Raw genomic sequence first — 51,366 nt, 5'->3', positions numbered from 1 at the left:
AGTAGCTTGAGTGGCTCTACAAACACCAGAGAAGATAAATTGTACGCAAAAAGCATTACCAGAAAAATTAATCTCAATGATTTTTCAAAAAGTTCAGTTCACAAATACATTTAAAAATTCCCAAACTGTGTATGTCTAATAAAACGGCTTCAATATAAAAAGCCAAAGTGACACAAGCACAAGGAGAAATAGAAAAATCTACATAACGAGAGGTCTTAACCGAAGTCTCAGTTGTTAATGGACTAAGCGGCCAAAGCAGAACTCAAGTGAGTGGAAATATCCACATATGCAAGAACCTGTAGTTTAGCATCCCTAAACACCTTCTGAAATATAGGAGATATTCTCTTGCTAAAGAAAAAAATATATCCAAAAGGGAGACCTTGAATATAGAAAGCAAGGGCAATCGAGAAATCAATTAAAAAACAAAAACAAAACAAAAACTCTAAAAATTCATTACAGAAAAAATGATCCTAGAACTAGTGTCTATATATATAATTTGAGAGAGAGCGTGCACACAAGCAGGGAAAGGGCGGAGAGAGAGAGGGAGACAGAATCTGAAGCAGGCTCCAGGCTCTGAGTCAGCACAGAGCCTAAAGCAGGGCTGGAGCTTAAGAGTGGTGAGATCATGACCCAAGCTGAAGTCAGACGCTTAACCAACTGAGCCACCCAGGTGCCCCTGAGATTATCTTAATATGAGAGGTGGATGGAATCGAGAAGGAACTAAAAAGCATGCACACATGGTTATTTTGTACAAAAGGAAACTATAATTCTGATTACGTCTAGAGGATAGAAAAATATTTAAATACACATCAAAAATGTAAGATTAACTACTAGAAAAATATATTGTTTCTAAACGACTTGAATAAAAAACAAGAACAGGAACAAAAGCAAAGTAAGAAGTTGACCAAAGACAGGAAAAGTAACCAAACAGTAAGAAGCATGGTGAAATACATCTTGTCAATCCAAACACACCTGTGACTCTAACAGCTGGCTTGTAGGAGGTGAAACAAAGCTTAGGAGCTATTTACAAGAGATACCCCTAAAATGAAATGGCACCACAAAGTTGAAAATAAGGAGATGAAAAAAAAAAGAATACCGAAAAATACTAAAAGGAGCACAATAATCATCTCAGACAATACAGAGTTTGAGGCAATCATCGCTAACAAAAGACAAAGAGGTGTATTTTTTTATTTTTAAAAAATTATAACCCACAAAGATCCTAACAGTCACACACAGTTGTGCACTGTCCCCAGAATTTCAAAGTACAAAAAGCAAAAACGCCTCATAAAAATGTAAGGACAACGTAGAACCACAGTAGCTTTAACACCCTTAGAATCCACTCCTATGCATCTTCTCCAAGTTTCTCCTGATCAGCAAAATCTTACAGTTTGTTTAGTGTGGAAGTTACTTTTTCTCAGGTCTCAATAGATCTCTGTCCCTAAAGCATGCTAAGAATGGACCCTCGTGATAGACCAAATGGTGACAAGGATGGCTGTGGTGGGTCTTGAGGAGAATGACATCCCTATCAAGGCATCTGCCCTGGTTGAGGTGATCGCCTAGGTTTCACGCAAAGGAAAGCACCTCTCTTCAGACTTTGGTATACAAGATACTTCTACTGGCAAGGGAAGCTTGGGGCCACTTGGAGGTTCAAGATTGTTAGTTTTATTGGAGTCTAACCAGACATTTCCATTCCAAGTTTTGGGATCCCATTCTTGCCAAGTCAATGCCCTAAACTTTAATATAAGAAACTTGCCACACTATGAATTTAGCACTCATAACTCTACAATCCATGTAATTAAATTTTGTACCTGACTTTTAGCAATATCAGCCCCATGACTGCAAGAAATAATAATTCTTGCAGGGCTATCATAGAAGCTCCCTGACTTCCTATAGTCAGATCATGATTTGAGCTGAGAGCTAATGAGCCTGAGCTTGTCCTTTCTCTCTAAATATTCCAGTGTACTCAGGGCAATCCGCCTCCACAGTTCTGTTCTTTAGTCCTCATTCCTACTCAAACAGTCAAGTCCAGCACTTGCTTGAGATCTCAAGGCATTTGCGTCCATTGACATTGCATCACAATTAGCCACAAGTGATAGCTTGATTAATTGGGATTCCATGGCATGCCAGATATTACCAGCATCCCATTTTCCATTAGCAAGGAGCAGAGCACTGCACTTAAGCCTAGACAAATCCCCAAATTCCGTGTGTGTGTGTGTGTGTGTGTGTGTGTGTGTGTGTGTGGTATTTATCTTCTGAGACCATTTCCAGTACCAATTCTATCACTCAGGGGCCAAGCAAGAGACAGAAACTACATACGCATTGGATCAGTGGAGATTAATACGAGGAAATATGTACAGGAGTGTATACTAATGGAGAACAGGGCAGAGGGAGAGCAGCCAAGGAAGGAACAAACTTGGAAGGGCAGCCCCTTCCCCAGAGTGTGATTCAGATCTCCTAGAAGACACGTCTACAGCCCACTAGATAGTGGAGAAGCACTCTAGATGCCTAGGGCCAGATGTGGTCCAAAGTGGGCTCACTGAGGCGGGTCCACCGTGAGGCCTCCTGCTGGGTGCAAATACAAGCAAGTCAGACGGGCTGGGCACTGGCAACACAACTTGCTGGGGGGTAAGCACCACTCGGTGTCCTACATATTCCACTGACATCTAGGCGGGCTGAACAGGAGCTCACTTGATTCAAACAGGAGGGTGCCCCTGCCTCCTGCAATGTCCCTCCAGCACCCTCTACTGGCAAAGGCTGGCATTGTGCCGGAAGGCAAAGCAAAAAGATTTACAGTGTGGCTCCACTATCAAGGCAGGGAAAGGCACATTTAGAGCTGAGAGGCAGTAAATGGGTAGCTAACATTTGCACTTGCTATTGCACCCTCTTTTCCTTCACCCAGCCCATTACCTGTCTGGGGCTCTTTACCTGACTCAGTACCCTAAACCCCCATTCCCAATGGGGTTAGCCCTGGGTAATACGGCCTAGGGAGTACCACTTGAGCAGTCTGCTAACCCTGATCATGGACACAGGAGTCCCAGGATAGGACGGAACCCAGTGGACACCCTACGTATCTGCCATCTGTATTTCTCTACATCCTCCTCGGGCAGGGAAACTCTCCCTTGATAGTTTAATCAGTCACTCCGGTCTTAGACGTGGGTTGTGTTGTTATTCATTTTTGTCCGTTGGCCTGGTAGTGACTCCTGCAGCCACAAATGGCCAGATGGCTCTGTCAATATCCACATTCAAGAGACCGATCACTGTGCCTCCCGGAGGAAGCCTTTGTCCTTTGGGCACTAAAATCTCTAAGCTGGAGGATCCCAGATTCACAGGGACAGGCAACACTTCATGAGTTACCATATAACCATCAGAGGGAGTGGGGAGACGTTTCCAGAGGAGAAAGCTGAAGCACATAGAGGTTAGACACTTCACACAGGTTGCACGGGTACAAGCAGCTAACCTGGGATTCAAAATCATGCTGGACTCCAAAGTCCACATTGTTTCCAGTGTACCATGTAGCCTCCCTACTAGCCTCCGTCCAGGCAGCTGTGGTGTATTAGTGATAAACACGACGTTGGGCCCCAAACCTCCAGCGCTCTGTCCCAGCCTCTAAGAGAAGTGCCTGCATCGCACAGACACACAACACCCAGAACTGTGCCCAGCTGCTTGCAGCCCTCCCTGCCTGTTTGTGCCGTGCATCACCCAAACCCAGCATCTTCACCCAAGAATGTTGAAACCGAGGGTCCTACCTTTGTGGCTAGAGTTTTCTTCCCTTAGCTCAGAGCTGCTGTACTTTTTCAAGCTCGAGAACATTACGGCAGCAGCTGTTTGACCACACTTCCCACCCCGCGGGGCCGTGGACATGTAGTCTAGTCCAAGGGCGGCCATAGTAGTTTTGCAGGGAGTGGGGGCGGGAAGCACAACTGGCGATGAGTGGTGGAAATTTTAAACTTCTGAGCAAGGAACAGCTGACCCTTAAGAGTGCCTCCAAGCACGAGCTTGTTGGGAAAAGGAGCAGCAGCTGCCAAGGAGCGAAGGCGTCCTCACAGGTGGTGAACCGTCACTAATGCCTCTCCTTCGAGGTGGTGGGCGTGCCTGGCCCAGCCTCAAGATATCTGTTTTATGATGATCTCTACCTTCGTGGCACGCCAATGGGAACACATGTCTCAGATTTGGGGAAAATATTAACTAATACCTACACTAATACAGAGCCTAATACAGAGTCCTCCTCTTTTTTTTAAAGAAGCAGCTGGCCATAACCTAATGGGGAAAGAAATGATCATGATGTAGCTATCCTCCTCGAAAATAAAACTTCATAATAATATAACTTTCATGCATATAGGTCACCCCCAAGACCAGGCTCCACTGTGGGTTTTAGAAACGTGATCTAAGGTGTGTAGCTCTAAGTGCTCGGTCAGGGTCAGGCATTACTCAACCCACTTTCTCCATTTTGCCATTGAGTCAAGTGAGGGATGAGGTCGAGCCCACCTTGGGAAATGGTGTGAAATGAGGAAAAGTATCTTCCGCTCTGCCACCAGCAGGGCGCCACCCTCCACCCCCTAGCCTCCTTCCTCCAAGTTCCTGGAGGCTCTCCTCCCTCTGGTCCACTTTCCACTAACTGAAACCTGTTTCCTGCGTCTCATGCTCTCAGACCTCGGACGTCAAGTAGTGAATCTGATTCACAAATCAGTGCTCGTGTGAAGAGGCAAACAATGCACCATCGTTTAAGTAGATCGTTAGGAAAATCTAGCGTTCACATTTATTAAGTGACAAGTAACAGCAGTCACTTTGCTTCCGCTTTTTAAAAAGACCGAAAGAGTGACTGTGATGCTGTGTGTTCTAGAAGGGCCTGCACTGCCCAAATCCCCTTTCTGAAGAAGCAGCCTTATGGGGAACTGTGTGATCCTACCCATCCCCTGCATCCACAGCACTGACGAACGCCTGACCACAGGGTGGTCAGTCCAGACTTCTGGTCCAGCCCCAAAAGATGAGCTTTGCAAACTGTATTTTTTCCCCTTGGAACTGGAAAACTGAAAGCAGCTGGAATGGCACATAGCTAGGGTATCATGGTCCAGAAGAGATTCTCCAGCCAAGAGAAGGAGCAGGAGAGAGACAGGGAGGGGTGTGGCTGCCTTGAGAGTTTCTTTAGTCCCTGGCTACTTTCTAGGCGTCCAGAGCTAGTCCAATGAGACTTCCACTCCTCTCAGCCTGTTCTTGGATGCCCTTGACACTTCCTCTTGAATTTCAACACCAATGAGAGCGCTACTTAGAGACTGAGCAAGCGGTCCGCCAGGGAGCAGCAGATTGTAGAGCAAATTCCTGGCCTCCAAACCCACACTGGTGTAGCTGTCCTCAAAAGCAGGGGTGATCGTGAAAATACCCAACAGTTGTATGGCAGAGACCCACTCATCAGGATGGAGGTCTGTCCGCTCAGACGCCCCGAGAGGATGGCTCCTGGCCTCTAGCTTCGGTCAACATGGTCATGGCAGTTGGAAGAAAGCCATCAAAAACGGCTTCACACCCTCCCTGAGATGTTGCTGCAAGAGCTTACCATAAATTATCAGGTGTGATACAGTCTTCACATTTTTCCCACCCAGACTTGGCCCCTCCAGCCTCCTTGCATTTCCCATGGTGCCTGAAAGGGGTGGGGTGGGCCCTTCCGAAAGACAGGGAAAGTCACCCTGGCCTGGCACACATTCCAAATCCTTAGGTGGAACTAAAGTAGTCGCTTCTATTTTGGTTGGTCTGTATCCACATGAGTTAGAATGAGTCAGGGTGTGGCCCTCAGAGCAGGGAGAAAATCTCTCCGAAGCTCTTGGGGGAGATTTTATAGGTCCCTGTGGATAAAGACATACAGCATTGGTGGCCATGGTAAAATCACGGGCATGCTGCCTCTGTGTACAGGTAGAGGACCACTCATTCCTTCACACAACCCCTGTTGAGCCCTTGGGCTCTACCAGTGATGTCCACTTTTGCACAAACCCAAACCAAATTTGTAAAAACTAGGTCCCTTGCATATTTCTAAGCTAATGTCTAAATTTTTCATTTTGAGTTTAAACAGTTAAAAACAGCATCACTTACAATACAAATATTGACGATTTAAAATAAAACTGTTCCATTATTCCCTTAAATGTAAACATAGAAACGGATAGTGAGATAGAATATGACTTTAGGGTGAGATAGGAGGGCGAGAAATCCTCTTTAAGGGGCTGAGATCGTCAGTATCTGGGCAAAGTTGTTGGGCAAAAATACTCTAGGCGGAGGGAAAACAAGTGCAAAGGCCCTGAGGCAGGAACAGACCTGACTTGTTTGAAGAACAGAAGGCTGTGTTGCAGAAACACAGAAAACAAAGAAGAGAGTAGTACGAGAGAGACCATAAGAGAGAGGGGTAGGCGGAGGCTGGATGGTGCAGATCTCTGGAGGCCATTTGTGTTTACTTCTTTTTGCCCCTCCACACTCTCCACCCCTATGCCTCTGCCTTGGGCCACAGGAGCCTAACCTAGGTCTCTGTCAATGGGCTTTGTTGACTGGTGACTTCTAGAAGTGCTCAGCAAGGGTGCACTCCAGCGGGTCTGAAGAGGGAAAAGCAGGAGGGCGGGGTGTTTATTTCCCTGGCTCCCTTCTTACAGGGTCCCACGAGCCAGCTGGGTCCCTCCAGCGAGGGACTGTCAGGGAGCCTCTCTACCCTGCCCCTGGTTCTGCTTACCACTTTCTTTCCCCGCTTCCCCACACCCCTCCATGCCTGGGGTGATCCCACTTGCTGTTATAGCCTTGAGTACTGTACTCTTGTGCTTTCCCTAACACCCTCTCCACCTTGGTAAAAAGTCCCCCCATTTAACTTGTTTCTAATCATCCTCATTCGTGTGGGTCATCTATTTCCTCCTGGGACCCTCCGCTTGGCACGCCATGATAAAGTGCTCAAATTTTATTAGCAGTATTCTCAAATCCTTTGGTAACCATCGTCCATCCCATGAAATTATAAAGTTGTGTCACAGATCTTTGTTATTCTAGCTTTCATTTCCAGTGCTTCTGCGGTGTTACAGGAAATGCAGTGACTCTATACGTGATGCACAAGAGAGCTACGCGACACTTGGGAGACAATTGGTCCATTGAGAACAAAATGCACTTGGAGGCCACGAAGTTCAAGTCTTGAGCGGCATTCCCATGCACAGCCCTCTCTGGGGAATTCACTGCAAAGTCCATTCCCCTCTCCAGGTTAGAAACTTCCTCTTCACCCTTGTGTCGTTATTTGGAAGGCTTTCAGCCATAACCATATTTAGTCATATTTGGGGAGGGGTGGGGAGAGGCGGGCCAAACGCTCAAAAGAAAAATAAAGACTGTATATATACTTCCATAGCTGAGATTGGTTTACTCCTAGCATACTTGTCTGGGAAAGCCTCAGTCGGAGGCCGCGTGACTAACAAACCAAACCAGAATGAAAACCTTTCCTTTCCACTGGGTGGACACTGGCTGCCTTCATTCATCTCAACCCAACAACCATCATGTCAAGTCATGGCTTTGTCACACCGCAGGAGCCGAAAGTGGCTGCGAGGTCACTGCTGATGGAAGACGGTCCACGCTAATCACTGCAAGTCACAGCTGTCTTTTTTTTTTTTTTTTTTTTTTAAAGCGTGTTTCCTTCATCAAGATAACGTAAATTTACTGACAGAGGGAAATGCACAGACAGCCCAGAGAGGAAGCAGGAGGTAAGAGCGGATTGCCCTGTTAAAAACAGGAACATATGCAGAGGAGAAAGTGTCCCTCCAGGTGCCCAGCACCCTGAGTGGCCGCTCGGGACCGGAAAGCCCCTGGTGCAATATATTGTAACCAGACGTTCCGCTCACACCTTCTGAGAAAGCCAGGGAAGGCCAAGAAGTGTGTGAGCTCCTGAAAATAAGAAGCGAAGAAGAAAGGATGTAGAGGTTGGTTAAAAATAAAACTTATCAGATGAGAATTAAGTCCCCAGAATGTTATCTCTCCTCGCAGGAGGGCGGAAAAAAAAAAATCGGCATGTCAAGGAGAACACAGGCCACAGGATGAATAAGCAGAAAAATGGGAGGAAATGACCAAGCAAAGGAGTCAACCGTGCAGGGGGAGGGCCTTTCTTGAGGTGCTAACTTTCCAGGACAGGCTGATAACCCTCAAGGGCCGCAAGAGAAACCAGCCAGTGCACTGTCTCTCATGCGGAGATCTACTTTTGTTCCTTCTGTACCTTTTTCAAATCGATTGCTTTTTTTTTTTTTTTTTTTTTACAAATAGTTTATTGTCAAATTAGTTTCTACATCGATTGCTTTTTTTTTACCCCCCCACCCCGTGTGCACTTATTATATTTTCAGGGGGAAAAAAAAAAAACAAACGTCTGTGGAAGAGGTTCTTGGGGAATTCCTACTTCCCGGCATTCTTATGGCAGCTAACCTTGTCCCCAATGAATTTTTCAAAATCCAGAGTGTCGACGAGTGCTTAAGCCCTGGCCCAGCTGCTGGCTCTGGCTTCCTTCAGCCTCACCCAGCCCCCACCCCACTAGGACAGCTGCCTGCTCCCTACCCCACCCACCTGCAGCTGAGATCTGGCAGGAATTGGGGCTCTTCCCAACAGGCCTACCACGCCCAGACCCTGTTCTCTTTCCACTTCCATTCCCCTGGAAGTTCCCGAATGATAAATGAAATGCTCCTTCCATTTCTCAGTCCCAAGTCGCCTTCCGCCTGCACATCGGCCAGGCGTCTGTCACGAGGCATATGCCGTTCTCCCTCCAGTAACAGGCGCAAAACAAGGACCACTTGTTAAATTAATGTTTAACGACCCAGCGTTGATCCGCTCGTAAAATAATGAATTTCATTCCACAACTGCTCTTAAATCTGCGAGGCGAAACTGTGACAATAAAACACAACCACCATTCTCCGGGATGTTGCTCTAATTTAAAAAAACAAAAACAAAAAAAACCCCACAAAATGGTCTTTCTACATTTTCTGAAAGCATCTCAGCACTCAGGAGCAGGAGCAGCAGCCACTTCCAAAAAAGCTGACTTTTCTAAGTGCTAAGTTTATCAAAGGTCAAACAAACAGGATTCAAGACAGAAATCTGGTGCTTTCTCAGCTCTTATGGTACTTAAGTAAGCAAAAGAGCTGGGCTAAAGAAATGAAAATGACATCCTTTAGAGGCCACCTTAAAGAGACTAGGCAGGGACTGTCCAAGCGCCTCTGAGAATTAAAAATGTCTGTAAATCTCCACTAACTGTCACTCGGAGGTGATGAAAGCATTCCGAAGACAATAGAGCCTTGCTCAGTCTCTTCCCTTAGTTTCTGTTTCTCAGATGGAGAATTGTCAGTGACAGAACTACACCGACTCCTCAGCTCTACCTCAACCCCAGAGTGGGAAGAAGCTAGGTGTATCAAAAAGAAAATTCTGCTCTCCTCCCCCTGAGAGCATCAAAACAGGGACAGGAGGGCAGCAGCTTACACACTGCCCAAATGTCACCATGCTGCCCTGTGGCACTCCTCCACATGGCACCCAGGGAACCCAACCGGTCTTCCCTTCCCGTGGCCCACCCTGCATAACTCTGCTATATGGGTGACGGCACGCCCCATCCTGCTCATGCCCAGCGTTAGCACGAGAGACCAACACTGGACATATACCCAAAGGTCCTCCATGATCTTGAGAGGCAGGCACGAAAGAACCCATTGCAAAGTCAAGGGAGAATCCAACTATGAAGTTGGTGATTTCCGTTCATGTGGTTTACACTGAATAACTGACATTCCTTTAGGAGGTCGGGCACTAGACCCCTGTCGATAACCAAAACATTACATAAAAATGCAAGCAGCTAGCACTTAAAGCTCCCCTTCTCCCAACTCCGCTCTTTCTTCTTTTGTTTTCCCATCCCCTCTGTGGGAAGGAGATACCAACAAATACTGAGCAGCTCAAAGTCCCAAGTCAGACCCAGCCCCGTTGTGCTACTCCATTACCCTGTAACCTTGGACAAGCCACCACACTGTTCTGAGAACATCTTCTCGTGTGTAGAAAAGAGGTGTATCACAGCGGCTGCAAAGAATAAACACAGGAGAGCATGTAGCACAGGTCCGGCATATAGGTATTTTCTGAGTATGTAGTCATTTTACTGGTTGTTCTGTGTCAAGATTCTTTAACCGCTGACCCTGGCCTTGTAAATGGAAAGGAGCTAGGCCATGATAAAGGCAGCCTCTCAGAGGACCTAACCTACCAACATGGAGAATCGGCAGTATATTTAAAAAATCACATTCGGACAGGAGTGGAGTGGGTCTGGAAGTTGATTGGTTTCTAATATAAAGCAGCGTATATGATCCAACAAAGCCCCACGATAACCAGCTTCATTCTGAGAATTATTTATCTCTACTTTGCTTTGACAACAGTCTCTAACCACTTCGTTAACCAGTAGTATTCTTTTCATGTCATCCAAAGGATTTAAGACTGAAGCTAAGTCAACCTTCGATGACTTTTATTTAAAATAACTTTACCAAGAGCATCCTTCGGGTTAGTCCTCATCTTAAGCAAATAGAAAAGTACCTGACACGTCCAAACTCCTATTTCATACAAACTGCTGCCCCAGCGTGGCATTTCCCATCACTGCTTTCTAAAACACAGGAAATTTCAGGACTGAATGACCAAAAGAAATTAGGATGACCCAACCTCTAAAAAACCTGAGTTATTTAAAGAAGAAAAACAAAATCACAGTCTGAATGGGTAATTCATGACTCAGACAGCCCAGCATTTAATTGGTATTAACTACTCTACTAAAGATCTATTTAATGCACTTAGGTAAGACTTTTTATTTCCATGAAGTAGGATCTTTGGTTCAAAATTTAATCTCCTGCCAAGGGCTCTGTGCTATATAGGTGACGTAACACAGAGGTAGGCTCTTAACATTTCATTGCCAGGAATATAAAGGAAATTGATCAGATTATTTGCCAAATGATGTTTCTTCAGCAGGGCTAAGTCTTCCCCTAAGTGGGCTGTCAAAGTCAGGAGGAAAAAGCAGACCCTATTAAAGTTTTATTTTCCAGGTTAAATCTAGGGCTTGAAACCAACCATGAAAAAAATCAGTGCATTAAAAACTGATTTGATATATAGTTCATTAGTTTATAGACCTTTGTCTGAAAGACATAAGCAAGGCCTAAGAGGTCAGATGCTCTGGCAAGTTAAAATATTGACTAAAATGGAGAGCCTGGGTGGCTCAGTCGGTTAAGCATCCGACGTCAGCTCAGGTCATGATCTCACGGTTCGTGGGTTCGAGCCCTGCGTCGGGCTCGGTGCTGACAGCTAGCTCGGAGCCTGGAGCCTGCTTCGGATTCTGTGTCTTTCTCTCTCTCTCTGACCCTCCCCTGCTCATGCTGTCTCTATCCCCCTCTCAAAAATAAATAAAACATTTAAAAAAAATATTGACTACAATGAAAGATACAAGACATACTACTGGAATGACAGGATATTCCTTCAGAATCTTGTCACTAGCACCCTCATGACTTTAGCAACCCTGGGAAAAAGTTACAGTTTTACAGAATATAAAAAAATTCCTAGCAAATGACGTTCTTTCCTTCTCTCTTACTGATGTACCTAAAGTGGTGAAGGATGTACTGTGTCCTATCTGAAGTTATTCCTACGTTACTCCCATAGTCCCAGGCTATTAAAGGGCAGAATGTTTCTTCGTTCAATTTTCAGATTCACATTGGTCAACAGCCTATTCCAACAGGTAAACAAACACAGAATGACACTTTGACCAAAGCTTTATAAAACTCCCAGCCTCGATTTGTAGGTCAACGAGAGACAGATATGCATAAAAAATTCTAGCGAGCCTTTTTGGCCAAAGATGGAGGAAATGAATCAAACCATTAAGACACTAAGGTAGGAGAGCAAGTTTATTCAACAAGTATTTACTGAGCCCTTAATGTGCCAGGCACTATTTTAGGTGCTGGGAATACATTCCATTGATTAAAAACGTACAAAAATCCCTGTCTTCATTGTGCTTACACTCTAGAGAAATGATACAAGACAATAAACATAATAAATAAGTAAATTACATTGTAAGTTAGAAGGTGGTAAGTACTACGAAGAAAACAGAGTTGTGAGAATGAAGACAAGCCTTATCTGGAAATTTTCCAAAACCAGAAATGGAAAAAAAAAAATAAGCTTCTTTCTTGGAAAGTATATGTTATCTGTAAATGACAAAAGAATATATTTCTGATTCTTTAATGCTCATGAGATTTGCTAGCAAGAAACTAAAGGGATTTAAAAATATGAAAATGGAGTGGAAAACCAGGAAGAGTAACTTTCATAACATAGGCGCACAATTCAGGGTTCCTGAGACAGTGGAATCCGTGGGTCTACTGTAGTGGACTCTTCCACATTTCTAGCAAATTCCATGGTTCTGGACATACCGCCAACCACAGTGGGCCTGAAGAGTCAATTCTGTTGAAGAAAGGCTACTAGGGACAGAAAATGTGGACAAACTCAAATAGCTTTTCAGGATTTTTTTGTTTTATTTCCATTTCCATTTGAAAATACAACGCCCCATTTTTTGTTATTTTCTCATTCTGTTAAAGAAGAAGGGTGAGCTCATTAAAAAGGAAAACTGAAACACAGGGAGGCCTACATTTCCAACCCCATCGCCACTCTCAAATTGCTCAAGATGCACACTTGAAGATTATCGTGTATGGGCGGACCCACGTCTTTTAATACAATTTTTAGAAGTTGTGGTCTCTGAACTACCTTCAGGTAGGTTCTTTTCCCCTTTGGTTTAAATTCAGAATCCACTTCAACAAAATAACCCAAACAATTTATGCCTAGTTTTTGCCTCTCGGGAGTTAGGTTCTCCAAGTAAGAAGTGAAAATAAAAAATAAATGGTGTAGCCTCATCGGTCCTATTTTCAGCCAAATGGGGCAGAGGCAGAAAAGTCCAGGTTGCAGGGCCAGGAAAAAAAGAGCGTCCACCCACAGGATACTTACCAACTGATGACTATGACAGCAGCCCTTTCTAGAGGTAATAATGTCAATGGGTTGTGAGAGTTCTCTAGAAACCCCAAAAGCCTGGATTAAGAACATCTGGAAATTATTCTGATGACACAAATTTCTGTTTCCTGCTGTTAAGGCTTCAATGATGCCTCTCTGTGGCAGCCGTCACCGTTGCTTTTTGCTTTGCAAACCTCCTCCTTTCAAATCAGGAAGTGTACATAAAGTGCAAGTAAGATTCATTCCATTGCCCATGTTTCCAGGATCTGGTTTGCACAGCCAGTATTACCGAATCTATCCGCCAAAACGCTGGCCAGCTAGGTCATCTGCAGGTATTTCTGGAGTTAGCAAATGAGTTCACCTTGCAAGGAGAGTGGCCAAAGGTGGATGCAGTCTCGGCAAGAAAACACAAAGTACCGTACGTAAGACAGGGATGTGAATGACGCAAGCGGGAGAGGGGTTTCTTGTCACCGAGTCACTGAAGAGGCCTTCTTTGGATCTCAACTCTTAAAGATAATTCGGGAACCATTACTAAAATGAATGAGGCCAGCGGATTTCAGAGCACAGTCAGTCTTCCGTGAGGGCAGATTCAGTTTTCCCTGGGTTGGGGACAGGAAAGAAAACAAAGAGGGTAAGGAGACAAATCTGATGAGTTTAATGCCACAAATGTCACCCGAAAATCTTCCAGTGAATACTTCCCATCTTATAATACAAAGTTGGAACACTGGGCCCCCTGACGGAACTTAGCAAAATATGTTTTCTTTGGTTTTTGATAGGAGTACAGTCCAAACAGGTCAGGGGTTAGCCACTGTTACATGCATCTTTATTTTAAGCTTAGATTTGCTTTTCTTGATTAATATGCCAATGACCACAGTGACTCCTCAAGAGAAGGATATAGTATGTAACATTTCCCACATCTAAGGGGCCAGAAATTTACCTTTCGAAAACCAACTTGGCAAGACTGGCAAGATATGCAACAGATTTTGGGAAACGCTGCCCTACAATTGGAGGCAGGACAGGAATGGGGTTACGGCTGGAAGGGACAGGAATGATGTGAAGTCATATTCAGTTTGTATTACCTGCGCCCAGTGTCTATAGACAGAGTCACGGTCCCACACCAGTAGAATATATCAACCATTCTAACTGGCCTCCACTGTATCCCCTAGGAAATGTGCCAAAATCATGGGCCACATTGAATGTTATTCTTGATGGGCGAACATTAACGATAAAAAGTTAACTATTTCCCATCTATTATAAACTGTCATACAATCCATGGACATTCATGGGGGGTGTCCTTTGCATTTTTTCTGATTTTTTTTTTCAGCAGAGCTCAGGCCAGGGTTTCAGGGTTAAGCCCATCAAGATGTCATTACATCTGAAGCTATGCCAAGGCTGAGACAGAAGAGTAGATCTGTCCCTTGAAAAATATGGGTTTCAACTGCGGGGGTCCACTTCTACACAGATTTGTTTCAATAAATACAGCATCGTACAGTAAATGTATTTTCTCTTCCTTTGGATTTTTCTTTATGGCATTTTCTTCTCTATAGCATCCTTTGTTGTAAGCAAACAGCACATAAATACACAGAACATACAAAAAATATGTTGACGGTTTGTTTAATGCTTCCTGTCAAGCATAGGCAATAAGTAGTTAAGCTCTGGGGAGTCAAAAGGTATATGCAGATTTTCGACTTGCAGGGGGTCGGCACCCGTAACAGCCCCCCTCACATTGCTCAAGGGAAATTGTATACTAGAATATATACAAAACATCTTAAATAAAAGTCAAAGATTGACTTGATGAAAAGTCACAGAAAATTTTCAAATACGTACTGGTTAAATTCCTGAATTTCTTTTTGGCTTCTGCCCTTTCTTCAGCATCAAAGTACCAAACAGTCATAGCGTATCTGTGAAAGATAAGCAGATGTAAGAAAAGAAGTTTAAAAATACTACCAAAAAATTAAAAATGCTATGAGTCTCACATCGGAGTCATTTATAAAGCCAACATTTAAAGTTGTCCCAGTTATTAGAAGTCCATCCCAATTTTAATGTAAAATAAACTTCTCCGGTTTCAATTCTATTTAAATGTAATAAAGCACGTAAGGAATTCCAAGTATGCACCAGGCATTATCCTGAGCAATGGGAATTCAAATGATCCTGCGAATACATCTGCCCCTTTCTCAAGGAGCAAGCAGTCTTTCACAGGGGAGACAGGCCATTTCACAAATAACGGAACAGTCAAGATGATCAACACAGAAAGGACTAGAAGGGAGTCATTCTGCTAAAAACTGGGAGACCCAAGATGTTGGGAAGAGCACGGAGGAGGTGACAGTTGAGTAAACCTTTGAAGAGTAATTTATTTAAATGACAGAACACTTAAAACTCTTGGCTGGCTTTCTTTAGTTTTGGATACGAAGACAAAGAAGATACAATGGAATAATGATGCCCTCAAGCTTTCTACTGTGTTCCCATTAATTTACTTTATCCCATCTATGGGAGAGACTGTAACAGGAGTCATTTCATGCATGAGTTTTCAAAAAGTTTCATTTTATAATTACTAATAGCTACTGGAATTTCTAGAATAGCATTCGAATTTTTTTCAGGTGTTTCCCATCAACGTCTAATGTTTCTCCTGTGACTTTGGGTCATCAAGGGATTGGGGAATGACGAGGGAATTCTGGCAGAAATGACAGGTTCCAATTATCATACCCCATTAAACAAGCCACAAGCAGGCTCTGGTGGTAGAATTAGTTACCTGCTCACCTAGGGCACATTCCAGTTTGACATTTAATATGCAACTCTGTGTGGGGCTCAGATCCGTGATTTCTGGAGGGGAACAACTGTAAATCTTAAATACTTTACACATGTGATTCTAATTTAATTAGGCTTGTTAGGGTTCAGTCATTACCCTACCCAAGTTCTCTTCCCCTGCCCCCAGCTGTGATTCCCTGTACAAACTGCACCCCTACAGCACTCCAGCTGCACCTGGGTTACGGCTCTGGCCACAGTAATGGTAATGACAGGCAGAATCCTAAATTAGGATTACGTCAAGAGTTTCTAGATTAAAACTAAACAAATTGTTTTTGTTTTAGAATTTTCTTTTTTCTTTTTTTAATGTTTGTTTTTAAGACAGATAGAGAGCGCGAGCCGGGGAGAGGGCAGAGAGAGAAAAGGGAACAGAGGATCTGAAGCAGGCTCTGTGCTGACAGCAGAGAGCCCAACACAAGGCTCAAACCTGCAAACTGTGAGCTCATGACCTGAGCTTACGTCAGACGCTTAAGCGACTGAGCCATCCATGCACCCCCTAAATGATACTAGTTTTTCAGTTACTCTGAAAATCTTCTCATGCTTGATCTAAAGACGAGGCTTTTAAAAAAAAATCCGACACGGGATTTACCAGCAGAGGACTGGTACAGTGGGCCTAAATTACCAATTTTAAGCAAAGGAAAGGCTAAAAAGGAAAAGTAGTAGGAACAGATTCCTTTCTTTTCTCAAGGTTCTTTCTCTGCACACAGTTGGCTACCTGTAAATTCATCCCGAGTTAATCATCAGAATTTCTGATATGTGACAGCCAGCATTCTCTAGGGACAGTTCGACGTTAAATTTGTTTAAGGTAGAAGTAGCAGACAAAGAAGAGAAGAACACTGTGGGAAATCTGGAATCCACTACGCTCACCTAATAGTAAACAATTTGTTAATAGTTCAAATTGACATTAGGCTTTGTAAAGAACCAAAGGAATCGAGTTTCCCCTTTATTTATTTATTTTTTAATATTTTTATTTATTTCTAGGAGAGAGAGAGACAGCGTTAGCAGGTGAGGGTCAGAGAGAGAGNGTCAGACCTCAGGTCAAGGAGTGTAATGGGCCAAGTAGACCAGGCCCTAGAAGCTCTGTGAGGGGAGCAGGAATGAAAGATGGAAGGAAGGCTGGCAGGAGGGCCAGTTGGTTGGAGGTTTCTAGTTATTTTTTTTTTAATGATTTTTTATTTATTTCTAGGAGAGAGAGAGAGAGACAGCGTGAACAAGGGAGGGTCAGAGAGAGAGGGAGTCACAGACTGAAACAGGCCCCAGGCTCTGAGCTGGCAGTCAGCACAGAGCCCGACGCGGGGCTCGAACCCACGAACCGCGAGATCATGACCTAAGCGAAAGTCGGACGCTTAACCGACTAAGCCACCCAGGCGCCCCTCTAGTTTCCCCTTTATCTGTTATTTTCTCCAAACAGTTTGCTATCAGTTTTGGGGTGTGGTTGGTTTCTCATATGCACAGGACACAAATTTAGGGAATTCTGTGGGAACGGAGTTTTGTACAAAAAGCTTCCCAGGAGGAATTGTGGCCTTGGCTATTACCTGGTCGCATAGGAAGGCTGGACTTCATGTGGGTTCCTGCGGTCTGACCAGAAGAACAAGAGTCTGTCAAAAATGGGCTCCACGTCCGCTATGAATGACTTCCCTTCCGGAAATATCCGCAGGACCCCACCGTGTAGCTGAAGGCCACAAAGGAGATGGATTATTTCCTAGCCACGCACGTAAGTAACAAACATGGTATTTCAGCCTCATCTAGAAACAATGCCATCTTCCAGCCTCTACTCCAGGTGTATATTACTCCCCAAATTCTCTTCAACCTTACACCCTGTACTCAATTTTATTTCACTTATCTAGTCATATTTCCTTAACCACCTTATACCAAATGAAGCCTTCCTACCCCCATCATGAAATCCATGGCCATAAAATGGGAGTACTATTAGGTCCAATCACACAAAATTGCCAACATTTGACTGGTGTTGACCTCTAAAAACCCACCAGCAATTTCATATGGTTCAATTTAATATTACGAATGTCCTAGGAGAGTCCTCACACAGAACATCCCATTCAGTGCAAATTTATAGTTTTCTTTTGAAATCCTCCAGCTCCCATGTGATCTCATCAGTTGGAACTTACGTGCTCTTTTTTCTGAACTCAGACCGCCTTATCTGCACCTTGTATTAGATGTATCACTCTCTTCCTCTAATTACTTTTTAAAAATACGTACACCCAAATCTCCTGTTAGGATAACCGTATCAAGATAGAATTCAGGTCTCACCCACATCAGTGTCTCCACACAGCACAATGCCTGGCACTAACAGGCACTCAAATATCTGTTGAATCATTTCATACTTTGTGATTTATTATCACTGACGAGATTACTCTACTCTCGCCTATAACACTACCTTTCAAGATTTTAAAAGACAACTAAGGGACCTATTCCAGTCATGTTACCAAATAGGGAAAAGAGACGAGCCTTGTCTCTTCTGATTCACTGCTTTCCCAGGTTTTGTTTTCCTGACGCCAGATAAAATATCTTTGCTTTAGGACAACGAGTATCTGCCCTAATGAGCAGGAAACGGAGATGCCGAAGGTTCAAAAGCCAAATGAGCTTGAAAAGTTCTCTGACTTCTCATACTCCTAAATCATCCTGAACTTTCAGAAAGCCTACGAATTCCAGACAAATGTCTGGAAGTGCCGAACCAGATCTCATATCTCCATCTATATGTTCAAAAATACAAAAATAAGCCAGAAAGCCTTTGGCATTCACAAACCGTGGTGAGCCATGGCAAGCGGCCACCATCGAAACATATCACCCCAAGAGAACTGTGTGGGAAACCTCTCCTGGGGCTGGTTTTATATCCTACAGTTACTTCTATTTTTGTGGGATGCTCTCAGTGTTGCTGCTGGAAGGGAAAAGTATACGCCTTACTGTGTGTACTGAAAATCCTATCAGCTCTGGAGTAGACAAAAAAAAAAAAAAAAAAAAAAGAACTGATCCCCATTCTTAAAATAATAAATTACCTTCTCTTTATCAACCACCCTTCCCATAACCTAGTAATGACCCTTCCTACCCCACTTCCCCATCAAATTAACTTTATATCTGTTATTTTCATCTCATCAACTTAAGAACTAATACCACAGTAAGAGAAAAAAGGGAAATGGTTAAGTAGAAAGTATTCATTCATGGGAGTTAAGAATTCCAACCCCCTCTCTAAGTCATCTGAATTAGCTTCCTATAGTTTCTAACCCCACACTCTACTCCCTTCAGTCCAAAGTACCTTGGCGTCCCAATTCTTGTTCAGATAGTAGATACAGGTAATGCAGCGGCCGTCACCGTTGGGGTTGTCTACATGTCGAACATATCCCGTTCCATTTCCTGGGTAGCAAGCCACCATTGCCTATGGAGAAATCCCGAGAAAGCCAGTTAACAAAACTGAGACAATCCACTCCTCATGGGGAACAGCTGAGTAACAGAAGTCTTTGGGTGCTAGGTGACATTTACAGGTGACTGCTGGCTTCTTAATTGCATGTATGGTACATACATTTAGACTCTTCGTCATATAAGATTAACAGCCAAATCACACCTTAGGCTCCGCACAAGTGGAAAGTGGTTCATTAATATTCCCACAGTTCTAGAACATTTCAGACAGTAATCCAGCTATATCATTAGGATCCCCTGCTTTTCTCCGATCCTTCTTTTGGCAAAAGCAGGTTCTGGGCTCCCACCCTAGACCCACAAAATCAGAACCGCCAAGTAATGGAGTTTAGGGATTATGCTTGGTGTAATAAGTGCTCCTGAATCACCTAATCACTTGCTGTCTTAGAACAATGGTGGTGTGACAAACATTGACAAAGAGACAGGAACCAACCACAAAGGAGGAAAAGATCAGGCTTGCTCAATAAAATGCATAGGATAGAAAGATCAGGAAAGGAAGGGTCAATCAGAAGGAATCTCCGTGTCCCAATTTGTTAGGACAGGCAGCGTGATCAGGTGCAATTCGCAGAAAAAGCCACAGACACATCTTAGTGTGTTTCTCAATGCTCTCCTACTGCCTTCTCTCTTACTGATAATTATCACATCAGATGATAACCTGAAGTTTTCTTCCTTTGTTCAAGCACTCCCTGTATCAGCCAGGTAGAGGGATAAACTAGAAAGCCATACAGACAAATCCTACTGAAAAGTACTATTAAAGAATTACTATTACTAGGGTACCAAATCTCTAATTGTTCCATGGGAAAATTAGAGCAAGGAGTATGGAAAAAAATGGGCAAAGTGCAAAAGCTAGTTCTTTCCACAGGACACTGCCTTATTTCTAAAATATTTTCATAGGGATGAGATATATGCAGGGAAGATATTGAAACTGGCAACATAAAATGAAGGGGATATTTTTCCTGTTTTGTTGTTCAGTGCATCTTAGTGACCAGAACAGTACCTAATACATGGAAGATGTCTGTTTAACAATCTGGTAAGTTGGGGGGGGAGGGGGGAGGGAGCGGGAGGGGACGAAGGGAGGCACATGGGTGGTCCAGTGGGTTAAGTGTCCTACTTCAGCTCAGGTCATGATTTCACAGTTGGTGGGTTCAAACCCTGCATCAGGCTCTGTGCTCAAAGCTCAGAGAGCCTAGAGCCTGCTTCAGATTCTGTGTCTCCCCCTTTCTCTCTACCCCTCCCTCGCTCATATTCTCTCTCTCTCAAAAGTGAATATTTTTAGGGGCGCCTGGGTGGCTGAGTCGGTTAAGCGTCCGACTTTCGCTTAGGTCATGATCTCGCGGTTCGTGGGTTCGTCGGGCTATGTGCTGACTGCCAGCTCAGAGCCTGGAGCCTGTTTCAGTCTGTGACTCCCTCTCTCTCTGACCCTCCCCTGTTCACGCTGTCTCTCTCTCTCTCCTAGAAATAAATAAAAATTTTAAAAAAAAAAGTGAATATTTTTAAAAAATTAAAAATAATAAAATAATAAAATTTGATAAGTGAATGAATTAGCAAATGGCTTATTCCTCTGAAGAGTAAATTTACGGGGCACCTGGGTGGCTCAGTCGGTTAAGCGGCCAACTTCAGCTCAGATCATGACCTCACAGTTCATGAGTTTGAGTCCTGCATCTGGCTCTGCGCTGACAGCTCAGAGCCTGGAGCCTGCTTCTGATTCTGTGTCTCCCTCTCTCTCTCTGCCCCTCCCTAACTTGCACTCTCGCTCTCAAATAAACAGTCATAAAAAAAATTTTTTTTAAATAGTAAATTTACATTCTATCTAGATCAGTAGAGATTTGTCATTTTTTTTATTTTGAGAGAGAGCAAGCGAGCGAGCGAGTGAGAGAATCCTAAGGAGGCTCTCCATGCTCAGTGCAGAGCCAGACGCAGGGCTCAGTCCCATGAACCGTGAGATCATGACCTGAGCCGAAATCAAGAGTTGGATGCTTTACTGACAGCCACCCAGCTGTCCTGAGATTTTTGTCATTTTAAAAACCTATCTTCAGGGCGCCTGGGTGGCTCAGTCAGTTAAGCATTCGACTTTAGCTCAGGTCATGATCTTGTGGTTCATGGGTTTGAGCCCCCGTCAGGCTCTGCGCTGACAGCCAGCTCAGAGCCTGGAGCCTGTTTCAGATTCTGTATCCCCCTCTCTCTCTGACCCTCCCCTGTTCTTGCTCTCTCTCTCAGAAATAAAACATTAAAAAAAATTAAAAAACAAAACAAAACACACCCTATCTTCAAGCATACATGTAGTGATCCAGTTGGTATTTTCCCTCATAAAGGCCAGGGTTGTTTCACTGGAAAATGACCAGTCACGTGGAGGCCCAAACTAATGCACTAGTGGCTCGAAGCATCAGCTTCAATGCTGTGCGTGCCAAGTCCCTCCCAGCGGGAGCATGAACCCATGAGCGAAGCATGTAGCTTGAAAGGCATCACATACACTACACACCAGAAAACAATAAGGCTGAAGAGGAACTTGGCTTTATCAGGATCTTAACACTTAGATCACCGCCCCCCTCACACAGCAATATCAATCCTCACATCCCGCCTCTGAACATCTAAAATGTCCATGCAGTGCCATCTTGGAGCTGAAGTTAGGCTGTTAGCCTTAACCTTGTTCAGAAAGTGGAATTTTGAGGCCACTGCCATCAAGATTTAACAAATGTGGTACCATCAAGCAAAGACTGGCTTGGAGAAAGCTGACTGGTAGCAGGCAGAAATGATGGGCCTGGCTGGGAAGAAGAGATAAATGAAGTCACCTATAATGACTAGGGAATTACTCATCCCTGGAAGCAGCTATTAGGATTATAAGAGCCACCACTGAGCCAATAATGAAAGTCACTTAAGCCACAAACAATTATAGGCTAGATTCCCTACCATCTCTGCCTCTCCCCACTGCGAGGCCCTGAAAAGAAGCAGCACTCCATCAATGCTATATAATCTTATATTCTTAAACAGCTCTACTCTAAGGAAAAGGTCAGTGGTCTGGATGCCTGCCATCTGGTCCACTCAGCAACAAATTGTGTGATCCCGGACTCAGTCTCTTTTCTATAAAGAGGGGCTTGGGTCGGAGAGCCTCTGACAGTCTAAGACTCTATCCAAGCAGCACCCCTAGAGGGAGAGCAGCAGGCTTCTTCAGGGCATTAGGAAGCATTGATCTGCCTCAGAATTCAGTTTGTATTAAATAGTGAAAAAAACAGACACAAACTCACAAAAGTACATCCTTTATGAATTGCTGCGTCTATAAAACTTCTACACTGATAAAGAGCTACCATGTCCCAGGGACTTATTTAAGGACAAAACCCCTAAGTGCCAGCAAAGCATCTGAGTGCTTAAGGAAGGGGGAACAGAGGGCATTTTTTCTGGCCAGGGTGAATCCTCACCCTCTCTCCTGGTTTCTGAAGCCACAGCATCAAGTTTGAAACAATGGAAGGAAATTATTGTGGGCCTCAGTGGGTCTGTCGAAACGACATAGGCCAATTTTATCAGTGTTTTCTGGACAAGAGCCACTGGAGATAGGTCTTGGCTTGGGCATGTTCCCAGCTATTTGCTGGTCTCTGATACTGTCTAGAATCAGGAGGCTAAGGATGTGCTGAGAAGTAAGGCTCACTTCAACAACTAGTCGTGCATTTCTGTGCCAATTTGTACACGGGGCAGAAACAAACCCCGGAAACTGACCAGTTCAACCGCGTTGCTATCGAAACCTCATCAAGCCTGGGAAGGGATTTATAATGTACAGAGGAGGAGAATGCTTCCAAACAGTAAGACCAGGGCCAGAGTACTTGAATTACCGTGCGACCAACATGCCAAGCAATGACACCGACATTGACCGGGAGGATGACTCATTTATTGTCGGCCTTTTATTTGCCAACACTTCCTGACTGGATTAATATTTGAAATTTATAGAAGTTTAATAACATATCAGTGCAGTCCACAAAAGCACGTACCATATAGCCCTATGGTTGTATTCGTGGGTGTGTAAACAAATCCCTATGTCCCCTTATGCATTCACCATTCCTTCCTCTGACCCCACTGTGGCCCCCCCCCCCCCCCCCCCGCCCCCCGCCCCAACCACTCCAGGAGGCCTTTCCAGAGCTCTTTAGCAGAAGGAAATGAGCAGAGGGATGAACCCCTCCCAGGCTGGCTCTAGACCAGAGATACGTGCTCTAGCTACCTAGGTGGCCATGTTCAGGCAGGAACTGTGTATGCGTTCCCTGAAGATGCACACAGATACACAGGACTTGATTAGCCAAATCCCAGTAGCCAAATCTGTTCCCCGAATGCCACAGGCAGAAAAAGAGAACAGTGGTTCTCTTGGAGTTATTGTTGAGCTGGCATCATAAAAAACCATATATCAAAAAAAAAAAAAAAAAAAAAAAACCAAGGAAAAACCATATCTCATCAATCCAAAAGGTAAGGTTGAAAAATGAAGGTCGAAGACTTCCCTTCCGATGCCTACACAGAACACTCTTGACTGAAGCCAGCCACAGCTTGATTGTACATATAAACCATTTCCAAACAGTGCCATCAGCAACGCCCACCGTCCACTCGGCAATGATGATCATTTTAGCCCCACAGGTGGGAAGGGGGTGCGTCGGCCCCATCCAGCCTCCAGTTAGACTCACCACTTCTCTAATAATAACCAACGGCCCAGATTTTTATAGAAACGTATTTCACATCGCTCATGACTTTGAAGTCAGATTCACCAGTCTGACTTGATCTTAAACAAGTAATAAAGGGGCCTTTTATGTAAATTTTAACTTAACAAATTGAAATCTTAATCAGCTCATTTTATTTGTAAAATTTGCAATAGATGTGAATCAATTTTTTAAAAATTGGCAAGAATAGCATAGCTTCAAAGCTACCTGGCTGAGTGACCTTTATACTGGTATTTTGGTCCACTGCTAGACCCCTCTAACTAGTAGGCAGAAATACCAGTCAGTCTTTGTAAGGATTTGTTTTGAATTCTGAATGGTCTTGAGCACAGCATAAAAATGCCACCTAAGTACAGGATAACCTGTGCTTAACCTCTTCATGCCTCAGTTTTCTCATCTGTAAAACTGGCTTATGAGGAGTAAAAGAGGTAATCCACATAAAATGCTTAACATAAGGCCTGGCATACACCAAACACTGCTTCTTTGGCTATTTCTAATTTTTTTAATGTTTATTTATTTTTGAGAGAGAACGGAGCGTGAGCAGCGGAGGGGCAGAGAGAGAGGGAGACACAGAATCCGAAGCAGGCTCCAGGCTTTTCCGAAGCAGGCTCCAGGCTCTGAGCTGTAAGCACACAGCCCAACATGGGGCTTGAGCCCACGAACAGTGGGATCATGACCTGAGCCAAAGTCAGCCACTTAACCGACTGAGCCACCCAGGTGCCCCTTTAGCTGTTTAAAGCTGATGATGTGCACGGCTGTCTTCCCCTCAAGTGGGGCTTCTGAGTAACTCCTCTTCTGGGATCCCATTCTATTTCAGTGCTCTGTAGCTTCAAATCCAGGACTGGCAAACTCAAATAGCCTCTGGCGCTTCCAAGTAAGATAAATGAAGCCAATCGGGCATATATGTGTCAGAACTCCACAGTGTTTGCTACGCTGCCTGCAGCCAGGGAAGGACACTGCTGTCCTTTGCGATGAAGGCCCAGTATTCCACATCTTCAGAGTTTAGGAGGGATGCAAGCAACTGAACCAGATTTGCAGGTAAACTCTCCTGAACAGCTTTTACGCCAACTGTAAAGTAAGGGCCACAAAAAAACACATCAGACTGTACTCCGAAGTCACTGTCTGCTGTCTCCTAAGAGGTCAAGCTACTCGGGGCACCTGGGTGGCTCAGTTGGTTGAGCATCCGACTTTTGATCCTGGTTCAGGTTATGATCTCACAGTTAGTGAGTTTCGAGCCCTGTGTCGGGCTCTGCACGGACAGTGGGGAGCCTGCTTGAAATTCTCCCTCTCTGTGCCCCCACCCCACTCGTGCTCTCCCTCTCAAAATAAACCAAGCTACTCTGTGATAGCTCCTGAGCTACAGGTGGGCACCTCCCCCATCTCTCTTCGCATTGCTCAGAAGCATCTTGTCCAAAGGCACAGCCTCGTCCGTCAGCACCACCCCCATTCCACGTGTCTCCTCCAGTCCTTCTCCCATGTTGGCTCTGGACGGGATCCTTCCTTTCTCCACAAGACACTGACTGCATGGAGAACTTGAGGAAGAATACACGAGGCCAGGCACCGTCGTCAGCTTGGAAAAACAGCCAAGCAGCTCATCACAGGAGGGACCATAATAGCTCAAATCTTCTGGCTACAAACGGGTCCAGTTTACAGTTGGGTGACAACAGCCGAGGCAATAAACTTGCCCATTTTTCTACTCAGCTGTGGGTAGAGGAGTTGAAGGTATACATACTCCCAGGGTCGTTTTTCTGGGTAGTCTGTGTCGGGCACATATTTTAACACACACACGTGATGGGGACAGAGAGGACAGCCCCATGGCTGTACACTTCCTGTCCGGTATGGACAAAGGCACCTGCTGAGAAAAGGGCCCCATCTGGTCATTTGGGGGCTGGAGATGGGATTGCTAATCACTTCAACAAAGACACTAGCTCTAAGACTGAACTCCTATTTCAAAAGAAAAGCGAGGGTGCTTGGGTGGCTCTGTCAGTTAAGCGTCCCACTCTTGATCTTGGCTCAGGTCATGATCTCACACTTCGTTAATTCAAGTGCTGCGTCAGGCTCTGCACTGACAGTGTGTAGCCTGCCTGGGCTTCTCTCGCCTCTCTCTGCCTCTCCCCCGCTCAAGCGGATTCATGTACCCTCCCCCCTTCAAAAATAAGTGAACTTTAAAAAGAAAAGCAAAAATAAAAATGAAGTCTTCAAACTGCTATATGCAGGTAAACCATAAGAAAGCCTAGAGAGAAAAACTGGAAGAGGCATGATCTTTGCAAGTTTTGTTTTAAGGAAAAAACTAAGGATAAGTTAAGCCAAAATGTTATTTTCCACTTGGCTCTGACAAGGACTGAGAGAAGACAACCACAAAAATCCTTTTCAAGGGTGAGTAACTTAAATCCAGAGTAAGAAAGCAAACTGGGATTATTGCTTTAGGCTTTCTCAGTCTTCCTTGTTCAGGGGTAGGTAATCTTCAAGGATGCCTTGTAGGACCCACTATTGTCATTTAAATTCCCCACTGCATGGGACGCCTGGGTGGGTCAGTCGGTTGGGTGCCAGACTTTGGCTCAGGTCATGATCTTACACTTTGCGGGTTTAAGCCCGGCGTTGGGCTCTGTGCTGACAGCTCAGAGCCTGGAGCCTGCTTCAGAATCTGTCTCGCTCTCTCTCTGCCCCTGCCCTGCCCCTGCTCTGTCTCCCTCTCTCTGTCTCTCTGTCTCACAAAAATAAATAAACATAAAAAAATGAATAAATTCCCACTGTACGCTATTCATAAGACATCTTGACAAAATACAGGCAACTGTGCAAAGCTTTCTCCAAGAGTTTCCAGGAAATGTCACTCTGCAAAGTTCACACTGTTGCCAGTCCCATCCTTTATCTGAAACTGAACAACACGGCAAGCTCTCCAGGCGATGATGAACAGTTCATAAACATAAAAAGTGCTTCAGAATCTTTATACCTTCATTCTAACTTCATCCAGATTGACCTAAAGAAACTGGCTGCCGATAAAGGAGGTACTTTAGAGAAAACAGTAGGAAACTGTGCAAACTGTCACTCATTATCTTGGTATCTTGCTTGTTATCTGCCTCATTGGTTAAGAGCAAACCTCGCTATTTCCTTCTTCCTGGTGCCTCTAGTTAAAGACTGATGTAACAAAATGAGGGGAAAATAGGAACTATGCTTTTGGTGGGCAATGACGTGAGCTGTGGCCAGGCTACATGTTCCCCTTCCCAAAGTTTCAGAATCTGACCAGACAAATCAGAAGAATCAAAACACCAGACAGTCCAGACGAACACATCTGTAAGGCAAGGAAGCCTTTCAACAAACCTCAAGTTATTCACTAAAATGTTTTTCTGTTATTCCATTTGTACACGGAGAACCACTTCTGCCTTCCTCGTTTGTTCTAAATCCACACTAAAAATGCCTCTACCTGAACCTGTGTATCCAGAGCACTGCCACACAAAGCCTCGCCTTCAGTTTAGAGCAATGATCATCATGACCCTTGTGCATTAATTTTTTTGAGATGTGAGAGCTTCAGTAATTCTGAAAATGAAAAGTAAGAACGTATAGCCGACTCTCGGTTGCTCTGGTGATGCGGACCTACCGAGCCCTTCAGGTCAAGTGAGAGCATCATGCCTGTAAAGACGAGAATGTACCATCTTCGCTTGAAACCCTGTCGCCAGGCAGACCTTTCCATCAGTGTCCTTGTTTTGCTCTACTAGGAATTTGGTCCCGGCTTTGGGATCATTCAAACCATCAACAACTACCCAGACTCCAGAACCTTCTATTTAGTTCTTCTAGCTCAGCGATGAGTTTTACCAGATGCCAAAACCCTTGAGATTCTTACATTAAAAGAGCTCGGCTCCCACTCGGACCCCAGAAATACGCACACCTGTACACACACAGAAGTCTCTATAAAATCACAGGGATTCACAGCCCTGTAAAGTCTACCTGCACTAGATCAAGATTCTATTACAGGGAATCCTGCAATTCATGCATGAACTTGAGTGAATCATCCTCCCTGGGGAAGCTATTGAAACTCTGCGAGGCCAAGAATTTAAGAAACTATTGTCATTCCTTTCTGAATTGTGGTTAATTCCTCTCCTTGGAGAGGATTCAGCCAGAGCTCTGCAATTAAGCACAGTAAACAGGCCGGGGAACATCGACATATCAATACAGGCTGTTTGGGTTTGGAAAGGCGGCCGGCCCTTCCCCCGGAGGCCTGGCTCTAGGCCAGCAGGGTGACGGCTGAGTGACAGGGCTACGTGCGCTGCGTGAGGGTGGCAGCCAGCCCACACCCGAGCACACCGCAGGGCAGACTGCGGAGGGAACCGGCACAGGACAGCCCTCCCCAGCACTACTCCAGTCACAAGAGAAATGTTTTGAATACGGGCTTCCTTGCACTTATGAAATCAGCAAAAGTCAGCCAGACTCAGGGTGAAGGACATTAAGACAGACGTTTAACCATACCCTTTCTGATGCCTCTCCCCGTATAGTAACAGCTGCCATTTCCTGAGGACCTATGTCGCCAGGTGGCACTTTGGGGTGGCGCTTTACACACACCATCCCATTTAATTTCCTGATTACGGGGAAGGTGAGCAGCAGCTGTCTGTCCTGAGTCACGCTGCTCACAAGTTCTCAGTATAAGTCATTAACCCTGGAAGTTATCATGTGAACCTACAAGTTATCTTTGTTGTCTAGAAAAACAAATTCATGAGTAATCCCTGAGGCAATATGGCAGTAGGGGCTCACAGTATTTAACTTCTTTTGATGTGAGAAATAGTCTTATCAGGAAAACAAAACTTTACCTGCAGCTCTCTAAAGTCTCTGAAAATGTGTGTGGTTGCAGGATTATTGGAAAACTAAAGTGTGGCTGTCCTTAAATTCTTATCTGTAATGAATCCTAAAATATTTCAGGGAATCCATAATAACTCAAATATAACTGGTCGAACAAGATTAAAAAAAATTTTTTTTAATGTTTATTTTTTTGAGAGAGAGACAGTGAGAGCCAGGGAGGGGCAAGGAGAGACAGAAACAGAGAGGGGGAGGCACAGAATCCAAAATAGGGTCCAGGCTCCGAGCTGTCAGCACACAGCCTGATGGGGGGCTTTAACTCATGAACCAGGAGATCATGACATGAGCCGAAGTCGGGCGCTTAATCGACTGAGCCACCCAGGTGCCCCCAGACAAGATTTTATAAATGGTAATTAAAAAAAAAAAAATAGTTTTCAGTCAAATCACATCATGAAAAATGCCTTGACACAACATTGTTAGGCTAAGGAAAACCAGGGAAACACATTCCCTGCAATTCCCAATGAATTTTCAGAGTATTAACTAGGGACACTGCAACTGTGCTGGAAAAAATAAAGTCAAAGAACTTTCTAGGAAACCAGATCTTCTATTTAGGCATGCATTTCAGCACCTGGGAAAATATATCTGCTCAATCAAAGAAAGGACACATAGAAAATCAGTTAGTATTAGAACTCATGAAATTCAGGAGACACATCTGTTTACTGAACAAACATTTGTAGAGTGCTTACTACGTGCCTGGCACTGTTCCATGAACAAATAATCCCGCGTCCAATAATCATAATAACCCCATAAGGCAGGAACCATCATGATCTCCATTTTACACATGAGGAAACTGAGGCACGAGGCACTTAGGTAACTTCCCTTTTGGGACCCAGTTAGTCTGGCTGCAGAGAGAGAGGCCTTCATCATCAAGTCATGCTTTTTCTCCACAGCTTCCCTAATGTCCAACATTAACCCATTCATCCGTTTTTGAGGGAACACAGGTCTTCAGTTCTACTTGAGGCATTTGAAGCCCTTCTCACCCTAGCCTATCACTTTTTCCACAATCATAGAAAATTGTAAAATGCAAAAAAAAAAAAAATCACAAATATGAAAAAGCAGCGTGCTTGCTACGAAGTATGGGAACCAAAGTTCCAACGTGGTGGCGGGTGGGTGGCAGTTCATAAAAAGCACAGAACCAAGGAAATGGACTCTGAATGTTGCCTCAAAGTACCAGCTGTCTACATGGTCTTTGCTTCAGTTACTCCCCCTGGAGGACAAATTCACTCCTGGTCTAATAAACTCTTTGCAGCCCCAGCAGGGCCCACATCTACTTTGGATGCAAATGCTCAACTAGCCCAGGTCATCCCCAGGCTACTCTGCCCCGGCCCAGGTTCTATGGGAGGAAATCAGCCTCTCCGGACCTTTCCTTATCAGCTCAGGTCAGCACCAGCCAAGGTTTTCAGACTTGTTCCAAAGACAGAAGATAAATGACCAATTAAGCAAAACTTTTAGGGGGCACCTGGGTGGCTCAGTTGGCTAAGCGTCTGCCTTGGGCTCAGAGCATGATCCCATGGTTCGTGAGTTCAAGCCCCGCGTCCGGCTCTGTGCTGAGCGCTCAGACCCCAGGGCCTGCCTCAGATTCTGGGTCTCCCTCTCACTTGCTCTCGCTCTCTCTCTCTCTTAAAAATAAGTAAACATTAAAAAAAAATTTTTTTTTAATTTTTTTTTAAGAAAAAATTTTAGGGGTCCTGGGTGGCTCAGGTGGTTGAACGTCAACTTGATTTTAGCTCAGGTCATGATCCCAGGGTCGTGACAGACATCAGGCTCTGTGCTAAGTGTGGAGCCTACTTAAGAGACTCTCCCCCACACCCTCCACCCCCCGCCCCTCTCACTCACTTGCACAAGCTCTCTCGCTCTCTCAAAAATGCAAATAAAAATCTTAAAGAATTAAAAATATCTTTACAAAAATTTTTAAGTAAACACAAAAATGTATTTGTAAGAGGAGTGGCATCTGGTAAACTCAGAGGAATCCCAGGGATGAGGTGAATTTTCCTTCCTCACGGCCAAAGCTTGCTTAGGAGACAAATCCACTCTACCATGTGAACTGGAACTCACTGAATACAGAACTTCCTAAAGTCATGTTAATTAGAATACACTGGACACAGACCTACTGAGCCTTAGAGGAGGGGTGAGATCTAGAAGGAGGAACTTAGAGGAGTAGAAAGTAAAAGGCTCCTGAGAATAAAGAATAAACTCTTTTAGGAGCGGCAAGGGGACTAGAAATAAAGGAGTGCCTGGCTCTGAATTGGGGGAGAGTGGGGGGCAGGGGTCATTAATTTAATTGCCCCCATGTTCTCTTGAGATATATACAAGCCCCACTGTACAAACACAGAAACTGAGTCGTAAACCAAAAGTAACTCATGGAACATTACAGAACTAAGCATGACCTTTCCACCACTAAACACTGCTTCTAAAACATCAGGAACCATGTGTTAACTGAAAACAGGTGCTCCTATTTCCAGAGCGACTGCTTCCGCTCCATGAGAAAGCAACGAGGATGATCCTCAGACGACGGTGGTGACTTCCCAAATACAGGCTCGAACCTTGAACCGGGGAATCAAAGGCCTCCAATGCAAGCAGTGAGAAGAGGCAAAGGGGCTGCTACTTTCCAACCTCCTCCCGGGGAACACTCTGGATTCCCATCAAGCTGGATTCGGTTGCCCACTTTCCCATCCTCCACCCCCACCCTTAAAGAGCTCAGCACAGCCTTCCCGGGTCTCCCAAGGGGCAGCCAACGGACACCAGAGGGCCAGAGGCCACCGCAGGCTCTGTGTGGTGTCCACAGGCAGCAAAGAAGAGTTAGCCCGTAACTAAGGATATCTGTGCTTCCAGCTGTGTTCATCCCAAATCACCGGGAGTCTCTCTCCTTCCTCTGGGTGCCTTCCGCTCACACTTCTCGCAAGACCGCTGGACACAGGAGGGAAAGCAACGCCCTGCTGTCATTCCGAGATTCTTCCTCCCACCTCCATTTAACGTTAGCAGGAGGGAACCAGTTTCCAGTTTCACTCCCATTCTGGCTCTAGAAAATAGAAGTTAACTGATGCAAATACTAGGAAAAAAATGTGGGAACGTGTTAACATGTGATGGCTTTTTCTCAAAAATGTCCCGAATACACTACACGTGCTTGTATACTCTAGTTTTAGCAATGAATTCAGATCAGATCAAATGACTGAACTTTGATTTTCTTACTAACAGAGAAAGTCTAAGAAGATAGCACCACCCATATTTGGCCTCCTCTTAACTAACTTTCCCCAGTGCTTCTCAGACTTTAGCGTGTGTGATAGTCGCCTGGAGGACTCTGAGTCTCTGATCCACTAGGTTGGGGGGGAGGCCCAAGAACTTGCATTTATATAGCACATTTCCAGGTAATCGTGATGCAGTCAGTCCAACAAGCACACATTGAACCACGGTGAGTCTGTGGCAAAACCAGGAGATTCTGTGCAACACCTCACACTGGATGCTAAAAGGTAAAGTGTAATTAGCCGACTGACACTAGGGAATCTGGGGAGGGTGGTGGGTGGGTGGGTAGGTGAGAGGGCGGTGCGTAAAGCAGGAAGTGAGAGGAGTTGCTCAGGCAGTTTCTGGCACGAGCTTTGCTCTGGGATTCCCAAAACTGGCAGGAAACATTCCAATGGTAACCCTGTAGCGTTGTTGAGGATTACCGTCAGCACTTGAGTGTGACTGCTGGTAGGCGTCTTCTTCCAGAAGCAATACGAGGCACTGAGAGCACCTATTTGCCCTCTCAGATGGAAATTTGGTCTCAATTTTCATTTAATGTCCCGTAATCCTGGAGGTCGTTAAATATTACTGTGTCCATGTTCTAGAGGGGGAAAGTGAGGTTCAGAAAACTGACTTGCCCAAGATCACAAACCAGCCAAGGTTTTCAGCCTTGTTTCAAAGTCAGAAGATAAATGACCAATGAAGGAAAAAAATTAGAGGCACCTGGGTGGCTCAGGCAGGTGAGCATCAGACTCTTGATTTTGGCTCAGGTCACCGAAATAAAATGTAAAATGCCCATCCTAGGGCCTAGTGGTAGCTTCCAACGAAACTAAACTAAAATATAAAAACAAAAATCCATCTCATTCATGAAAAGTGGAAATTGAGGTCTTGAGATACCACTCCCCAGGGCCAGGATCAGAAGGTAGGGCTCCAACTTCACAGTCCTGGGTTTTCTTGCTTCTCTGAGTCAGACCCCTACATATGAGCCACTAAGATACTTGGATACTTCCTGGGGCCAAGAAGAAAATTTCAGAACTCGGGGGCGGGGAGACACCTTATAAACCAAAGTCCTTTCGTTGAGATGCTCCTTCGTAGTACATTAATGTAATCAAATATTTAAACACTTTGACTTGAAATTAGGGGCCACATGGCAAAATCTTTTTGTTTTCACCTAACAAAATATTTATAGCTTTTTCTGACACCCTGACATCCTTTGAAATCAAAGTTCCTTTTGAAGACGAAATTAAGTCAAACCCTTACGAATTGTAAGACACTATATATCAAGTTTAACAGTCTCTGCCTTCAAGGAATTTATAAGTGGAGGGCAGGGTAAGCAAATAAGTAGGTAAATAAAAACATGTATGTATGTAGTGGGGAGGCTTGGCCTGAGCTGCCCACAGAGTTCTAGGCTGCAGAAGAGAAGACTTCATGGAAAAGGCACTAAAATGGATTCTGAAGAGTACAAGACAATAGGGAAGCTCAGTGGGCCTGACAAATCCGCTTCTAGCATTTCCGGGACTGGGAGGGAAGGTCGTCAGTCAACAGGAGATTAAGTGTAGAAGGGTCAGATGAGGTCACACGTGGAGGGCCTTAAATGACACGGTAAGAAGTTCAGAGCACGTACAGTGGGCAATGGGGTGAGAGAGCATGGTTGGGTTTTTTGTTTTGTTTTTTTTTTAAAGCATGGAGACTACATGACTGGTGTTGGGTTTTACACTACTTACATTCTGGCAAAAAATCACATTAAAATGGATCAGAGGGAGAATGAGAAACAAAGGCAGGTGATCTATGGTTAAAATAAGTCTCTTGGAAATAAGTCTACTATGAAAGCAAAACAAAATTTTGTTAAAAGAAAAAAAAAGACAAAACTTGAGGTTCCAAGTGAACCTAAAATAAAACAAAGACAAAAAACCAAAACAGTACAAAATAGGCCAAATTTTGACTGATAATCCTGCATGTTCCTGCCCAAATGTTCGATATTCTGTTTTAAATTTGTTTAAATGTTTATTTGTTTTTGAGAAAGAGAGGGAGACAGAACTTGAAGAAGACTTCAGGCTCCGAGCTGTCAGCATAGAGCCCTTCACGGGGCTTGAACTGAAGAACTGTGAGATCATGAGTTGAGCCGAAGTCAGGCACTTGACCAACTGAGCCACCCAGGTGCCCCCAGTATTTTATGTTTTAAAAAGGTTTTGCTTAGGGACACCTAGCTGGCTGGCTCCGTCAGTAGAGCACGTGACACTTGATCCCGGGATTGTGAGTTTGTGCCCCAAAATGGGTGTAAAGATTATATAAAAAATAAAATCTTAGAAACAAATAAACAAAAGAAAAGGTTTTTTTTTTATCCCCTCCCATCCTTCAAATTAACCTGCAAAACTGGGAATCTGAAAGAAGCCATCCTAAACACACACAGACACACAAAAGACTCGCTGTCAGTTCTGTGTGGGGTATGAAACTCTGAGTAATAGTCCCTCAGGTTTAACTAGAAAGATGAGGTAGATATAGGAGGGGACGTGGAGGGAGGGGCACAGGCAGAATCTCTGTTCTGGGTGTCGTGTCCAGAGAGCACAGAGCAAGTTCCTGGAGGTGTTCAGTCTGTGTCACACAGCCATGTCCTTACTGCTCCCAAGTAATGCTCAGAAGAGTGGTATCCTGAACACTTCTCAACAACGTCACATCCCCCAGGTAGAACCCAGAAGAGATGTCCCTGACACCTGAAATTGAGTTTTCCATTTTGTTTTCTTCCCGGTGAAAAAATAATCAGGACGACTATCCTACCCTTTGAGTCTTTGTATCCTGGAACTGTTTTTACACGGTAATAGTATTTTGGCCTCCTTTTGGAAGGAAAAATATCTACTAGGAAATAGGCACGTGTATTCCAGAACTTGAGAAACACTGCTCACTATTTTCTGCCCTGCAGAATAAAAAACTGGCTTGGCCTAATAAGGAGGTGTATATAATAACATGACACTGGTATGAGGGATGCTCAGTAAGTAGGTACCGAACGAGGGAACCCAGTACAAGATCTGAAAGCCTGCATTATACAGCTCTAAACCCACACATCTGGAAGGCTGGGATTGAGCTGGGGGAGGGAGTGAAAAACCTAACCCTCAGTCACTACCAGCTCACCAAAACCAAGAAAAGGAATGTAACCCACAGATCATTATCAAAAGAAGATATAAAATTAAGGCAAGTCCCGTGTTGGTTTAAGATTGAAATAATCGCTGGAAACGGGGTAGAAATTCTATGTATAATAAACCAAGCTAACTAATCTTGCTTGGCAAACAGACACACAGCTCTGAATCGGAGCCAAATCAACGGCTCCTGGCAATCTGCCAAAACCGAATTCCTTAGTCTGGCATCATAAACTGATTTGTCTGTCGCATTTACAATTCCAGTGCCTCTGGATTCCACTACCCGCTGGGCACCCCTGGCAGTTGCCCAGCAGAAGACACCCGAACTATCATGACTGTCAGAATGGCAGCATTTGACAAACACTAGAGAAAAATGACACCCATTTCTTAGAGCAATATTAGTTAACAACTACAAAGTGATACTACAGAGGAATTAGCAAATCTGTTGCTGTAATAATTAACAAAGAATTAATACCCCCCTCCATAGCGCTAGCCTGTAAACTGCTCCTTGGTGCTCGACAGACTTGCGCCAGAACGTCACTTACTGTATCCAAGACCAGAGAGGTGAGTCAAAGCAGAGGTCTTGCCAAACTGAGCAAACGTGGCCCACAGGCGAGGTCCTCCAAGTTTTATCTTGAAGGGCACGATGCTGGAAGTGCCCGGAGATGCTTCTCAGATGTGCTCGGCTCCTTATGGGTTAACTCCACCCCACTTTTAAGCTCCAGCAGAGAAATCTTCCATACATGGTGTGTTTTCAGAATGGAGTTGTAATACGCAAGGCTGCTTGTTATTTACAAATTTGACATTTTTCTAGCCAGAGTCAAGATACAGGGAGAAATTTACAAGTTTGGTTTGATCTGCACAAGGTCAGAAAGGGAAATAATTCGTGACACCCAAAAAGTCGACTGCACATCATTCTATCTAAGGGTGTTTATTAACTTCAAGTCATAATTATATTTAAAAATCCCCAAATCACATGCTGATGCAGCCGAATTAACCTAATGACCCTGTCTCTTCGTCCACCTGATTCTTGAAGCAACCCAGCCAGGAGAGCTCTTCTCTAAAGCACCTTTGCTCAGGCCCAAGACACACCCCAGTCCCTCTCCAAGGGCTTGCGTAAAGCCTCATCTTTCCAAATATAAAAACACCTTACCTGTGGAGTGGTTGGTGGACTGCCTAGGTGTGATTTCTCATACCTCTTTAGCTCTAAAACCTGTATTATTAAAGTTATTTTGGGTCACTTACATTAAGTTTATTTTGGTTACTTCTCATTTCAAGTAAATAGAGAAATTGCTGGAAGCCCAAAGAAGAGAAACAAAAAAGACAATTCACTGGATGAGTGGACTGCTTAACCAGAAAAAGAGAAAGCAAAGTTGGTGACAACTATCTCACCCCACTCTCTATTTTCAGCATACTTCGTTAGGTAGTTTTATTATAATCACTTCCCACCTCCCCGTGCACATCCATGTACAGGTCTATCTCAGCACAAGGCATAAAATGATTTGTGAATAAATAAACATATCCGCTCATTTGCTACTTCACTGCAAGCAGATAAGGTTGTGGTAGAGGGGCCAGGAGCCCAAAATTGAAAAGAAATTATAAGGTACACACACACACACACACACACACACCCCTATTGTCTTTTCTTTGCTCCTAAGTGTCATTCAACAAAATTGACCAGAGACATTATAAAAACTCACCCAGTGGGGAAACCTGCTTTACTGTCACTGAGGCTGTATTTTATAAATTATTTCCTTGAATTAATACCCTTCCTCCAGGAGCTAAGTTATTTTTAAATACAAAACCATTTATAGAAATTCCTCACATCCTTACAAGAACATATTCCAGTGCTTTAAACTCTGGGCCTCCTCCCCCTAAAGTACCTTATTCACAGGCAGACTTTTAAGATCTTAATGACAGAGACACCACACCACGCACGGCGTCTAGTCCTCAAACACTATATTCTAAAAACGGGACCTTTTATGGGCCCTGGCAACCACTGTTTCACAGGATTCTACATGTCCCACCACCACCCTCAACCCAGGCTGTTAGGTCCCCTGGGCCAAGGTGAAACCATCAGACTTTACTCCAGAAAATGAAAACAGGGAGTTTAGAATGTTAGTCAAGTCTCTGTTGATCTCAGACTGAGGCTGAGGTGGCCACTGTGGGGCCACCATCTTGAACCATAAGCATGGAGAAGCACCCAATGCTAGATGGTAAGGAGACTGGGGGAGAAATCCAGAGCAAAGCAAAGACAAGGGCCATAAAGCTCCAGAGAAAAGAACTAACACACCAGCTGTTCTTAGGACTTTCTGGTTCCTAGTTCATGACTCTGGTCTTCTCTGAACCCTGATGGCACTTCCTACACCATGGTCCTGAGACATATCCTGATTTGTTAAGTATTTTATCCCATTTTTATTTAAAGTAGCTTTCAATCATAATAAGCCCCCTTGAGTAAAAGGTATTCCTGATATCACATGAGAAGGGTGGGCCATAACTGTTACTGCTCAGTAGCAGACAGACAAACCCACCACCTTGCAACACATCTTCTTTTATTCCTAACTTATTGCTGTGTCATCATTTGTCTGGACTGGCTCGGACTGATCTATCTGTTCCCAATACAGCTCCCTCGCATAATCCCATTGTTCAGAACTACTCCAGTCAGGGATCCTAACAACCAATCTTGCTAACCAATACATTAGCACAGCAATCCACACTTTCTTCTTCAATCTTTGGGTTTCATCTTTTTGTTGTTTTAAGTCTGAAAATCAAGTGTGAACTAGGGGATCCTACGATTCACAAGCACATACGGATGGAAGCTCCATGAGGCAGGGTCTACGCCTGTTTACCTTTGTATCCCCACCACCTGCCCCGCCCTGCACAGCACCCCACAATGTACACCGGCTAAATAAATGACAAAAAGCAGAAGCATTATAGTCAAGAACACAAACTCTCGATAGAGTCTGACAGATCCAGGATAGAATTCTAAATCTTAAAAAAAAAAAAAAAAAAAAAAAGAATTTTGAATCTTCCACCTATGGCTTCATAACATTTACGAGGGCATAGAATTCTGCTAAGAATTTTATGTACATTATCTTGTTTAATGCTCCTTCCCCTCGAAAGGCTTTAAGGTCTTATTATCCCCCATTTTACACTTGGCGCAAACGAAGCACCTTACCTAAGGCCACAAAGTTACTGAGCTCAAGCCTAAGCCCCTAACACCTATCATAAACGGTTTCTTACGGCTCCCTTTGTGACCTTGGGGAAATGATTTAATCTCTCGGTGTGCTGAAGATTGTGGTTCTGAAGACTAAGTCAGACAGACAGTGTTTATAAAGTGCTTAGCACAGTGCCAGACAGGGCAAACCACTCAATAAAAAGTAGTTCTTATTCTTAAAGTTACTAAATAGTGAGTCTGCAGTGAGATGCTTCAAGCAGGAGAACATTTGGTTCCATAAATTACACGTTCTCTGGAAAACAGCCATTTTCGAGATCTAGGCAGCCAAAGCAAAAGGAGCAAATTATGACCAATATTTATCTTGGATTCTGCCTAAATTCTCCAAAAGGGAGTAATAGATAAGAAATCTCTTGCTAGCCTGAAAGCAATGACCATGCTTGAAGTTAGGGGGCGCCATGCTGCTGTACATTTTAGGAAACAGCTTCCCCAGAGGGTCTCCAGCACCCCTGGATTATTCTGGTCCAACCAACTGCAGGAAGATAAATTCTGACTGGTGACAACTTTTTGGGCAGGGAGGGGGAACCTTTTAGTACTTCTTTCCATACTCTCTCATGATTCCAATTTTAGGTCCAATATATATCCCCCTATTTTATTCCCAATGCCTTTGTGTTTGCTTCACTGAGATAAAGGGCATTCTTGCATGATTCAATGACCTTTAAAAATCCAGGGGGAAAAAAAGTATTTAATTAGGATGAATGGGTTAACAGACATAACCCCAAGAAATATCTAAAAGAAATTGGTCTAAAATAAATGTATAAATTGGCAATTGTTGAAAATGGGTCCTAGGGGCATAATTCATTATACTAACCTCTCCCTCCACATTATATACATGTTTGCAATTTTCCATAATAAAAGGTTACAAATAAGTTTTGAAAATAACTGCACAAACTCTGCCTTTTAAAAATTTAGTTTCTCCTGAAAACCTGCTTGGAGGATACGCAGCAGGAAACCGGGTCTACATCACTAACATGGGAAATGGCACAGAGTAAGGCACTCAGTTGAGGGAAGAGAAGAAGTTAAATTAACTTGAAACTAATATAAAGCACATATTAATGGACTGTTTTTCTACCATGTTTAAGAATGACCAACACACAAGAGACCCAAGTCACAACGCTAAGGAGAATTCTCTGTACAAGCAAATCAAACTTTTTTATTTTTGACTCCAATAGCTGTTTGCTCAAGCCTGGTTTGCATTTGGTTCCCGTTGGCCAGGGAACACCCCAACCGACAGGTGATTCTTCTAAAGGACAGGAATGAAGAGCTTTGTGCCACAACAACCAAAGAAAAGCTGGAAATCTAGGTATGGACAAAAGATGAATTTTCTCTTTTTAACTCACAGTCACCTTCTGAAAGGGTTAACTGAGAAGTTATTTATTCTACCCAGAAGATAATCTATAACTAAAGAATCTTATCTAGAGATCTTTCTTCTTCCTCACCCAGACATACACAATGTTTTTCATTCAATTTGTCTAAAGTCTCGCCTGAAACCCAACCACTGTCCTTTACGTCAAAGCTAAATACAAATACTTGACTTTGAAATAAGTTAAGTGATGTCTTTCTACCAATTAATTCTGACCTCCCTCAGAACACATTGTGTTCCTAGAATGTTGGGGGTAAAATTCTTAGCACCTGAGTTAAATGAAACTTTAAAAACTGATAAGAAGCCATCTGCTCTTCCAGATTAAAGCAACAAGCACTGAGGCTAGCCCTTCCCCCCTCCCCATCCCCAGCCGGGTAAGCAAGGTCAGTCAGCGCAAAGCAAAAACAAAAAGCTAACCAAGACCAATAGCTTCGCAACGCACACCGAAACAACAGATGAAGAGTGAAGAAACACTTGAACGTCAATCTTCTAGAGTCCAGGTGACTCTGCATTTCCCCCAACTCAAAATAAAATTTAGAAAGCAGCATTTTTTCCTAACATTTACTTTATTTGCGTCCAACTAACAACAGTGGTTTCACACATTCTATTCATGTCCTTCTAGCTTGAAAGGCATACAGCAATCTGCTTCTCCCCTACTGTTACCCCACTCCAACCCCTTCGTTTCTACCCATTTCCAGTCTTCACCATTTGCCCTTTATTCAAAGTGTCCCCTACACCTATGAGACAAATGTGACAATAAAGGTATGTTTCATCAAAAGGTCAATCTTAAACTGAGATTATACTGCATATATTGTTGAAGAAAGTGCACCTTCCTTCCCATGCTAGCATGCTTTCCCTCTCTGTGTTAAAGTAAAAGTTCTCTATAGTTCTGAGTGCCCCTGGACCAGTCCTCAAATTAAAGTGCAAACCACTCAGAACTGGCGCTGGAAAATGGCTGGATTATCATTTGTAGAAAAGACTGATGGGGTAGATGGAACTACCCCAAAGTAGCCTACATGGGCCAGTATCATGATGCTACACATTCCCTATTTGTGCCAATGTACCTGCAAATGTTTCCAAGATAAATTACCACCCAGGGAGTCACTTTGGGTGGGGTGAACAAAAACATGGTTTCTTTCCAGAGGTACTAGACTATGCTCTCCCCATCTCTTAATTAGTTCTAAGTGGATTTCTCCATCAATGGAGAGTTAGGAAAGGAAAGGTGGTGGTGTAGGGCTCAGGACCAAGAAAATTTTCCCAGCCAAGATGCTCCAACAGTGTCCTGGGTGCACCAAAGCCAAGGGCAACACTCAAAAGTGAAGAGGAGTTTGACTCTTTCACAGGTCAGACTTGTATCACACCTGCCAAACTCCACAAACCAAAGCTACACTGCAAAATCACAACCGTCTCCAGAATTCTTTAAGAGTGCGTTTGCAGGAATACCCTCTGAACATAGTGAAGTACAATATTAGGTGACTTTAAAGTGGACAGGGAATATCAATAACTCACACCTGTCTCATATACAATGTTCCTAATAACCTGACCCTCCTCCGGACCTTTGGGAACCTCCATGTATTAAAATCAGACCAAAAACCCACAGCTTATCCGGTTTGTACGACCCACCAGACCCATTATTTCAGTTAACAGGTCATCGGAATTAAACACCTGAGTCCTCAGCATTGATTTTCGCTCCGAGGAGGGGGGGGGGGGGGGGGGGACCAGACCGACTTCTCGCTTCTTGGTTAAAAACTAAAGTTCACTTGCAGCCCTGCGAAGGCTACAGACAACGGGCTCCGAATATCCCGGGTTCCCGCGGGCTACAGCGGTGCCGGGGAGCCCGCGCGCGTCCTACCTTGGACCTTTCCTTGACGTAGTATTTGCCCAGCCGGCTCCCGCAGTGCAGGACAAGCCTGTCAATGAGGGACAGGAGGAAGCTGATGGCCTCGCAGCCCTCCTCATTGCCTCCGATCCACGTGATTTGGTCTCCCCGCAGGTGCCGCTTGGAGACGCCGGCGCGGGGCCCGGCCAACTGGCCGTCCCGCAGGGCCCCGTTGCAGTGCAGCTGCTTGACGCGCTCCAGGACGCAGTCGCCCACCACCTCGCCCAGGAAGTTGTCCAGGTAACAGAAGCCGACCTCGTGCAGACAGGGCACGATGTACTCCAAGGCGATTTTCTCCAGATCCAGCCTCATGATGTGTCCCAAGGGCATCTCGCCCGCAGAGCCGAGCCCGGGGATCCCCAGCGTGCACTGAGACCCGGAGCGACCTACGCGCGCGCGCAGCCGAGGCTCGGGGAGCGTGGCTCCGGGTTCAGCTACCTGCGGCGGCCACGGTCCCCGAGCCACCGCCGCGCCAGGCAGAGGGGAAAGTTGCTCGAAACTCTGGAGGAGAGATCCCCTCAGAAACCAGCGGGAGTTGCGCGGGGTTCCACCACCCAGCGCCGGACTGGCCCAGTGAGGAGTCGGAGGGCCCCTTTTGGAGACGCGGAGACACCACTGCTGCGGCCGCGGCCCCAGGCGGGGAGAGGCTGAGGTCCAGCCCCCAAGCCGGCCGACTAGGCGCGTCACCGGCCCCGCCCAGGCCCCGCCCCGGGACCGCCTCTGGGACAGCCCTTCCCCAGGCCAGTCACCCACTCCCAGTCTTCCACTGCCCGGAGCCAGCCTTACTTGTTTGTGACTAGGGGAGGGGCTGGAGAACACACGGAATTTTTAGAATGCTATCGATTTGCATATGTTTTGCATAAACTCCCATAACAAACTTGAAAACCTGGATCCCAACTCTTAAAATGTAAATGAAATTAACACAGTTTGCAGCCACGTTCTGGGCTAGTCACCTCTTGAACAGAATAACAAACCCACGAACAAATTTGTATATTAAACAGTGACCTCCTTACAGCTTTACCTGGTGCCTTTCCCTAGTCGCCTTTCCTCTGCTGTTTGACGAGGTCAGGAGTCTCAAGCCACTGTCAGATTGGGAGAAATACAGTTTTAACTAAAATTAACAAACATCTCCCTAATCCCTACTATGTGCAAAGCACTGTGCCGTCTCAGTGGGGGCGGGGGGTGGGGGGAGGGGAAGGATTGGATGTGCACACTGAGAAAATATTCAAATCAGATATTATCTGATTGAACCCTGAAAATGCTGTGTTTTGCTTTGCTGGATGTTTTCATCGACTTCTCTTTAAAGCTTCTTACTGAAATAGGATGTTCTGAAAGCCTGCCTTCAAAACTAATCACATGTTCATGTAACAGCCCTATAAGTATATCCCCCCCCCCAACAAATAGACTAAATTCTACGTTTCCAATCTCACTTTTTCCACAAGAATCTACACCTACAAAGGAGGGACGGATACCACCTAGAAGACTTTTTAGTTACCCAAAGGTAAGCTGACTGCTTTATGGATTTTTCATTCCCTTTCCTACCAAACACCAGAGATCAGAATCAAGGGGAAAAGCTTCGTAAATTGCATGCAAAGTCATTTCCATATGTTAAATTTTACATTAGATTGCATTCAGTTTCTTCATTTCAGTTGAACAAAAGAACGGACAGGCTCTACAGGTATTGTGTATTTTGTACACAATCCTCTACAGCTTTTGCACTGTTCTCCCCCTCCCAGTAGCGCTCTCCTGTCTGCGAGTCAGAGGCCAGGTATGAAAAGAAGAAACAGAGGAAATCCAGGCCAAGAACAAACAGTAGGATAAAAAAGATGCCTCTGGTACATGCGCAAAGCAGCAGCCAGGGGCACTTTGTGGACTAAGAACCTGAGGAATGTTCGGGAGGAGCAGTCCAGAGAAAACCTTTGGTGACACTTCTGTTTAATGGAGAGGAGGTCCCCTGCCAGGATGAGGATTAGCTGGCACTGTTCGCATAACCTTTCAACAGGAGCTGCACCAACTGGGGTAAAGGCTTGACTCGGCCAGCCTCAAGGAGCTGTTGTACAAATTTGCACAGCAGCTCCGCAATGACAGGAGCCCACCATCCTGGGACCCCCCAGCCTCTGGCACCCAGTAGGTGCCTAATAATAGTTACTGGGAACCTGGTGTGCAACTCTGAGCCCTGGCCATCTCCACGAGCATGTCTGAAAGGCTGCAGGAGGGGTCTATTGGCTTGAGGCCCTGGGGGACCCTCCCCAAAGAAAAGTCACTGTAAGAGTGTCAGGCAGATCAGCCGGGTCCGGAACAAAAACCTCAGAGGCCAGTGAAGGAGACGTAAGGTATTGTGTGGGGTATTTTTCTCTTGGCTTTGTCTCTCCAGCCAGCCAGCCATGGTAAGTGTTCAAATCCTGGGAGCAGGTAACCTGAGGTCAAAGCTGAAGGACTGTTCGTTTGTGGCAAGGAGTGAAATGCAGATGCGTTACCTAAAGGGAGGAAAGCCCTTCTCCTACTTCTGCTTGAAACTCACCACCCCACCCCACCCCTACTCCTCCTTAGCCAGGAACTGCTCTGGCCCATTCAGTGATCTCCTCCAGAGGCGTTATATATAATGAGGAAATCAGGAGAAGTGTGGCCTGAGATGGCCTGAATATAGGCCGTGTTAGGCAGTGCCTTGTAGTGTGTGCAGTTTTTGGTCAGTTGTAGACCTTAGAAGTAGATATCCCTGAACAAAAAAAAAAAGAAAAGAAAAGAAAAGGAAAGATGACGGATCATCCTTGGTCGTTGGTGGAAATTTTTCTCACTAAAGCTTCTTTCTAGATAAACCTGACACTCATAGGAATCATTAGGAGGGAATTTATAGAGGACTGGAAATCTGTAGTAGCAGATGGAGGAGTGGCAGTCAGCAAAACAAGGAAAATCGCATACCTGTCTCCCAGAATGAACACGTTGACCCAGGACTTGAAATCCCAGGCCTGGGTAGATCTGGCTTACTAATCAAATAATGTTTCAGTAGTTTTAGGTTATAGTTGTAACTAGTCTAGTCGTAACTAGAGCAATAGTCTATAAACAGGTTCTAGGGACTGATAGCTTCAAACTGTTCCAGATTGTTCGGTTGCAAAATGTGGGCAGTTTAAAAGGGTATCATCCCTTGCCACCCTCCCTGCTCGGCAAGGGCACCTATTAATCAATGAAGTGCCTGCTGATCAACTTGGGGCCGCCAGCTCTACACTTGGCAAAAGCACCTGAGATACCGTGACTGGCAAAAAGCACAGTGTGTGATTACACAGAGGGGCACAGACAGGCTGGAGCCCGCGGGCAGGCTCAGAGTCCACCATCAGCGTGGCAAACCCCAAGCCAGTCCTTCAAGTACATTTGTTTACAGTTATTTGTCCATTAATTTGTGGTGTTATGATATTAAAATATTTTCGTATTAATAACTAAAACAAATGAATCTCCCTGTCATTTAATTACAATACTGTCGTCTTCTGGGGCGCAACTGCGGTACAGATGCATCCATTTTCAAGCAAGTGGTGGAGTCAGGGAGAAAGGAGGATTGTGAGTTTCTTTGCCTTAGAATTTGAACTCAAAGGGATCCTAGTGGTCACTTCATCCAACTTCATTTTCCTACAGATGAGAAAACCAAGGCCCAAAGGGGCTGGACATCGATCAAGTAACTTTCCTATATAAGGAGTCTCTCTGGTGAGTGGCAGGGGAAGCCTGGAGCACCTCTGTCTTCTCAACTAGAATGAAGAAAGCACTCACTCTCATCCTGGGATGTATTATTTAAGGGATTTTTTTAAAGGAGGTAAAACTGACCGAACATAATACTCTTTTAAAGTGAACAATGCAATGGCATTTAGTACAGTCATATGTTGTGCGATGACCACGTCTCTCTGATGCCAAAAATTTTCACTACTCCAAATGAGAACCCTGTACTCGCTAAGCAGTTACTCCCCAATTCCCACCTACCCCCAGCCCCTGACAACCACTAATCTGTTTTCTACCTGGATAGTCCCCAGAAGTAGAATCATAGAAGATGTGATCTTTTGTGACTGACTTCTTTCCCTTGACATGTTTTCCAGGTTCATCCATGTTATAGCATGTTATCAGTACTTTATTCCTTTCTATGGCTGAATAATAATCCACTGTATGGATATACCCTTCGTATTTATCCATTCATAAGCTAATGGACATTTGGGTCATTTCCACTGTTGGGGTTATTTTGAGTAATGCTGTTAGAAGCATATGTGTGTAAGTATTTGGGTACCTGCTTTCAATTCTTTTGAAATTTCTGCCAACTACCAAGAACCCATACACGTAGGGTCATGTGGCAATCTTATGTTTAACTTTTTTGAGGAACCACCAAACTGTTTTCCACAGCAGTGACACCATTTTACATTCCCACCAATAATATGGAAGAGTCCCATCACATCCTTTTTTATTTCTGATGGAGACTGGGGACATTTCTCCTGCCCCTTCAGCGTCCCACTGTGCCTGGGGTTCCCTCTCTCCTAGCTGCTACCCTAACACTCTCTTTTGTGTTTTTGCCATGCTGTCACAAGAGGTTGACCTTACATTTGGATCACTTTAATGTGGGCAAGGGCTGTGCTATTTATTGATTTATCAAGCAAACAGTTGTGCAACATTTACCACATTCCAGGCACTGTGCTCAAGTGTTACATTACTTCTATTAATTCTGATGACATCACCAAGCAATAGATACTCTTAATATTCTGCATCGTGAAGATGACGAAAATGAGACAGAGAGAGGCTAAGGAACTTGTCCAAATCACACCATAAGAGGCTATCAGTGGAAAAAATCAGAGACATTCCAATGCAGTAAGATCAGGGGTAAAAAACCATCTTGAGCCACTTGCTTGGCATAGCAATGTTTTTGCCCTTAAGTACTCTCTTTTGTTACAACTCTAATTATAACACTCTCACCTGCAACGACAATTTTAATTATCGGTTCCCTTACGGATACTCGGTGCAGAAGGGAGATAAGCAAAACTTAGCATCAATTAGTTAGTCGCCTACATTAAGAGTAATCTTCCAAACTACAAATTAGGAGTTGCTCCTTGCTCCATTCCAATTATGACCCAGTGTTTCCAGAAATCCCACATAAATCCAGTGATAGACAGTCTGTTGCTGGTAGTCGAGTAGTCCGTGGTAATAAGCCATACCTCAGTCCACTGGGTTGCCTGGCTCACCCCTCAGGACACAGGAAGTTCATTTAATTTAAATGGAGCTGGTGAAACAGGAGGAAAGTGCCTGAAGGGAATTTATGCTTCAGCTCACTGCTATGAATTGGGTTTAGGGAAAGATGCATATGATTATGTCCCATTCCCTGTGAGTCAAGCCATCCTACTCCTTTCCAGGTCTAGGGGGATGGTGAAGAAAGTGACTTTCTATATGGGTTTTTAATTGTTCTAACATATGGACAATCTTAAGCCTCTCTCATTTGTTCTTTGATAATTCAGGCCATGTGCAGATTCTGGGAAGTGCCAAATATCAGGAATCTTCCTTAATATCTTCCAATTCAACTCGTTTAAGCTGAAAATGTTTTAAAAGCATTTGCTCTGGCTAAAAGCATGATACTGATCATAAAAATACAGCAGGGTCAAGTTTATATTAACATGGAGTATTTTAAAGAATGTTTTATGCTTAATTTTATAAAATCTTTTCCAAAAGCGTTTTCATTCATTAGAATTTCACATCCTAAATGTATCGGATTTTTAAAAAATGTTTTATTTTACAATAGTAGATTCACAGGAAGTTGTGAAGATTTATACTGAGTTCCCATATGCCCCATGTCCAGTTTCCACTATTAATTTCTAATTTAGTACAGTTATGGTATATTGTCACCATTTATGAACCAATATTGACATATTATTTTTTAACAAAAGTCCTTATTGTGTTCAGATTTCCTATGTGTTTACCTAATGACCTTTTTCTTTTCTAGGATCCTGTTGAGACTGTACAGCGGTTGAAATAAATTCACAGTGTTTTCAGGAAAGTGTAGACCAAGGCAATCTTTTCAGCCCTTGAACTGCTATGGAAACTTGAGCTCTTACAGAACATGTCTTCTTCCCATCCTATTCCCAGCCCATTGTGGTGCCTGAGGCTTGTTGGTATGGTTGGGAGACCATCTCTGTACAACCAGGGGTCTCTGGGGTTCAGGTCACTAATCCTTCCCCTCTCACCCCTCTGCCAGGCTGACTATGAAAAGAGGGGATGCTACAGGCTCCAGTGACTTGGGGCTCACACTGTTCCCACAGACTTTGATTTTGTTCACATATTTACCCCCTCCCTAGCTCCACAGAGGGAGCCTGATTGGTCTAAGACTGTGTGTCCCACACCTTAGCATCCATCAGAATCACCTGCCAAGCTGGCTAAAGCGCAGATTACGGAGCTCCACCCCCAGGACCCAGTAGGTCTGGGTGGGGCCCAATAATTTGCATCTCTGACAGGTTCCCAGTAGCTGCTCCTGCTGGTCTAGGTCACACTTTGAGATCCACTTTCCTAAGCCAATCAGTTCATGACATTCCCCTGGTAACTGTTAGTCCAAGGAGTGGGCAGGTGACCTAAACCAGCCTAATCCAGTGGTCTCCCCTGCCCTGGCTGTACATTAGAGTCACTTGGGAGCTCCTAAAAACTACCTCCTGCTGGGAAAATAAAATTTCCAGCAAGAAGGCCTAGGCATCCAGCAGCTGAAAAATTAAAATATATACTACATCATTATCACCATCACTGTCATAAATTAATAAGTAGTAAATTAATAAAAATCAATTAATTATAATGAAACAATAGCAGGAGATAAATAAATAAGCACTCCTGATGATTTTAATGGGTAGTGGTACTTGAACTGAAAAGAATTTATATTGGAAGGAGATGTCTGTCTATTTTTCTCTATGCCAAACGTGGAGAAGACAAACTGGCAGCTCAGTGTCCTCTGGCAGCCATCTCGTCACCATGAAGAGAGCCAGCCTCAGGATGAAGCCAACACGGAGGAAGGCAGAACAGAGTGTTGAAAGAACTTGGGACCTTGGTGACATCACTGAGCGGCTTATCTTACTGTTCCAGGAGTCTGTCCTACCTCTGGACTTCGAGTTATGCGAGAATGTGAGATAACACATTTTCTCATTTTAAAAACCAATTCAAGTCACGGTTTTCAGCTACGAGTCCTCAGAAACATTCTAACAGGTAACCCTAGAGAAACGGTCATCCTGGAGCCGTAGTAAAGAGCCTCTACTTTTAAAGGACACATCAGCTCCGCGGCACCCCTTTCGCGCACTCCAAGGGACCAGTTTCCTTGTCAGAAATCTGACTCACGGAGACCAGACAGACGAGGCAAGCGCAGTTCCGGTACAGTTGTGGGGCCAAGCACCTCGCCCTCTCCAGTTCACTCTGCAGTGAGTTCTGTTTTCTTCTCCCCAGCAGGAAGAAAAAGACCTGGCATTTTTCCTTCTGTTCAAAAATAATTAGTTTTCTCTATCTACCTAAGCAAATAATCTCATAATAGTCAAATTGGAGGTTACAATTGTATTCTTCGTGAACTGTTTTCTTAAACTGCAAACTTGTTTTCAGGCAATAATTCTTTTTTTATATTTATAATAGGAAAATGTTAGTGAAACATAAATATTCAATACTGGGAGATAGTTGGAACAAAGGAAATGTCCAGCCAATATTTATTGCATAAATTTAGTACAGTAGGGGGGTGCCTGGGTGGCTCAGTTTGTTGAGCAGCCGACTTCGGCTCAGGTCACGATCTCGAGGTTCATGAGTTTGAGCCCCGAGTCTGGCTCTGTGCTGACAGCTCAGAGCCTGGACCCTGCTTCAGATTCTGCGTATCCTCCTCTCTCTGCCCTTCCCCTGCTCACGCTGTGTCTCTCTGACTCTCAAAGATAAACATTTTTAAAAAATTGAGTACAGTAGGTTACAAACCGAATGTAGAGTAAGTCTCCTTTTGAGAGAGAAGAAGAGAGAGATTGAGACCAAGATGTTATTAATAATTATTTCTGAGTAAGTGGGACTATGAAAGTTTTTTTTATGTTCTATTGCTTGTCTATAGTTTCTAATTTTTCTCCAATGGACACTTATTGTTTTTGTTAAAATAAAGAAATAGGTACTGGCAAAGGATATGGGATTGTTTTTCCTACATAAAACACATCTGTAATTCTTCCATGTGCTGGTCCTTGGCCTGTTGGTGCCAAGTACCGTTCTCACCATTCTGTACAGTGCTCTGTCAGAGGTGACTGGGATCCCGTGAATTGTATTTCCCAGACTCCCTTGCCAGCTGGCCTAGTTAGATGCTGCCGGTGGGAAGCATTGGTGGGAAACCAAGTGAAATGATGGAGAGACACCCTCCCTTTTGTTAAAATCTTCTAGCCGTGGCTGTGGTAGTGACCAGCAGCTAGGGGCTCCGATAACCTTCCACAGCTCCAGCAACGGCATCGGCGGTTGGGGCAGTGGCCCGTCCAAGGGCACCAGCATTAGGAGTGGTTCTGACATCCTGCAGATGTTTACTTACCTCCAGGTTACCACACCTTCCCCTTTGTGCTCCTCTAATCTTTCCAACATTTGTAACTGATTCCTTACGTTGAATTCCCTCTGTTTGAAATACCTAGAATGATTTCTGTTTTCTCAATTACATACTGACTGATATGCCTAAGTACTCTCAGTTCCTGAATCCAATTCACCGATAACTCCTCTACTGCCGAAATGTAAGTCTATCCTCTCCTCCCTATCTCCATTGCCATGACCCCACCCATCTGGACCACCTCTGTTTCCCATGTGCATTATTAAGCATTATCTCAGGTCTCCCTTCTTTTATACTTGCCCTACAACAATCCATTCTCTACACAGAAGCTGGAGAAATCTCCCCTTAGACATAAATGAGGTGGCATCATTCTCCTTTGTCAAACCCCTGCCTTTCAGGTCCAAACTCATTAACATGGCCTAAGAAGGCCCGGTGACCAGGTTGTCATTATGCCTTGTCTTCTTCACTCACTGTGAGCCAGTCACACCACTTTTCTTTCAGTTTTTGAAACAAGCTAAGCTCTCTCCTACCTCCGTGTTATTGCATATATGGTATCTTCACCTTGGAATACATTTCTCCCTACCCTACCTAAAGCTAGCTTTTCCTGATCATTTCCTACATTTCATTTCTTCAAAAAGACCTTTTATATCCCCCTAACAAAAATAGGCTTTGCCCATCTCAACTCCTTGTTTATTTCCCTTGTAGTAACTATCAAAACTTGACTTTTTTTTTTTTTTTTGGTCTGTTTTACATCCTTTTCTCCCAGAAGTCTGAAGGCACAAACATGTTCACTGTGGTATTTTCCGATGACTAGCACAGTGCCTGACACAAATCAGATGTTAGCTATACACTGAATGTGCTATATATTTAACTGTGTTTCTAAATTCATGTGTAGAACTCAAGGAAATCTGATTTTCTCGATAATTTTTTCATTGTTGGATGTTTACATTATGTTTCTGTAGAGAATAAGCCAAAAGTTAATTAAAATATAAGAAGTAGAAAGAAAAAAGTAAACATTTTGGGAAAAAAGACCAAATTGACAGAAGATAAACAAAGAGCTGAAAAATCTTCCCATGATGTACTTGCAAAAACGTTCCACCAAATCTGATTTGATCCAAATTCTTCTGACTGACAAATTTGCTTTTGCCTAAATTGATTTAATTCCATTAGCTAAAGCTGATTCAGTTATCCAACCTGGGTTCTGAGTCACTTTTAAAGCTCTACGAAGATCAAGAAGAGAATTTTGTATAGGATCAGATCTCATTCTTGAAACACT

At 44.2% G+C, this 51,366-nt stretch overlaps 1 protein-coding gene across 1 annotated transcript; it reads right to left on the bottom strand.

Annotated features, from left to right (window-relative positions):
- Positions 1-11,866: 11,866 nt before the first annotated feature.
- Positions 11,867-42,190, bottom strand: EGLN3 (egl-9 family hypoxia inducible factor 3). The gene is made up of 5 exons (XM_039216557.1): positions 41,531-42,190; positions 19,043-19,162; positions 17,307-17,443; positions 14,797-14,870; positions 11,867-13,568 (listed from the first exon to the last, which is right to left on the bottom strand). Exons 1-5 carry the CDS (start codon positions 41,885-41,887, stop codon positions 13,537-13,539), a joined length of 720 nt encoding a protein of 239 aa, XP_039072488.1. The 5' UTR covers positions 41,888-42,190; the 3' UTR covers positions 11,867-13,536.
- Positions 42,191-51,366: the final 9,176 nt, after the last annotated feature.

This window comes from Hyaena hyaena, unplaced genomic scaffold (assembly GCF_003009895.1).
Source record: "Hyaena hyaena isolate Hyena2069 unplaced genomic scaffold, ASM300989v1 scaffold_639, whole genome shotgun sequence".
NCBI lineage: Eukaryota > Metazoa > Chordata > Mammalia > Carnivora > Hyaenidae > Hyaena > Hyaena hyaena.
The sequence above is the reverse complement of the archived record's forward strand: the minus strand, read 5'-3'. Positions and strand labels throughout refer to the sequence as shown.

Excerpts from the sequence above, each read along its gene's own strand:
- EGLN3 (XM_039216557.1), bottom strand. The coding sequence starts at position 41,887 with ATGCCCTTGGGACACATCATGAGGCTGGATCTGGAGAAAATCGCCTTG. Across the intron at positions 17,444-19,042 it reads ACAAGAATTGGGACGCCAAG|CTACACGGTGGGGTCCTGCG; the intron begins GTACTTTGGACT and ends TGTGGCCTTCAG. Across the intron at positions 13,569-14,796 it reads GAAATTCAGGAATTTAACCA|GGAAAACTGAATCTGCCCTC; the intron begins GTACGTATTTGA and ends TCCCCAACCCAG.